Source organism: Bubalus bubalis, chromosome 1 (assembly GCF_019923935.1).
Source record: "Bubalus bubalis isolate 160015118507 breed Murrah chromosome 1, NDDB_SH_1, whole genome shotgun sequence".
Classification (NCBI taxonomy): domain Eukaryota; kingdom Metazoa; phylum Chordata; class Mammalia; order Artiodactyla; family Bovidae; genus Bubalus; species Bubalus bubalis.
In genome coordinates this window covers 38,544,479-38,605,426 of record NC_059157.1, presented here as the reverse complement: position 1 = coordinate 38,605,426, position 60,948 = coordinate 38,544,479, and the positions used below count along the sequence as shown (strand labels likewise).

General features: G+C 45.2%; 1 long non-coding RNA gene and 2 pseudogenes across 1 annotated transcript; all 3 read left to right on the top strand.

The window, feature by feature from the left end:
- The first annotated feature begins 2,686 nt into the window (after positions 1-2,686).
- On the top strand, positions 2,687-14,769 carry LOC112585849 (annotated as a pseudogene).
- Positions 14,770-15,779: 1,010 nt separating this feature from the next.
- Positions 15,780-16,720, top strand: LOC123332565. Its single transcript, XR_006549398.1, has 2 exons — positions 15,780-16,334; positions 16,534-16,720. It is a non-coding gene; the product is annotated as an uncharacterized LOC123332565 (long non-coding RNA).
- Positions 16,721-19,677: 2,957 nt separating this feature from the next.
- Positions 19,678-27,473, top strand: LOC123332893 (annotated as a pseudogene).
- The last annotated feature ends 33,475 nt before the right edge of the window (positions 27,474-60,948 follow it).

Sequence of the window (60,948 nt, the reverse complement as noted above, 5' to 3'; positions counted from 1 at the left end):
GGAGAACATCCCGCCCCCGCCCCCCAAGCAAACAGACACAAGACAGTCTTGGAAAATTTCAGTTTCTTCACCAAAACTTGACCACAGACTGCAGCTGAGATTGCGTTAGCATAATGTGGACAGTGTGTTTTTGCAACCCTGCAATAACTGACACACAGGGACACAGCTGGTGGGAGAAATGAACAGAAGCTAAGAAACAAAGAGCAAGAAGGGTGGCCCCAAATGCCAGGGCCAGGAGGCCCGGAGTGGGGGTTGGGGGTGGGCAGAGGACTGGGGAGGCGGGGAGTCTCAGGAGGCAGCCAGTCCTGGAGATCGCAGGGCTCAGAGAAGAGCTACCCTGGAGACCCTGGGTGATGATGGTGGGTCTCTGAGAAGCCCCGACGACTGGTGGCCACATGGTTTCCATTGCTTCCTTCCTCCCATGGTCCATCAGAAGAGACCTCCACCCCCGAGCTCCTCTGAGCACAGTGGACAGAGCTCCTGTTTCTAAGGTCTTACTTCCCGCCTGAAGCTGCTGGGTAAAATAAATGAGGTGGTACAGGCAGCTCACTGGACCACCATCTACACTACCTTGGAGCTGGGTTACCTCTCGTTTAGCAGTTTTCCCTCCACAAGATGAGACAGGCTGAGGATATAGAAAGAGGAGGGGAGGGAAAGGGAGGGAAGCAAAAGGAGCCAGAGTGACAGAAACCTGCTCATAAAACCTGCATCACTGCCCCTGAAACGTGCAGGAAAATAACAGGAAAGCTCGAAGGGACTGGGATCTTCAGCATAACTAAAGCAAGGGGCATCATTCAGGAACATGCAGCTCCAGGAGAGAACAGGAATGTTGCCGAGGTGAGGGGAGTTGTTTACCTGATTATCTCAGGAAGAAAGGGCACGCCCTCAAAGACATGAGCTTGAACCCCAGAATTCAGCATTAAAAAAAAAAAAAAAGGACTGTGATGGGACTGTATACTGCCCTCCTATAGTACACAACTAAGGGACCAGGCAAAACCTGCGAAACTACTGATTCAGACTCTGGCACAAGCAGTCCAGGACCGTAATTGAGGAGAGAAGAAAACAAGTGAGGTGAGGGACATCCCTGGTGGTCTGGTGGCTGGGATTCTGTGCTCCCAACACAGGGGGCCTGGGTCCACCCCTGGTCAGGGAACTAGATCCCACATGCCACAACTAAGATCCTGCCTGCCATGACTAAGGTCCAAGGCAGCCAAATTAATGAATTAGCTAATTAAATGTTATGTGCTTAACCATTTATAAAAAAAGAAAAGAAAACAAGTGAAGTGAGACTTATGACATCTCAAGCCTCTACAGATTTCCAGGTCTAAAGCTCAGGCAACAAGAACCCAAACAGACCAACAATTCTTCTGTGTCGAAGAGAGTGTGGTCAAAGTTTAGAGAGTGCAGGCATCTTCACTTCTGGACAGAAAACCAGCAATGGGCGTTGGAATCAGGGGTGTGTGCCTGTGTGCTAAGTCGATGCAGTTGTGTCCGACTCTGCTACTCTGTGGACTGTGGAGGTGCTGATTGTTTGTGACCCCATTGACTGTACCCTGCCTGTGTAGCCTGCCTAAAAACTCTGTGCTTTTCATTCAATTCTAAACCTGCTCTGAAAAACTGAAAAACGAAGTCTATTATACCAGATGGAATTTTGGCTCAGCTTGATGGGATAAAGTCTGATGCTAAGATTTTAGACACTATCTTAAGGAAAGAGATGGTCATTTCAGAAAAACAAACAAACAAACAACAACAACAACAAAACAAGAATCAGATATAAACCAACTATAAAAAACCCACTTGAGACATCAAATATAAAGGCAAGTGGATTTAAAATGAAATGATGGAAACAGATCTGCTGTGGTCATTGTTTAGACCCTCAGTCGTGTCCAGCACTCTTGAGACCCCCATGGAATCATCCAGTCAAGATTACTGCAGTGTGTGGCCATGCCCTTCTCTTGGGAATCTCCCTGACCCAGGGATCAAAACCATGTCTCTGCATCTCAGGCAGATTCTTTACTGTTGAGCCGACAGATATGCTATGGAAACATTAATTTAAAGAAAACATGGTAGGCTGTATTGGTTAATTTACAGGCATCCTAATGGCTAGGATGGTAAAGAATCTGCCTCCAATGTGGGAGACCTGGTTTTACCCCTGGTTTGGGAAGATGCCCTAGAGGAGGGCATGGCAACCCACTTCAGTATTCTTGCCTGGAGAATCCCCATGGACAGAGGAGCCTGGCAGGCTACAGTCTATGGGGTCACAAAGGGTCAGACATGCCTGAGTGACTAAACACAGCACAATCAAGTAACTTTTAGGACAAGGACCAGATATAGAGAGCTGGTATGTATCCTAATGATAAAATGTTTAATTCATCAAGAATACATATGAATACTGAATCAGAATGTACTTAGCAAAGGAATTTTAAAATTCTTAAAGAAAACTTACAGGAATAATCTGAAAGACAGACAAATTAGCAGTTACAATTGGAATTTCCCTGACAATCCAATGGTTAAGATTCCAAGTTTTCAATGCAGGGGGCACAGGTTCCATCCCTGGTTGAGCAAGTAAGATCTCTTATAACATACACAAAATTCAACACAAGATAGATTAAAGGTTTACAAAAACCATAAAACTCCTGAAACCACAAAACTCCTAAAAGAAAGCATAGGAGAAAAGTTCTTCGGCATGGGTCTCCACAAGGATGGTTTTGAGCTTGACACCAAAAGCACAAGCCACAAAAACAAAGCTGAAGGGTAGGATGCATCAAACTGAAAAGCTTCTGCACAGCAAAGGAAACAATGAACAAACTGAAAAGACGGTGCTCTTTTAACACTCCAGTGATCTCTGAGGCTGGGGGAGATGGCAGCAGTGTTGCGGGAAAGAGAGTGGGGTGAGAGAGGATGGTCGGATCCCAGGTCACATCCGAGTCCCTGGGATGGCCGCCGAATGTGGGGACTTGGCTTCGCACAGGCAGGGCTCAAAAGCGAGTCATGGTGAAGGAAGGTCAATCCAGGGAGGAAACAGGCTACACGGAGTGTGTGGGCCATCTTGGAAAGCAAGCTCAGCCCCAGGGTATGGGGCTGTCGGTGTTTATAGGGGTGGGTCATTTCATAGGCTAATGAGTGGGAGGAGTATCCAGCTATTTTGCAGAAATGGTGGGGATTTCCAGGAACTGGGTCAGCACCTACTTTTTGACCTTTATGGTCAGCCTTGAAATTGTCATGGCGTCTCTGAGTGTGTCACCTAGCTACCGTGTTACAAAGGGATTTAAAAACATATATTTACTTCAGGTCTGAGTTGCGGTATGCAGGATATTCATCTCAGCACATTGACTTAGTTGCCTCATTGCATGTGGAGAAGGAAATGGCAACCCACTGCAGTATTCTTGCTTGGAAAATTCCATGGACAGAGGAGCATGGTGGCCCAAGGTCCATGGGGTCGCAAAGAGTCAGACACTCTGAACGATTTCACATTCTTTCTTTGATGTGGAAACCTAGTGATCAAGCCAGAGACTGAATCCACATCCCTTTGCTGCAAGGCAGATTCTTAACCACTGGACCACCAAGGAAGTCCCAGTCATTCTTTTAAAGGTTGTGCCCCGCCCAATTCCGGTCTAATTAGCACCAGATAGCTGGCATTTGACAGCGCTATTCGAGCTTTCGAGTTATAGAATGTCCTGGTAAAGCTCTCAGGACACTGTGGAGACGGCAGGAGGCAGGCAGGAACATTGGAAGAGAGGTCGATTTTGCTCCAAGTTACATCACTGCCACTTAGTAGACTGCGGCCTTGGACACATCTTTTTGTTGGATTTGCAGCCAATTTTAATCGACTTTTTAAGTCAGTTTTGCCTGTGGCCTCAGACATGGCTTTCTAGTCCTTGGGACCATCTTGTATAAACCTTGGGGCATAGCTACCTGGTGGGTTTGTTTAGGGGAATTCAAAGAGATAATTTGAATAAAAGTGGCCAGCTACTGAGCAAGGCTCATTGCAAAATATAATTCTGGGACAAGTTCAAAGAAGAAACTAGTAAAAGTGTCAGTGGGGGAGGACAGATTTGGCCCAGCCCTGGTCCCCTTCTCAGGGTAGGTCCCCTTGTGACTGTCAGAATCCATGACGCCGGCCCCGTCCATAGGACAAGGGAACTGGGGACAACGGCCTCTGCCCATAAACACCCAGGGCTCCGTGCTGAGAACACCTGTTTGTGGAGTCGTAGATGTAAAGGGCTTTGCTCTTCAAAACCTTATCTGTAGGACTGGGACACCCCTTCTTGCCTGAAGAACTGAGGTGCTTTGCTGGAAAGAGCCTGCCTCAATTTCCTACTCACAGGTTACAGGTTTGGGGACACAGCATTTATCATCCCTTTGAAGAATGAAACCATGAGTTACCTCTCAGCCCAGGCATGATGCAGCCACAATCCACATGGCCTTGTTTGGCTTTGAGCCTGGGAAAACTAACAATTCATGTAGACTTGACCTAAAATTAACCCTTCCCTCTATCCTATACGAACTCATCTCTGGTTTCTGGTGAGCCACCCCATGGTGTCTTGGGTGTGTGACCTCCTTGCTGAAGCAACAGGACCCTTCCCTGATGTACAGAGATGCCCCTGGATGCTATCTCCAGGATTAACATAGCTGCAAAGGAGTCATCTTTAGACCTTGCCAAGGAAAAATAAGCCACTGCAATTGTGCAATTCCTGACAAGGGCCGTGTCCCACTGGTGAGGAACCATGGCAAGAAACTCCCTTGAAACTCAACATGGCACCCTGACCCCTTTTGGAAACACACATCTATGAAAAGTCATGCCTGGTCTTGCACATAAAACTGCATCATCAGCTTCCTTAAAAGGAAAAAAAAAATTCTGCTGTGCTGCAAACCATAGATCACTAAAACACACCAAGTTTTGTTTTGTTTATTTATTTAGGCTGTACTAGGTTGCAGAAAATTCTGAAAGAGATGGGAATACCAGACCATATGACCTGCCTCTTGAGAAACCTATATGCAGATCAGGAAGCAACAGTTAGAACTGGACATGGAATAGACTGATTCCAAATAGGAAAAGGAGTACGTCAAGGCTGTATAATGTCACCCTGCTTATTTAACTTATATGCAGAGTACATCATGAGAAACGCTGGGCTGTAAGAAGCACAAGCTGGAATCAAGATTGCCAGGAGCAATATCAATAACCTTAGATATGCAGATGACACCACCCTTATGGCAGAAAGTGAAGAGGAACTAAAAAGCCTCTTGATGAAAGTGCAAGAGGAGAGTGAAAAAGTTGGCGTAAAGCTCAACATTCAAAAAACTAAGATCATGGCATCTGGTTCCATCACTTCATGGGAAATAGATGGGGAAACAGTGGAAACAGTGCCAGACTTTATTTTTTGGGTCTCCATAATCACTGAAGATGGTGATTGCAGCCATGAAATTAAAAGACACTTACTCCTTGGAAGGAAAGTTTTGACCAACCTAGATAGCATATTAAAAAGCAGAGACATTACTTTTCCAACAAAGGTCCGTGTATTCAAGGCTATGGTTTTTCCAGTGGTCATGTACGGATGTAAGAGTTGGATTATAAAGACAGCTGAGTGCCGAAGAATTGATGCTTTTGAACTGTGGTTTTGGAGAAGACTCTTGAGAGTCCCTTGAACTGTAGGAGATCCAACTAGTCCATTCTAAAGGAGATCAGTCTTGGGTGTTCTTTGGAAGGAATGATGCTAAAGCTGAAACTCCAGTACTTTGGCCACCTCATGTGAAGAGTTGACTCATTGGAAAAGACCCTGATGCTGGGAGGGATTGGGGCAGAAGGAGAAGGCGACGACAGAGGATGAGATGGCTTGATGGCATCATGGACTCGTTGAACGAGAGTTTCAGTGAACTCTGGGAGTTGGTGATGGACAGGGAGGCCTGGCCTGCTACAGTTCATGGGGTCGCAAAGACTCAGACATGACTGAGCGACTGAACTGAGGTCGTAGTTGTGGCATGTAGGATCTAGTTACCTGACGTGCTATGCTTGGGAGTACAGAGTCTTACCCATTGCACCATTAAGGAAGTCCCATAAAACAACATTTTTAAAAATTACTTTTCTAAAAAATTTTGAATTAGAGTATGGCTGATTAATAATGTGATAGTTTCAGGTGGACAGCAAAGAGACTCAGTCATGCATATACATGTATCCATTCTGCCCCAAACTTCCTTCCCATCCAAGCTGCCACATACCATTAAGCAGAATTCCCCAAAAAACATCATTTTCAATGAAGAGACACAGTAGACAACGATTCAGTCTCACTTCTTTATGTAGTATTATAGCATGTTTATAAATTGATTCTGTAGTATAGATTTTGCCTGCAAGGTCCATATATATATATATATATATATATATATATATATATCTTATGTATAGATAATTATACACACACACACACACACACACACACATATATATCATCCAAGGTAAGGGGCAATGGCTGTGCTTTGCTGGAGTAGCTGTGAAGAGATACCCCACGCCCAAGGTAAGAGAAACCCAAGTAAGATGGTAGGTGTTGCAAGAGGGCATCAGAGGGCAAAGACACTGAAACCATACTCACAGAAAACTAGTCAATCTAATCACACTAGGACCACAGCCTTGTCTAACTCAATGAAACTAAGCCATGCCCGTGGGGCAACCGAAGACAGGCAGGTCATGGTGGAGAGATTTGACAGAATGTGGTCCACTGGAGAAGGGAATGGCAAACCTCTTCAGGATTCTTGCCTTGAGAACCCCATGAACAGTATGAAAATGCAAAATGATAGGATACTGAAAAAGAAACTCCCAAGGTCAGTAGGTGTCCAATACGCTACTGGAGATCAGGGAGAAATAACTCCAGAAAGAATGAAGGGATGGAGCCAAAGCAAAAACAATACCAGCTGTGGATGTGACTGGTGATAGAAGCAAGGGCCGACGCTGTAAAGAACAATATTGCATAGGAACCTGGAATGTCAGGTCCATGAATCAAGGCAAATTGGAAGTGGTCAAACAAGAAACGGCAAGAGTGAATGTCGACATTCTAGGAATCAGCAAGCTGAAATGGACCAGAATGGGTGAATTTAACTCAGATGACCATTATATATGCTACTGCGAGCATGGAATCCCTCAGAAGAAATGGAGTAGCCATCATGGTCAACAAAAGAGTCCGAAATGCAGTACTTGGATGCAATCTCAAAAACGACAGAATGATCTCAGTTCGTTTCCAAGGCAAACCATTCAATATCACAGTAATCCAAGTCTATGCCCCAACCAATAATGCTGAAGAAGCTGAAGCTGAACGGTTCTATGAAGACCTACAAGATCTTTTAGAACTAACACCCAAAAACGATGTCCTTTTCATTATAGGGGACTGGAATGTAAAAGTAGGAAGTCAAGAAACACCTGGAATAACAAGCAAATTTGGCCTTGGAGTACAGAATGAAGCAGGGCAAAGACTAATAGAGTTTTGCCAAGAAAATGCACTGGTCATAACAAACACCCTCTTCCAACAACACAAGAGAAGACTCTATGCATGGACATCACCAGATGGTCAACACTGAAATCAGATTGATTATATTCTTTGCAGCCAAAGATGGAGAAGCTCTATACAGTCAGCAAAAACAAGACCAGGAGCTGACTGTTGCTCAGACCATGAACTCCTTATTGCCAAATTCAAACTTAAATTGAAGAAAGTAGGGAAAACACTAGACCATTCAGGTATGACCTAAATCAAATCCCTTATGATTATACAGTGGAAGTGAGAAATAGATTTAAGGGTCTAGATCTGATAGATAGAATGCCTGATGAACTATGGAATGAGGTTCATGACATTGTACAGGAAACAGGGATCAAGACCATTCCCATAGAAAAGAAATGCAAAAAAGCAAAATGGCTGTCTGGGGAGGCCTTACAAATAGCTGTGAAAAGAAGAGAAGCAAAAAGCAAAGGAGAAAAGGAAAGATATAAACATCTGAATGCAGAGTTCCAAAGAATAGCAAGAAGAGATAAGAAAGACTTCTTCAGCAATCAATGCAAAGAAATAGAGGAAAACAACAGAATGGGAAAGACTAGAGATCTCTTCAAGAAAATCAGAGATACCAAAGGAACATTTCATGCAAAGATGAGCTCGATTAAGGACAGAAATGGTATGGACCTAACAGAAGCAGAAGATATTAAGAAGAGATGGCAAGAATACACAGAAGAACTGTACAAAAAAGATCTTCAGATAATCACGATGGTGTGATCACTGACCTAGAGCCAGACATCCTGGAATGTGAAGTCAAGTGGGCCTTAGAAAGCATCACTAAGAACAAAGCTAGTGGAGGTGATGGAATTCCAGTTGAGCTATTCCAAATCCTGAAAGATGATGCTGTGAAAGTCCTGCACTCAATAAGCCAGCAAATTTGGAAAACTCAGCAGTGGCCACAGGACTGGAAAAGGTCAGTTTTCATTCCAATCCCAAAGAAAGGCAATGCCAAAGAACGCTCAAACTACCACACAATTGCACTCATCTCACACGCTAGTAAAGTAATGCTCAAAATTCTCCAAGCCAGGCTTCAGCAATATGTGAACCGTGAACTTCCTGATGTTGAAGCTGGTTTTAGAAAAGGCAGAGGAACCAGAGATTAAATTGCCAACATCCGCTGGATCATGGAAAAAGCAAGAGAGTTCCAGAAAAACATCTATTTCTGCTTTATTCACTATGCCAAAGCCTTTGACTGTGTGGATCACAATAAACTGCGGAAAATTCTGAAAGAGATGGGAATACCAGACAACCTGATCTGCCTCTTCAGAAATCTGTATGCAGGTCAGGAAGCAACAGTTAGAACTGGACATGGAACAACAGGCTGGTTCCAAATAGGAAAAGGAGTTCGTCAAGGCTGTATATTGTCACCCTGTTTATTTAACTTCTATGCATAGTACATCATGAGAAACGCTGGGCTGGACGAAACACAAACTGGAATCAAGATTGCCAGGAGAAATATCAATAACCTCAGATATGCAGATGACACCACCCTTATGGCAGAAAGTGAAGAGGAACTCAAAAGCCTCTTGATGAAAGTGAAAGTGGAGAGTGAAAGAGTTGGCTTAAAGCTAAACATTCAGAAAAGGAAGATCATGGCATCTGGTCCCACCACGTCATGGGAAATAGATGGGCAAACAGTGGAAACAGTGTCAGACTTTATTTTTCTGGGCTCCAAAATCACTACAGATGGTGACTGCAGCCATGAAATTAAAAGATGCTTACTCCTTGGAAGGAAAGTTATGACCAACCTAGATAGCATATTCAAAAGCAGAGACATTACTTTGCCAACAAAGTTTCATCTAGTCAAGGCTATGGTTTTTCCTGTGGTCATGTATGGATGTGAGAGTTGGACTGTGAAGAAGGCTGAGCGCTGAAGAATTGATGCTTTTGAACTGTGGTGTTGGAGAAGACTCTTGAGAGTCCCTTGGACTGCAAGGAGATCCAACCAGTCCATTCTGAAGGAGATCAGCCTTGGGATGTCTTTGGAAGGAACGATGCTAAAGCTGAAACTCCAGTACTTTGGCCACCTCATGCGAAGAGTTGACTCATTGGAAAAGACTCTGATGCTGGGAGGGATTGGGGGCAGGAGGAGAAGAGGAGGACAGAGGATGAGATGGCTGGATGGCATCACTGACTCGATGGACGTGAGTCTCAGTGAGCTCCAGGAGTTGGTGATAGACAGGGAGGCCCCGCGTGCTGCGATTCATGGGGTCGCAAAGAGTCGGACACGACTGAGTGACTGATCTGATCTGATCAGATATATATATATATATATATATATATATATATATATATATAGATGATATCTACCTCTCTCAAATATCATTTAGAGCTAAATCAGAAGGGATCATGATTAAGACAACTTATTTTCCTTCAGAAAAATCCTATCCCTGGGTGCCAGCCAGGGACTCTGTCTGCTCGAGGCAGCCTCCATGGTTTTGCTGAGCCTCAGATGGGAGACTCTGAGCCACAGCGGGGGACCTGAACAGGACTGAAGCTCTGTGGGCTCCTTCAGGACAGGGTCCTCCCGGGTACCCACATTTCTAAAGGGCTTGGAGTTCTACTCAAAGCTGCATGGCAAGTTTCATCCTGAGATTTAGCATTTCTGAAAAGCCAGGTCAGTGCCTCTCCAACACTGAGATGGAGGGATGTTACTAAGTGAGGGATGTTACTTAGTGATGGAGGTCCTCCTTAACCCAGTGAAGGGGTCCCCACTGCTGGGTCTGCTTCATGATACTAGGCTGGGGAGATGCGTTCAGTGGCAGCGTCATCCTTCCACTCTGTCGCTGATGAAGGGAAACAGAGCACCCATCTGCCCATCATGTGTCCCGCTGAGATTTCATGAGACAGGTGTGTGATTGTGTTGCAGTGAATTAAGAGAAGTTTTTTTCTCTCTCTTTCTTTTTTTCCTTTTGTGTCTTTCTCCACTTTAACTGTTCCTAACGTACAGTCTGTATTGATAACCAAGTTTCTTCTTTGCAGAAGACTAACCTATTATGCGAACTACACCTATGGCCCTCCATTTCTGCAGGAGCCACATTCTGCATCTATTATGCTTTAACTTATTCTAGCCACATCATGTTACTTAATTTTATCGCATCATAAACCTCCCCTTGTGTAGTTTGTTTTTCCCTTCCTTTGCTGTATGTTACCTCATGTTGATGCTTAACTTTATGGTGCACTCTCTTTGGAAGCCACCCCATAGTGGTTTGCTTTCCCCCTTTTGTAGTATAGGAAGAAAGTCTACATGAAATCCCCAAAGGACAATGGACCCAACCACAGGGACCAACTGCCAGATCCAAATACCTAGCTACCTGACACTGGCCTATTGACAGTTTCCCAACAGTGCAAAACAGAGAATTCAGGACCCCTACACCTTTTGTCCCGTATCTCCAAGCCCTGACTGTGAGCCCCAACTGTATGATCCCCTGGATTCCCGACGGAGGGGAGACAGGCTCCTTGAGGCAGGAACCTATTGTATTCTCCATTCTGTTGGCTTAATAATTAAAGCCATCTTTCTGTTTCCTCCAAACTCTGTCTCCACAATTTTTATTCAGCTCTGGAGGGCAAAGAAAACCAAGATTTTGGCGACAACAGTTGCTGCCAACCTGTAACAAGCTAGCTGGTGTGGGGAGCAGGTTGGGACCATTGAGTCTCTTCCCTCAGTGCCCCAGGGCCCAGAAAGAGAGGGGCTGTCTCTGCATGTGCTGGGAGTCAGCAAGTCTTGCCCAGGGAGTGAAACTGCCTCTGAACAAGTTAGTCCCTATTTGGGCCTGAAACAGCCTTTCATGGAAACAGCGTATGTGTTAGTTGCTTAGTCATGTCCGACTCTCTGCAACCCCGTAGACTACAGCCCACCAGGCCCCTCAGTCCATGGGACTCACCAAGCAAGAACACTGGAGCAGGTTGTCATTTCTTCTCCAAAAGGAACCATCAGTTCAATTCAGTTCAGTTCAGTTCAGTTCAGTCACTAAGTCATGTCTGATTGTTTGCCACCCCGTGAATCACAGCACGCCAGCCCTCCTTGTCTGTCACCAACTCCCAGAGTTCACTCAAACTCATGTCCATTGAGTCACTGATGCCATCCAGCCATCTCATCCTCTGTCGAGCCCTTCTCCTCTTTCCCCCAATCCCTCCCAGCATCAGAGTCTTTTCCAATGAGTCAACTCTTCACATGAGGTGGCCAAAGTATTGGAGTTTCAGCTTCAGCATCATTCCTTCCAAAGAACACCCAGGACTGATCTCCTTTAGGATGGACTGGTTGGATCTCCTTGCAGTCCAAGGGACTCTCAAGAGTGTTCTCCAACACCACAGAACAAAAGCATCAATTCTTTGGGGCTCAGCTTTCTTCACAGTCCAACTTTTCATATCCACACATGACCACTGGAAAAGGCATAGCCTTGACTAGACGGACCTTTGTTGGCAAAGTAATATCTCTGCTTTTCAAATGGTATCTAGGTTGGTCATAACTTTCCTTTCAAGGAGTAAGCGTCTTTTAATTTCATGGCTGCAGTCAACATCTGCAGTGATTATGGAGACCCAGAAAATAAAGTCTGACACTGTTTCCACTGTGTCCCCCATTTATCTGCCATGAAGTGATGAGACCAGATGCCATGATCTTAGTTTTCTGAATGTTGAGCTTTAAGCCAACTTTTTCACTCTCTTCTTTCACTTTCAACAAGAGGCTTTTTAGTTCCTCTTCACTTTCTGCCATAAGGGTGGTGTCATCTGCATATCTGAGGTTATTGATATTTTTCCCTGCAATCTTGATTCCAGCTTGTGCTTCTTCCAGCCCATAAGGAACTATAGAAATAAAGAAAGTGAGTCTCCCAGTCATGTCTGACTCTCTACAACCCCATGAACTGTATGTAGCCCACGAGCCTCTTCCATCCATGGAATTTTCCAGGCAAGAGTACTGGAGTGGGGTGCCATTTCCTTCTGCACAGGAAAACAGTGGGCAGATTCAAAGCCCTGGAAGGGTGAGGGTGGGGCTGGGGAGTGGGTAAGCGGAGGTTCAGCAAGAAGTCTGTGCCCCTGCCAGGGGAAACAGGCAAGTCTGTTCCCCTTGCCACACCCCTGCCTATCAGCTGAACTGACTGCCAGGTAAAAGCTTCTGATCAAAAGGACAGCAGGAAAGCTTTTTCTGGGGTTTTCTCCAGCCTCATTAGCATACGAGTGACTGCCCCTGTTTTGTGCTATAAATGCCACTCCCATGACACACAGGGAAGAGGCTCCATTAACCAGTTCCTAATAACCAAATCCACAGCCAGCGCAGAATCCCTCCCGGAACCTGGGACCTTTATAAAGCAGCAAGCGCAGCCTCTTCTCCAGCGTCAGCCGCAGAGCTCTGGATGCCAGCATAAGGCTCCATCACCTGCTCCTTGCGCTCCTCTTCCTGGTCCTGTCTGCTGGGTCAGGTGAGCTCGTGGGAGCCCCGGGGGGAGCTGCAGTCTCTCTCTCCTGTTTCTACCTCCCTCTGTCCTGCTACCCTCATCTACACGTGGTCAGACTAAACTCACCATATTTGATGCTTCTGAGAAGCCAGCACTGAGTCCTTAGTAGTGAGAGGGGGCTGAGAACCGCCCTGTAAAATTCCTGGCTGTTTCTAAGCCACTCTAGCAAGTCAAAGCTTCTGAGCCCATCTCCTCATTGGTCTCATGAACATGAAACAGAAGTTGCCTCTGTTAAGTGACTCTCCTTTTTTTCTTTTTCATAAAAGCAAGAAATTTGATTTTGTCCCATGACAGAAGCACAGAATGTCTCTTTATAAATCTTCCTATTTGAAGGGTGGCGGCTCTGGGTGACCAGACAAGTCCAGAGGCGAGTCAGGCCGAGCCTGGGCTTCACGAGCTCCCTTTGGGATGCTCCGTGCTGAGTCTCGTCAGCAGGAAGGTCCTCCAGGACATGTCGCTGACGATGCGACCCTCGCTCCACAGCTGGGAGGCAGCACATCCAAAGCAGTGTGCAGGATAGGCTGTCTGATTTTCTTCTTACCCTTGATATTTCCGGAAATAGGATGAACATATGTAGGAAGGAAGGAGGGAGGGAGGGAGGGAGAGGATGCGGAGAATGAGACCTGAGACAACTAATTAGATGTCAAAATCAAGTTGAAAAGGCCTTGTCTGATCAGTGTTGTTTATGACTGTAACCCAACTCTTAACACAGTGGCAGGGAGAGAGGACAGGGGTGTAAGGAATGTGGCCTCTCAGTGCACGGGCCCCGGGTTCAATCCCTGGATGGGGAACTACAGAGGGACCAGAGGTGTCTTGTGGCCAAAAGGGAAAAAGGCGTGTGAGGAAGACGGGAAGGTGGCTAGTCAGGAGGAAACCACAAAGGGAGGAGGAGAGGGGCTGACTGGCACCAGCGCTGAGAGCGTTCTGAGTCAGTAGAGACCAGGATACAAAACTTTTTTTTCTGAACCATTGTCACTGTCCGCTGTAAGTTGCTTTGAGAGTAAGTTCTCTTTAAACAGTTCTTACACTTTCAGCTGCATCTTTTCCTCCTATCTCAGCTCCACTACTTGACTGACTCCATGAGTCAGAAAATTAAACAGTGAAAATAGAGCCCTGTGGGCTGCTTCTGACTCTGGGCAGGAAGGTGGATGTAGCAGAGCTTCCTGGTCTTTGCCCTCGTGGTGGAGCTGACCCCGCACACAACCGGGGTTCTCATGCCCCAGTCCCTCAGCCTCTGGTTCTGGAAACGGGAGGGTCCACCAGAGCCTGGCAGGGTCACTATCTGTCTGGAAGCTGGCCCATGGGGTCCTGGACTCACATCTTGTTGCACGAGGCCGTGTCCACATTTCAGCACAGAAAACCCCAGGGCCTCACTCAGAGGGGACACAGCTGGCCTTCTCGAGATGCCACTTTCCTGCTGACACATTTTTCCCTCTTTCTTCTCTTTTTAGGATTTACTCAAGGAGTAAGATTCCTCTAAGCTGCAGTAGGAATATAGGCATCTGTGTGCCGATCAAGTGCTCTGGAAACATAAGACAGATTGGCAACTGTCTTGGAGCCCTAGTAAAATGCTGCAGGAGATGGTAAAAGATGGCAAAGACGCGGCCAGGACCGATGCGGAGTCAGAAACTGCACCCTTCGACAGAGCGTCTAAAATTTAAACCAGAATAAATTTTGTTCAAAGTTAAAGAATCTTGCCCAAGGTCACTGAGGTTGTTGTGTGGTGTCTGATCCCAGGTGAATTCTGAAAGCCCTGAGGATGTTCTCTGAGCTCCCCACGCGAACCATCGGGGAATTGTGGTGGGGTGCTCTGTGCTCCCAGGGGTGTGACCCCCCGTTCCCTGGGGGCCTGACCTTCCCCAGCCCCTCTGTCTGCTGTCCTTCCTGCTTCCCAGGCCATGCTTCCTGTCCTGCCCCGTGTCTCCCCTCAAACATACACCCCAGGGGTCCAGAATCACCAGCACACCAGTCCCATAGGAAAGTCCCCACCCCTGCTCCAGGAGGAAACCCCCCTCCTCTGTCCCCCTGCAGCCCTCACTTCCATTTGGTTTGTGCTTCTTACTCCCGCCTTGTGCGCACGTGGATACACTTCTGATTCCTTTTTGGGCTATAAGATCTCTATAGGCATGGACTTTTCCTATTCCTGTAAGTGCTGGGCATTGAGACGAGACATTGTTTCACAAATTGTCATCAACTGAATGACAGAGTTGACATGGACAAAGCATGTCTCTCTGTGTGTACATGATATGATGCAACTAGATGCTATGGAAAAACTAGTCCTGTGGAAAGCACAATTTAATGAAGACAACACAGCACAGAACACTGAGACCACAGGGGGCCGGGTGAGCATGCTGACCTCAGCCTGCTTGCAGTTTCTTCAGAGGGTTTCCTAGTTAAACCAAGAGTCTTGCTTGTGCACACTGTACATGTGAGCAGCTCTCTGGTCTTTGCACTAACTCTTCCCTCAGTGCAAGCTGAGGTCACCAAGGGGATAGTGTTAGGAGACAGGGCCTTTGGGAGGTGATTTGGTCATGAGGGTGGGACCCTCCTGGGTGGAATGAGGGCCTTTATGAAAGAGACCCCAGAGAGATGGCTCACCCCTTGTGCCCTCTGAGGACACAGGGAGAAGACTGCCATCTACCAGCCACCTGCTCTGTCTTGATCGTGGAGCTCCCAGCCTCCAAAACTGAGAAGTAAGGGTCTCTTGTTAGTAAGTCACCTATTACAATACCACATGTAAAATAGATAGCCAGCAGGAATTTGCTGTGTGACTCAGGGAACACAAACATGGGCTCTGTGACCAGCTAGAAGGGTGGGATGAGAGGGAGATGGGACGAAGTGTCGGAGGGATGGGGCATGGGTGAACCCATGGATGATTCTTGTTGATGTTGGACAGAAAACCACGAAATTCTGTAAAGCAATCATCCTTCAGTTAAAAAACAAAGTGCAAAAAAAGAACCACCTGGCCTATGGTGTTTCTGTTTCAGTAGCCTGAAAGGGCAGACACAGGACAAGTGAGAATTACAGCACAGGTGAATTAAGGTACCTAATCATTCGGCCTTAAGATAGGGAAAAGACGTGGAGTATCTGGCTGTGCCCAATGCCATCTCACTACAAGGAGCCTTAGACGTGGAGGAGGACGCAGACCCGTGTCAGAGATGCACACTGAGAGGCTAAACCAGCCTCTCATCAGCTCACACTGATGTGCAGAGGCCATAAGCCAAGGAGGGCAGGCAGCTTCTAAGCGTGAGAAGGAAGCAAGCCTCCAGAAGGAACGGCATGCTGCTGACACCGTGATTTGAAGCCAATGAGACGCATTTGGGACTTTGGATCCTCAGAACCACAATAACAAGTATGTGTTCCTTTAAGCCACGTAGCTTGTGGCAATTTGCTACAGCGGCAACGGGAAATCAATACAGCAGTAGCTTAAAACCATGCCTTGAGCCTAAAATTAGCAGCTCAAAAGAGACAAACCTGTGTGTGTTTAATGGAGAAAAAAAATGATAACAGCTGTCAACATTTTACTCAACTTTATATTTATTTTTTCACAGAAATGCCCATGGTGCATCTGCCAACTCTTTTTCATCTCGAGGGTTGTATTTGGGACTCAGTCTTACACCTCATATATCTTGTATCCCTTTTATCCTTTATTTTTAGTTTGTTTTATTATCATGGAATGTTTATCTGCCATTAAGTGTGGTTTCGTGGTACTGTTTATATAAAATTTTGATCATATTCTTTGTTGGGATTTCAGTTTTTAATTTCTACTTAATTTTAAGTTGCATTCTTGTATCTGTTGATGTTTTATTGCCATAACATTTCTGGGTGTCATGTTGCACTCCTGCATTGGAGGAATGCTCATGTTATTCAAGCACAGGGAAGATGATGGCTTTCCCATGTGACTCTTGAGCCAAATGGGCTCATGCTCTGGTCCAAGGCCAGCCTTTCCACCTGGGTCCTGGGCCTCTTCTCATGATTACTCAGGGGAGAGACCCAAACTGTCTCTACATCTTGCCCCCGTCTAGTGCAGCTACAAAAACTAAAAGCAGGAACTTCCCTGGTGGTCCAGTGGTTAAAACTCCAGCTGCCAATGCAAGGGGCATGGGTTCAATCCCTAGCCAGGGAACTAAGATCTCATATGCTACAGTTCAGTTCAGTTGCCCAGTCATATCTGACTCTTTGTGACCCCAAGACTCAGCATGTCAGGCCTCCCTGTCCATCAATAACTCCCGGAGATTACTCAAACTCATGTCCATCAAGTCAGTGATGCCATCCAACCATCTCATCCTCTGTCATCCTCTTCTCCCCCCACCTTCAATCTTTCCCAGCATCAGGGTCTTTTCAAATGAGTTACTTCTTCCCAGAAGGTGGCCGAGGTATTGGAGTTTCAGCTTCAGCATCAGTCCTTCCAATGAATATTCAGGACTGATTTCCTTTAGGATGGACTGGTTGGATCTTTTTGCAGTCTAAGGGACTCACAAGAGTCTTCTCCAACACCACAGTTCAATGGCATCAATCCTTCAGTGCTCAGCTTTCTTTATAGTCCAACTCTCACAACCATACATGACTACTGGAAAAACCATAGCTTTGACTAGATGGACCTTTGTTGGCAAACTAATGTCTCTGCTTTTTAAAAAGTTGTCTAGGTTGGTCATAACTTTTCTTATAAGGAGCAAGTGTCTTTTAATTTCATGGCTGCAATCACCATCTGCAGTGATTTTGGAGCCTAAAAATAAAGTCATCTATTGCTTCCACTGTTTCCCCATCTATTTGCCATGAAATGATGGTATCAGTTGCCATGATCTTAGTTTTTTGAATGTCAAATTTTAAGTCAGCTTTTTCCACTCTCCACTTTCACCTTCATCAACAGGCTCTTTAGTTCCTCTTCAATTTCTGCCATAAGGGTGGTATCATCAACAATATGAGGTTATTGATATTTCTCCCAGCAATCCCGATCCAGCTTGTGTTTCAACCAGCCTGGCATTTCACATGATGAACTCTGCACAGAAGTTAAATAAGCAGGGTGACAATATACAGCCTTGACTTACTACTTTCCCAGTTGGAACCAATCTGTTTTTCCATGTCTGGTTCTAAGTGTTGCTTCTTGAGCTGCATACAGGTTTTACAGGAAGCAGGTCAGGTGGTCCATCTCCTTCAGAATTTTCCACAGTTTATTGTGATCCACACAGTCAAAGGCTTTAGCATAGTCAATGAAGCAGAAGTAGATGTTTTCTGGAAATGTCTTGCTTTTTCTATGGTCCAACAGATGTTAGCAATTTGATCTCTGGTTCCCCTGCCTTTTTTCAATCTAGCTTGCACATATGGAAGCTCTCAGTTCATGTACTGTTGAAGCCTAGCTTGGAGGATTTTGAGCATTACTTTGCTGACAATCAACAGTCTGCATTGATAACTAAGTTTCTTCTTTTCAGAAGGCTAAACTATTATGCAAATACATCTGTACCTGTTGCCCTCTAACTCTGCAGGAGCCACACTCTGCAACTATGATTCTTTAACTTATTCTAGCCACGTCCTGAACTTAACTTAATGGCATCATAAACCTCCCCTTGTAGTTTGGTACCTCTCTTTGCTCTATTTTAACCTCATGTTGATGCTTAACTTTATGGTGCACTCTCTTTGGAAACCACCCCTAGTGGTTTGCTTTCCCCCTTTTGTATTACAGGAAGAAAGTCACCATGAAATCCCCAAAGGACAATGGACCCAAGCACCGGGACCAACTGCCAGACCCAAATACCTATCTACCTGATACTGGCCTAGTGTCTGTTTCCAAACAGTGCAAAAAGAGAGAATTCAGGACCCCTACACCTTTTGTTCCATATCTCCAAACCCTGACTGTGAGCCCCGACTGTTTGATCCCCTGGATTCCCAATGGAGGGGAGACAGGCTCCTTGAGGAAGGAACCTATTGTGTTCTCCCTTCTGCCGGCTTAATGTTTAAAGCCATCTTTCTGTTTGCCCCAAACTCTGTCTCTGCAAATTTTATTTGGCTCCAGTGGGCAGAGAAAACCAAGATTTTGGTGGCAACAATGCCATCGAGTCTGGCTGGTTCCCCACCTCTCCGCCAGGATGACTTCTGCCAACAGGGATCAGGAGGCATCCTGTGTGACCTCACTCACCCCCTCCTCTGCCCTTTTTTGACCTGGCCTCTAATTGTGTAGCCATGGACAGGGGCTCCCAGGTGTCTCTGCCACAATCCACCCGAGAAGGGCCGAGGAGCCATCTGCAAGGTAGGTTTCCAGGAGAGAGAGAGAGACATCTATAGTGAAGAAGGGGTGGGAATAGATGCATAACAATTAGGGAGTCAGGGTAAAGGATCACTTTTGGTATAAAAGTATAAGAGAGAAAGGCGGCCAATTGCCTGTAGTCTATACTTTCTTTCTATTATTGTAAAAGTACTGTTGCTGGGGCCAAGGAAATAAAACCCTCACAGCTATTCTGTAGAATTAAGTAAGACTTATTTAAACAGCTTCCTACAAACACTTGCTCTGTTTTTAGGTTGATGTCACTAAACTAAAATAGATCTCCACTTAGTGAAAGATTCAAATGCTGATCAAAAGATTAAAAGTGAAAACATTTTATTGCTAAGTTGCCTCAGGACAGAGAGAAAAACGTCAGAACATATACTTCAGATAAGATGGAAGAGAGGTCGTGAGTGAAGGCTAAAGACCATGACGTATTATGACCTGCTTTGACCTGTTATATTGGGAATGGGTGAGTGGGTGCTTGTACTCAGGAACACTTTAGGATAAGGCAACTTAATGGGCTCTCTACAGACCTTCAAAACCCTAAGGATTAAGATCAAGCCTTCCTTTCTTTTCTGCTTCCCTCCCTCATTCTCTCCATTCATCCATTTATTTATTCACCTATATGTTGACTCTTCACACTAGTACCTATTCATAGAAACAAATGTTTGACTACCTGCTCTATGCCAGGAACTGTTCTAGGTGCTGAGACTGTAAGATAATAAAATAAGACTTGTTAATTTTGAGACTTGCATAAGAAGAAAAAGAGAGATAGGAACACTGTAAAGGAAAACCAAGTGGAGAGAAGGAAGACATGCAAAAAATATCAATGATTTACCTGGTATGCGTGTGTACTAAGTCACTTGAGTTACGTCAAACTCTTTGTGACCCCATGGACTGTTGCCAACCTGTCCATGGGATACTCCAGGCAAGGATACCAGAGTGGGATGCCATTCCGTTCTCCAGGGGATCTTCCCGACCCAGGGATCAAAACTGCATCTCCTGCATTGGCAGCTGGGCTCTTTGTCACTAGGGCCAACTGGGAAGCCCCTTAACTGGTATCCTTTGATGCTTTGCACTAAAGAATACATTGATGAAAGAATACCGGTATTAAGAAATACTCTACCCCGTAAAGGCTCACCTGATTGTGGTCTATGCAAGAGGTTGCTTAAGATGGATCAATTCTCTCTGTAAATGGTAGCAAAAAAAAAAAACAACTAATGTTGAGAGTGAAAAAAGATCATTTAAATTTCCAAAATTCCTTTTTGATTGTAAAAGGTGTATGTGTGTTATGTTGTTATTGTTCAGTCAATCAGTCGTGTCCAACTCTTTGTGACCCATGGATTGAGGGTGTTTATTCTGAAAGGAGAAATGGACAGATGAATAGACATGAAATAAAGGTGAAAAAAAGAAATGAATAATTTTCTAACAGAATTCAATGTTCAATGATTTTTCTCCAAAAAATGCTCCAAACCTCAGAGCCATAAGCAGAAGTGAGAACCAAAGTGGAAACCCTGACTTCCTGCAACCCTCTTCCTTTACGAGAGACAAAAACATGGACCATGTGTCCATACATGAAACATCCTGAAATTAGGCCCAGGCCCAGCTGACCATCTCTGCTAGGATAAAAGTCCTTTCTTTCCAGCTGAAGTTTTCAAACTCTCGCACAGATCGCCTGCCACGATTCAGGTGAGGCACCAGATATTGGTTCTACTTGGAATTCCGATAAATCCTTTCCCATCATAAAGCTACTGTACCTTCTCTTCCTCTTACTTGTGTGTCTTATCCAGACAACATCGGGTTAAGTGGCAGATGCAACTGGTCGGGTGATATGGTGCATGACCTTGGAGACTGGAGTACAGAAGTTTATTCAAGTTGAGTCATCATCCAGTGATGTGCTAAACGGAATAATATAAAATCTGACAGAAGCATAGCATATGTGACATGCTCCATATTACAAATAATGAAGGAGAAGCTTAGAGAAGTGAAAAATAGCCTCCCATGATTGGCCTTAACTAGTTGGTGGTAAACCCATAAAGTGTAATGGGAATAGAAAACATTTACAGGGGACTTTATGCCATACATCATTTCCATGTGACTAACAGTAACACTAATAATAATAATAAATCATGTTGACCACTTCCAATCCCAAAGAAAGGCAATGCCAAAGAATGCTCAAATGAACAAACAATTGCACTCATCTCAAACGCCAGTAAAGTAATGCTCAAAATTCTCCAAACCAGGCTCCAGCAGTACACGAACCGTGAACTTACACATGGTCAAGCTGGTTTAGAAAAGTCAGAGGAACCAGAGATCAAATTGCCAACATCTCCTGGATCATGGTAAAAGCAAAAGAGTTCCAGAAAAACATCTATGTCTGCTTTTTTGACTATGCCAAAGCCTTTGACTGTGTGGATCACAATAAACAGTGGAAAATTCTGAAAGAGATGGGAATACCAGACCACGTGACCAGCCTCTTGAGAAACCTGTATGCAGCCATGGAAGCAACAGTTAGAAATGGACATGGAACAACAGAATGGTACCAAATAGGAAAAAGAGTATGTCAAGGCTGTGTAATGTCACCCTTCTTATTTAACTTATATGCAGGGTATATCATGAGAAATACTGGACTGGAAGAAGCACAAGCTGGAATCAAGATTGCCCGGAGAAATATCAATAACCTCAGATATGCAGATGACATGATCCTTATGGCAGAAAGTGAAGAGGAACTAAAAAGCCTGTTGATGAAATTGGACGAGGAGAGTGGATAAGTTGGCTTGAACATCAACATTCAGAAAACTAAGATCATGGTATCTGGCCCCATCACTTCATGGCAAATAGATGGGGAAACAGTGGAAACAGTGCCAGACTTTGTTTTTGGGGCTCCAAAATCACTGCAGATGGTGGCTGCAGCCATGAAATTAAAAGACGCTTATTCCTTGGAAGGAAAGTTAGGACCAACCTAGATATTATATTGAAAAGTAGAGGTATTACTTTGCCAACAAAGTTCCGTGTAGTGAAGGCTATAGTTTTTCCAGTGGTCATGTATGGGTTACGAGTTGGACTGTGAAGAAAGCTGAGTGCCGAAAAATTGAGGCTTTACAACTTCGGTGTTGGAGAAGACTCTTAATAGTCCATTGAACTGCAAGGAGATCCAACCAGTCCATCCAAAAGGAGATCCGTCCAGGGTGTTCATTGGAAAGACTGATGCTGAACCTAAAGTTCCAATATTTTGGCGACCTCATGCGAAGCTTTGACTCATTGGAAAAGACCTTGAAGCTGGGAGGTATTGGGGGCAGAGGGAGAAGGGGACAACAGAGGATGAGAGGGCTGGATGGCATCACCGCCTGGATGGACATGAGTTTGAGTGAACTCTGGGAGTTGGTGATGGACAAGGAGGGCTGGCGTGCTGAGATTCATGGGGTCACAAAGAGTCACACACGACTGAGCACCTGAACTGAACTGAACTTCCTCCTGAACTAAAACAATGAAACTTTTAATGTCTTATCCCAAATATATTCCTCATAGCAATATTTATGCGGTAGGCCATTTTGCACGATGGGATTAAGAAATGAAGTAATTTGTTCAAAGAAGTGCAGATTGAATGTAGGGAGCACTTGAACTCAAGCCCAAGTGGGTTTGACCCCAAAGACCTTGTTTTATTAAATATTCAACAATCCCAGAAAACTAATGTACTTACTGAATTACATGAAATCAACAAATACTTTAGCTCAAGTGTGATCTGTGCATCACTCGGGACATACTTATCCTACAAGGCTATGTGTTGCTCACCTGCAATCCAAGCTAAACTGGGTGTCCTGCGTTTTCCCTGCAGCCCGCCTCAGGTGACAGCATGCTCCAGGCGGTGCTGTGGTGACAGCGCCTCCAGATTAGCATCTTCCAGGAGCCAAAGGGAATTCTTGCTCAAATGACACCAACCCGGGAAGGCCCGGGTGCTCTGATCAGGCCCCCCACCCCCGAGAAGCAGCCACCACCATGGTTGCGGCTGGTCCTGTGTCAGAGCAAAGTGCTCTCAGGACTCTCGTGCTGACGATTAAGGTCCCCATCCCTGAAGGGAAACGTCAGTTCCGCTCAGAATTCATTAACCAAGCAGGTCCAGTTGTGTAGTCACTGGGTTATGGTCGACTCTTTGTGACCCCATGGACTGTCTCCCACCAGGCTCCTCTGTCCATGGGATACTCCAGGCAAGGATACCGGAGTGTGTCGCCATTCCCTTCTCCAAGGAATCTTTCTCACCCAGGGATCGAACCTGCATCTCCTTGTCTCCTCAATTGGTATGCGGATTCCTTACCAGCTTAGCCATCAGGGAAGCCTGAGGGAAGCCCCATGCTGCTGCTGCTGTTAAGTCGCTTCAGTCGTGTCCGACTCTGTGCGACCCCATAGACGGAAGCCCACCAGGCTCCCCCGTCCCTGGGATTCTCCAGGCAAGAACACTGGAGTGGGTTGCCATTTCCTTCTCCAATGCATGAAAGTGAAAAGTGAAAGTGAAGTAACTCAGTCATGTCCGACTCTTAGCGACCCCATGGACTACAGCCTACCAGGCTCCTCCATCCATGGGGTTTTCCAGGCAAGAGTACTGGAGTGGGGTGCCACTGCCTTCTCCAGAGAGAAGCCCCATAGACACTGTTTAAATCAATGAGCATGATCACCTTCCTAGAGAACAATCCGCAGGTCAGGAAGCAACAGGTAGAACTGGACATGGGACAACAGACTGGTTCCAAATAGGAAAAGGAGTTCAAGGCTGTACATTGTCACCCTGTTTATTTAACTTATATGCAGAGTACATCATGAGAAATGCTGGACTGGAAGAAACACAAGCTGGAATCAAGATTGCCGGGAGAAATATCAATAACCTCAGATATGCAGATGACACCACCCTTATGGCAGAAAGTGAAGAGGAACTAAAAAGCTTCTTGATGACAGTGAAAGTGGAGAGTGAAAAAGTTGGCTTAAAGCTCAACATTCAGAAAACGAAGATCATGGCATCCAGTCCCACCACTTCATGGGAAATAGATGGGAAAACATTGGAAACAGTGTCAGACTTTATTTTTCTGGGCTCCAAAATCACTGCAGATGGTGACCACAGCCATGAAATTAAAAGAGTCTTACTCCATGGAAGGAAAGTTATGACCAACCTACATAGCATATTCAAAAGCAGAGACATTACTTTGCCAACAAAGGTCCATCTAGTCAAGGCTATGGTTTTTCCAGTTGTCATGTATGGATGTGAGAGTTGGACTGTGAAAAAGACTGAGCACCGAAGAATTGATGCTTTTGAATTGTGGTGCTGGAGAAGATGCTTGAGAGTCCCTAGGACTGCAAGGAGATCCAACCAGTCCATTCTAAAGGAGATCAGCCCTGGGATTTCTTTGGAAGGAATGATGCTAAGGCTGAAACTCCAGTACTTTGGCCACCTCATGCGAAGAGTTGACTCATTGGAAAAGACACTGATGCTGGGAGGGATTGGGGGCAGCGGGAGAGGGGGACGATAGAGGATGAGATGGCTGGATGGCATCACTGACTCGATGGGCGTGAGTCTAAGTGAACTCCAGGAGTTGGTGATGGACAGGGAGGCCTGGTGTGCTGCGATTCATGAGGTTGCAAAGAGTCGGACAAGACTGAGCAACTGATCTGATCTGATCTCAGTTCTTACTATAATTTTAAACTAATGTGGAAAAACATTCCAAGATTGTAGGTCACACCAAACTAAGGAGAGTGCCAGATGTGTCCCTGTGGACTGTAATGTGGAGTTCCTTGCTGTATAAGATGAATTCTGGTAGCTTTAGTTACACATGTCTTATTTATTTGTTTCTTTTTCACCTCCCCTTCCTTGATAGGGAAAGCAAAAAAGAAAAACCTTGATTGTGAGAAAATGGGTGGTGCCTGCAAGTATCAGAACACCCCCGGTGTGTCATCCTGCCTGGAGAATGCAAGAGTCGGAAGAAACACTGCTGTAGAGTCTAGTTTCAGCATCGGAGCATCCTCAGCAGCACAAGACACTCCCTACAGCTGAGTCCTGTTTAAAAAGAGACACTGCTCATTCGGGTCCTGTAGGGTATTTCTAAGTGTATGAGGTCATGAACTGGATGGGAAGATTTCAGTTGGAAGTCTGGCCACACCACTCGTTAGCTGATTAACTCTGGACAGGCCTTGCCTTTCCTAGGTCTCTGTCTCTGCTCCTGTGACTGTTAAAATGGATGTTCTCCACAACCTAATTTTGCTGGTGGTGGGGTTTATTTGCTAAATCATGTCTGATTCTTCTGTGACCCCATGGACTGAGTCTGTGCGATTTTCCAGGCAAGGATACTGGACTGGGATGTCCTTTCCTTTTTCATGAGATGTTTCTGACCCAGGGATCAAGCCCACATCTCCTGTGTCTCCTGCATTGGCAGCCAGAATCTTTAGCACTGAGCCCCATGAAAGCCAACCTGTTCATATATGTCTACAAATGTATGGACTGGGGGAAAGATCTTTGAGTGTGTGTGTGTGTGTGTGGGTGTTATAGTATGAAAAGTCACCGAGGTTTTGTGTCCCTTTGTGGAAGGACGTCTGTGTTTCCATTGGCATATGGGTTTCCACATGGTCAACATGTGCTTAACTTCACAAGAGGCAGCAAACTGCTTTCTGAAGCAGCTGTGGTCGCTGCTGATAATCTCAGTGGCCTCTGAATTTCCAGTCTCTCCATGTTCCCATCCCTCGTCACACCTCCATGTAAATTTCTCAGTGTTTCTCTGTTAAAAGGATGAAAGACAAATTCTCTAGTGTCTCAGGTCCTTCACCTGTTGGCAATACTTTTTCGAGTTTCATCAGCCTGGTTCTCAAACTAACCCCTGACACAGTGTCAGTCGTCTTTCTGCCGTATTGTGTTCTCCTCACACTGAAACACACTTAAGCTACTTGTCCTCAGAATTTCCCTGCCTGATTTGTACTCGCTTTTTATAGTCTCAGCTCACACATGGCCTTCACTGGGAAGACATCCTTCATTCACCCAACTTGAGTAAGAGAAGAGACTTTGGTTCCATGGCCTCAGCTACCAGTACAGTTTCTAGCACACAGTAGGTGTTCAATAAATGTTGACAGAATGGTCGATAAATAAAGAAAACGATAGAATGAAGCTTCAGCTTTCCAATGCAATTCAGGGATTATCCATTAAATGTGAATTCCTCAGTTCACTTTATTCAGGAAGTTCCATCAAACATGAGTCCATCATACAGCAGAAGAGTTTACAATGTGATGAAGGCAATTTATTTTCTTCCCAGGCACACACTTGTGTGAGAGTCACACAAATTAAGCATTCTACAACCTAAAGAAAGAACAAAAACGTCTGTTTTTGGAAGAAAGTCTTGAGATCACGATCCGGGGGAAGAAATAATTCAGTTCAACCAGGAATCCCCAAAATACACTGCCAGGAAAGTATTCTGTCTTATGCACCTCTTTTCCCTCACTTTGTCCCTTCCATTATACTTGCTTGTTCAGTAGGAGAAAGGCTGAATTTCAAATTTGGTGTGAATAGAAATTTTACGCTGTAATTTGGAAACTAGGATCAGAGACTGTAAACAGCTCTCTTGGGCTGACATTTACAGCCTGTTATTGTGCCCTCTGAAATGCGCCATTGTGGGGTTATCAGATGTCTTTTGGAAACAGCACATTAAAATTTTGTTAGTTTGTGTTTTCATCTTCTTGGCAAGGGATCCCACCCACTGAAGATAAGATGGTACCACAGCCCTCAGATTCTTACTAAAATCTGCGAACATACTCACACATATGCCCCACGCAGTTGAAGAGTGTCAGCAATACTCTGAAGGTCACTCGCCATTCCCAGGCTAAGAACATACCCCTGCTTTCAGGGTTTCTCAGAAAAGTCTTACAATTAAGATTAAAGATCTAAACATTAAGACCCTGAAGCCAAGGACCTAGAATGATCAGGGCACCAGCTGAGGGGAGAGAGGTTTCTAAAAGAGAAAAGGAATAGCCTGCCTGGCTCCAAACCAGGACTAAGGTTGGTTTGGGACTTCTCTGGTGGTCCAGTGGCTGCGAGTCCACCTGCCAGCGAGGGGACATGGGTTTGATCCCTGGTCTTGGAAGATCCCACATGCCTCGGGGCACCTAACCCCATGTGCCAAATGGCTGAGCCTGAGATCTCGAGTCCAGGACTCGCAACAAGGGAAGCCATGGCAATGAGAAGCCTGAGGACCACAAGTAGAGAGGAGCCCCCAGTCACCGCAACTAGAGAAAGCTCGGGCTCAGGAGCAAAGACCAAGTGCGGCCAAAAATTTAAAAACAAACAAACAAAAAGATTGTTTTTCCTGCCTCTTAGGATGTGGGGGAGATAAACAAGGCCCCCCCCCAAGGACCCTCTAAGTCCAGCCTGTCCACTCTGGGGCATTAGTAGAGGTCACCAGCTTTGGAGCCCAGGTTGAGTGGTCAGAGGTCTGGCTCTCATTGGCTTTGGCCTGGGGGATCGATGCCCTTTGAGGCCAATGCCAGGGCTGGTGGCAGGGTCACACTCCCCACTCTGCCCACTCAGGGACGTCAACCTTGTTTCCACTTTCTGGAACTGCTCATTGTACCCACAGGCTGGAGGGAACGTGCTAGAACTTGGCTCCCAGCAGAGAGCTTGCTCATCATGGTTCCTTGCACCTGCAGCTACGTGCCACATCGTGGAGGCTGTCCTGATGCCTACCCATGCCACGATGGGCTTCATCATGGCAGCTGTGACCCAGGAACTCTGACCTCTGGACCGCCCATCGCTGGGACCAACAGATGCCCTAGCACTGTGCCGAGAATCTCACATGAGGAGTTCTGCGGCTCTGTCTTCATTCTTACCCAGGACATCCCCTCAGAGCCCAGTGGAGGAAGGGAATCTATGCCCTCTTCTCTCTGACAGTTAGCCCAGTGAGGAAACTGACTTGGGGTCACTCATCTGAGTGAGGCCACAGAATGGATGACTGTGCCCAGTGGGCCCAGAGCACACAGTGGCTTATAGACCAGAAGCAGACAAAGGACAGGGTCTGGGGGTGGGCATCGGGGGAGCTACTGCATCCATCCAGCCCCTGCTCACTTAGCTCATTATCTGTCAGGTTTTGTGAGCTAACACCCTGGGAAGCACAAGGAGCCCTGGGCAGTGAGACTTAGGAAAGGAATGATTGGTCAGATGAGTGTATTTACATTAGGTGGCTCAGATGGTCCAGAATCTGCCTGCAATGTGGGAGATCTGGGATAGATCCCTGCATCAGGAAGATCCCATGGAGGAGGGCATGGCTACCCACTTCATTATTCTTGCCTGGAGAACCCCATGGACAGAGGAGCCTGACCAGACCATGAGGTCACAAAGAGTTGGACATGACTGAGCGACCACATGGTGTGATGTGATGATGGGAGGAAGTGAGTGAGGGGAGACAGAGGACGAAGGGTGCTGGGCACCAAGCACAACATGGCGGCAAAAGACAAGACTCCCTGCAGGAGGCGAGGCGCCGGCTCTCAGGGACCCTCCAGCCCCTCTCGGCCACACCAGCCACTCTCCTCCCACACATCCAAGTGATCTTACTGCCCTCTGAGCTGTCCTGTGACAGTCAGCACTTCTGTGATGCGAGGAGAAATCACACAGAGGCTCAGACCCCCGCCTCCCCTTCTTTTCTCATCCCTGCCACTGCTTGCTCAAGATATGGGGCAGAATATACATCTGTGTTTTTTCCCAAAATGTCATGGTTCTACCTATATGAATTATCTCCTAAAAAATACCTCTAAGCTTCCTCTTTTTTCGTGCTCGGCAGCCAGGAACAAAATGCCTCTGGAATGAGGCAAATGGTAAACTTTAGGTACTGCTATCAGCTCAGACACACGTCAGTAGGTGGAAGGTTTAAAAAAGGAGACTATGTATGTTATGACTATGTCATCATATTGGACTTTAAAGAAAGCAGATGATAGTTTGTTTCCATTCTTTCCCATTGATTTCAGGGTTTCTTCTCTATGCCTCCAGGCCAGATGGCCTTTGGCAAACCCGGCTGGGAAACTTCCCTTTTCTTCTCTTCCCAGATTAGCATCCCTGAGCTGCTTTGGGGACACCAGGGTAACTCTCTGAAAGTGGAGCAGGTTGGAGAAATGAAATTCAACTCAGACGTGACAGGGAAATGCCAGAGACCATTTACCTGGTATCACTTGAGAAAAGAAGACAACAAAGATGAGGAAGTAAGACAGCTTCAAGGCTGGTTCAGAAGAGACTCCTTGCAAGTTCCTGGAAAGGAGAAAACAAACAGCACTTCAGTGGGTTGAATAAAAAGCAACCCAAAGCTTCTTTTATAGGTCCAATCAGGGCGACTGCATGTGGAAGACAGTGTTCAATTCTGATCTGAGTACTAACTAAAATATTTGCTGGACTTCGAAAGCCCATGACATAAACGGGAGCAATGATTAACAATGTTCCTGGCAAAGCTGGAGGGGTTTCTTTTGTTAGCTCTTAATGGGTGCAGGACCTGAAGAAAACAACAATGATGATGACAGTAAAAATAAGAATGAATAGATGGGAAAAAAAGAAAAGAATGAATAGATGGGATGTCCCTGGCAGTCCAGTGGTTAAGACTTGACCTTCCAGTGCAGGTGATGTGGGTTCCAACCTTGACAGGGGAGCCAAGATCCCACATGCCTTGTGGTCAGAAAGACAAAACATAAAGCAGAAGTAATAGGGTAGCAAATTCAATAAAGATTTGAAAACGGTCCACATCAAAAAAATAAAAATCTAAAAGAATGATTAAAATTGATGGAGCACTTACTTTATGGGAACCTGTGAATAGTTCAGATGACGTTTTTCCCCTTTACATTCATGGAGTTAGTACCATCCACTACTTCAACTCAGGCACAAATACAGTCAAGATACAATCTTTTCTTTTTCCGATAGTCACTCTTGCACTTAACCGAATGGGACTTCAAGAAGGAAAACTATCACAGGGTTTAGGACTCACTTCTCTTCAGATGCCGAGAGGTGTCTTCGATCTATTGTAGCATGTCACTTGGCTCAGTTTGTACAGAAGACGGTCCCCCTGCATCTGACAATGGGCTTTATCTGTGCTCTAGGAATGACCCTGCTGATTCAGGGCCCTGTCCAGGCCATGGTGATGTCTAATGACCCATAAAGCCTCATGATCTTGACTCTTGTGCTATAAAACACAGCATTGTTCTAGGGTAAGTGAAAGTCCAAGGGCTTTGCTCCTTGGCCAAAGCCTGAATCAAAACAAGTTTGGGACAGGGGCTTAGCGTCCCTGATGAAGGACAGAAGGAATGAAAACAGCTCACCAAACTGAGATGGCATCTTGAGACCAAAAAAATGAGGAGGCTGCTGGGTATAATCAATACGTCCGTTTTTATAACCAAGGTTGGGGGAGCACCTTACTTACTCACAGAGCAGGACTCCAAGCCTCCCTCTGAGGAGCCCCTGGGGCTATTTTGTTGCTAACCTGGTGTATGCTGGTATGGGCTTGGAAATAGGAATCTATTTTCCTAAGATTTGTGAAAGGGTAACTAGTCACATGGGAATATATCAGGGAAGGTTATCCTCACTGTTTGGGGACTAACAGAGCATAGAGGCTGCCTGGTTCTAATGGTTATTAAACAATATCTATTAACTACAAGACCCTGATGAGAGACGTGATTCACGGCACAGGCCAGTTCCAGGCAAGGTCAGCAGAAGGACGGCGGGAGCTGCACGAGCCCAAGATGGCATCAGTGATGCTAACAGACATCCAGGCACCCTCCTCCTGGTTTTCCTTAACCTGCTGTTTCTCTCCTCTTTTCCTGGGCTTTGGCTAAGCCGTCCCTAACTTAGAGTCTCTGAGGTTGAGTGTTGGATTTTGTTTCCTTTCTCACCTAGAAAATCTTGGGCTTCTCATAAGAAATGATCCCCCTTATTCTGAATGAAGCATTTTTCTGTAACAAATGTCTTCAGAGTGACTGACTCAAGAATTCTTGTATTTTCCCTCTCATCTCAAGATGATGGCTGATTACTCATCCTACATTTATGCAATTAATCAGAACCCACCAAGTGAAGCGTATTGAAGGTGATTATGATGGCCTTCCTACAACCAGAAGTAAACTAGTCTTACATTATACCAATACTAATATCATCCCTAATAGTATCCATGGGGAAAAAATAAGACTAGAGATATTCAGTGTGGTGTTTGAGTTTGTATGTGGTGAAATTAAAGCTGGAATCAGGAATCTGACTCTAGATACTGAATTCTTTATTACTGCACAATGTTCTACGGGTCTCCTTCTTCAAGGATTAAGTATTAGAATCAAGTGAAAATTATTATACATTTTAAAAGAATGATAAATTGGCTCACGACTTTCCATACCCTAGTAACAATCTAAAAATTACGATTTAAAAATATTTTTATATTGACCAAGTTGATTTTAAAATACCCTGTAAAGGGAAAACTTGCAAGAATAAGCAGGATAATTTTTATAAAGAAGAACGCAGTGACTTTCATTATAATTTATGATGGTGCTGAGGCTTGAAATATGTGACTTTGGCTGAGGAATTGAAAAAAAATAAAACCTGAGGTAAAACAAAGAAGCCAGAAACAGTACACTGGTTGTTCATCTGCTAACCTGTTCTGAATTTTCTTTAATTATTCATGATTGAAAGTCAAGTGAAAGTGTTAGTTGCTCAGTGGTGTCTGACTCTTCCCAACCCCATGAACTGTAGCCCACCAGGCTCCTCTGTCCATGGGATTTCCTAGGCAAGAATACTAGAATGGATTGCTGTCTCCTCCTCCAGGGGTTCTGTCCAACCCAGAAATCTGCATAGCAGGCCGATCCTGTACCATCTGAGCCACCAGGGAGCCCACTCATCACTGATTGGGACCCAGTTATAGAACTGGTCCTCATCACACCACCACAATGCCAGTCACACTCTTTCTTTCCTGTGAGATTGTTCAGGTTTTGGAAGAATGCTCGTGTCTCTTGTCCTTCCTCTTTGTCGCCGGCTTCCTGGGCACCTTGCATCCTGTCTCCGACCTCCCACCCTAAACCTGCTCTGTGAACTGCAGAGAGCTGTGGTCCTGTCAAGGCCTGCTCCCTCCCCAGAGGGAGGAGAGTGACACCTGTATGGAGAGGCGGCCTACTCAGCAAACTACAGACGGGGCCACGCCTTGGACAAGACAGTGAACAAGGAAGACACCGAATGACGGCACCTCTCTCAGGACTCCAGCCTCGGGCCAAAGTGGCTTAAGGGTCACATTTGCTCTGTGAATGAAAACACTGTTGCAACATTTGTGTTCAGTCGCTCAGTCCTGCCAAACTCTTTGCAACCCCATGGACTGTAGCCTGTCAGGTTCCTCTGTCCATGGAATTTTCCAGGCAAGAATTTAAAGTATAATAACTGTCTCCCTCCCACTGCCTACCCTGCCATAGAAAACAACATCAGTCCCAATGATAAAACATTCAATTGTGTAGATGTGAGAACTTTCTGCATTTATTTGCACAAGAGGAGACCTGCTCAGGGTCTCCCGCCAGGTTCCTCAGCTAGGCTGCTTACGTCAGCTCCACTTTATTTTGCAGCAAATGGTGGATGCCCGGCAGGGTCCTCTGAAGGGCTCACAGCTCGGCGTCCCTTGCTTCAGGCAGATTCCACCCTGAAGATGGCAGGGTCTTTCAAAATTGAGCGCCCTAGTGCTGTCTAGAAAAGGAAAAGACATTTATATGAAGTCTCATGGGAGTCCCATGAGGAAACCTGGGGGTCTCACCATCTGACTGGGATCCCCTTCTTTCCCAGCTAAACACCAGTAGCAAACATCCCCCTCGTATCCCTCACCTTCTGTTCTGATGTAAGATGTCAGTGTTGCTGATGAACCTGGTTTGAGAAGATCCCACGTGTGGGAGCAACTAAGCCCCTGAGACACCACCGTGAGCCTGTACTCCGGAGTCTGGGCTCCACAGCGAGAAGCCCCTGCAATAAGAAACCTGTGCCCTGCAACTGGAGAGTAGCCTGCGCTCTCCAAAACTAGAGAAAAGCCCACGCAGCAACGAAGACCCAGCACAGCCAAAAGAAAGAAAGAAAAAAAAAAATATATATATATATATATACACACACACACAAACCCTTCCTGCCACAGGAACACCTGGGTGTTAACCTCAGGGTCAGTAACCACTGCCCTGTGTTCCTCACCAGTCACCCCACCTCCCCATCATGCAAAACCCACCCAGCTCTCACAGCCTCGTCAGATGGAAGCCTTGTCCAGTGGAACTCAACGTCACACCGTGATGTGTGGCAAGAGGTCTCCAGTCTGGGCCTGAATAAAGGAACTTTGTCTCATACTGGGTTATACCAGCCAGGTGATTCAACTGATTTAGTTCACAAATCATCTAGATTATTCCAGGGATTTGGGAGGAGGGAGAAGGTTACCACCAACAAGACGTTTAAGGTCATGAAGACGCAACAACATGCTTTGGAAAGAATTCTCTAATCACTCAATGCCTAAATTGGGTGTGGAAGTGACCTACTAGTAGCTCTATCATGCTTTACTTTCTGATGATGGTTGACTCAGGGAAGGAAAAACCAAGTAATGATAGGAAAGGGCATGATGGCTGGTATTTACAGGGCAGTACCTGGAAGAGGACTGAGAGAGCAATGAGGAAGACATGAAGGAGCCTCATTGTCCCTGAATGGAGGTCCCAGAAGGCCTGGTGGGAAGGATCAAGGACACAGTCAGAATTCCAAGGAGCTCAGGGCCTCCAGGACCAGAGCAGACACGACCTCCTGCCCCGGGGCCCCGTGCCTGCCTCAGCAGAAGGAGTGTGACTGCTCCATCCTTTCTTGCTCTCTGAGCCCCAGCTGTCACTCGCCTTGGGTTCACTCACACCTGGGGTTGAGGCCCTCCTGTGCCCACATCTATGGAGGTGACGTCCCCGTGAGGCAGAGGCTGGAGCATCCAAAGCCAGTGGTAGGGCGGGAGTCCGGCTGTCACAAAAGGAGGGTAAGGCCAGACGCTTGCGGGTGAAGAGGTTCATTAGAAAAGATTTAGAGCCCAGTTGATTGGATCTTCAGGGCTACTTGAAAGGAAGATCCAGAATGGTGGTGGGTTATAACCTTCCTAGAGAATCCACGTTAAAGGAAGAAAGAGTTTGTATTGGTTAAAAATTAATGGAGAAATATACCCAATTATTTCTAGGATTTTAATTTTAATGTTTACTTTCATTTAAATCTATCATAGTTTTTCTGATTATAAAAAAAAATACACATCAGAAAGTTTCAACTAAAAACACCCAAAATTTCAGGTCATAAGTAAATGCAAAAATGAAAGATTTTTTAAAAACCCATAGGCCCACCCTTCAGTTATAACTACTACCTACAATTCAGAATATTTCAGCTCTTTTCCTTTGCAAATGAAATTGTGTAAATATTTATTTTTGTTTTAAAACATAGAATCTTACTTCACACTCAATGCCAATGTGTTTTTACCTCTTAAATATTATCTTGAAAAAATTTTATATCTGTTCAAATGAATTTGCCTCATAAATTGGTATGACCATATATATATATATCTTGAAAAATGTATACAACACTTACTTTTGTATAAATTCATACAAGTGGAATCTCTCTCTCTCTCTCTCTCTATATATATATATATATAATATGCATTTTTCATGTCTTAATGGGTTTTTCCTAATTGCCCATGCTAGAAACTGTTGTACCATTATTTCCTCTTAATGACAATGTTAAAAAATATATTTGACAGTCAATATTCTCATTACTAGTGGTTTTAAAAAGTTTTTCAATTTTTCCAAATTGAATGAGGGGATAATATTTTCTTTTTTGTTTTAATATATTAAAAAAATTGTTTCTGAGGTTGAACATTTTTTTAAATGTTTTATGGTTATTTTTATCTCTTACACTTTACCCATTTTTCTATTCATCTTTCCTTGCTGACTTCTCAGAATCCCATGTATATTTAAGGTCCCTAATCCTATATTCAGAGAATGCAATGGCACCGCACTCCAGTACTCTTGCCTAGAGAAACCCATGGACAGAGGAGCCTGGTAGGCTGCAGTCCATGGGGTCTCGAAGAGTCAGACATGACTGGGCAACTTCACTTTCACTTTTCACTTTTCATGCATTGGAGAAGGAAATGGCAACCCACTCCAGTGTTCTTGCCTGGAGACCCCCAGGGACAGGGGCAACTGGTTCACTGCTGTCTATGAGGTCGCACAGAGTTGGACACGACTAAAGCGACTTATCAGCAATCCTATATTGTATGTGTTGCAAAAATTGTTTCTGGCTTGCTTTTGGCTGTGTGCTTGCTCATCTAATAAATGAAATTTATAGCTACCCTTAGAGATTACATTTGGTTTTCTTCAAAGATATTTATTAGTATGTTTATCTACTTCTGTCTGTATTCCTGGTTAGTCTCATCCTTAATTCTTTCAGTCCTGGAATGGAGGCTTTTCTGAAAACCTATGACAGACAAGTCCCCAGCAGTGACCTGAGAACTGCTGCTTGCACCATCCAGCACTATGAATTTCCTGAGCCCACAGACATGCCCTCACTCCCACATGTCTCATATGGAAGGCTGATGTCTGAGTTCACATCTCTGTCCTCTTAGGAAACCTAGTCTTGCATGGAAGAGAAACAAGCTCATACATGACTGGAAGGAATTGAAAATGATCAGGGCCACCCTGGTGATCCAAGTACAGCAGGCCGTCTGGGGGAGGACGGGGGCGAGACACATTTTGTACACCCATCAGAGCGCCTAAACCACACAGCCTGCCTGGCACCTACCTAGTCCTGGTCAGAGACGGTTCTCTTCCTTCTGCTTCTCTGTTTGTCTCTACCGGAGGCAGCACTAAGTGATCTGAGCTACTAATAACACAGCTCCTCGAGTTCAAGATAATCAAATCTCCCTCTTCAGTCTCTTTCAGAGTGCATGGCTAGGCTCAGTGATTCTCTATTACCAAATAACATTTAAATTACTCCATCAAGTTAAACACAATGTTATCACTTTATTGACTGATTCTTCATTGAAATTACAGGTTTTACTAAAGAAAAAAAATAACATGTGGGTGATTGAGTCTAAGAACTAGATTTCCCTTTACATGTTTTCCTCCTTTTAGTATAACCTTTCTGGGTCCTTCAGAGTATTTTTTTGTAACTTGATTCTTAAATATTGTATGGTTTTGCTTTTTCAGTCACCTTCTTTGGCTATATTTTACAATTGGCTACTGTCTGCATAAGAAAAGCTGTGAATTTGGAGTAATAATTTTGTCACTAGCCCACATTGAACTCTTATTCGTTTAGATTTTTTTGTGGTTACTTCTCGATAGTTTTCCAGTCCTAAAACTATAGATCTGTAGGAATTATCATTAACCTCCTTGATTTGATGTGTAGGCTTCTTATATTCTGCTCTTAATGAATGGCATTGACTCACAATGGCTGGAACATTTGGAGACCATCTAAGCCAACTTGCTCTTCACAGAAGAGGAAACTGGCCAGGCAAGGTCAAAATCATGTCCTGGGTTTATCCAGTGGCAGATATCTTTTATGTTGCTAAATCTTTCTCAGTTGCGTGTGTGTGTGTGCTTTGTTACTTTAGTCATGTTTGACTCTTTGTGACCCTATGGACTGTAGCCCATCAGGCTCCTCTGTCCATGGGATTCTCCAGGCAAGAACATTGGAGTGGGCAGCCATTTCCTTCTCCAAGGGATCGTCCTGACCCAGGGATTGAACCCAGATAGCCAACATTGCAGGCAGATTCTTTACTGCTGAGCCACCAGGGAAGACTCCTTTCTCAGTTACCACAATGCAAATATTACCCTATTTTTACGCATTTCCCCTGTTTTCTCATTTTTCTTATTCCTCCTTTAACATCAAAGATCAACTTCCTCAGTCTTCAAAAATGAAACAAGGTTTTTCAAAAACAGTTCTTTAAAGACAGTTTTTTTTTCTTTTTAAATAAATGCTTTCATTCTTTTTTTTTTTTTTTAAACATGTGATTTATTCCGTAAAAACCTTTGATTTTTTCTTCCAGAACTTAATGAAGAATTTCAGCTCATGCATGAAGCACAAATTGTGGTTTCAGCCAAGATGTCCCCGGGTCAGAAATGACTGTGTCCAGTGAAGAAACTGCGGGAATTTTAATGACAACACTAACACCCACAGCTTCTGTGACCCTGGGATTGAGTCTAACCACTCTTGTGGAGTCAAAATTGAGATGACTGAGTTCACGTCAAGATTTCTGTCTTAAAAGTTAGTTCAGTTCAGTTCAGTTCACTCGCTCAGTCATGTCCAACTCTTTGGGACCCCATGAACCACAGTACGCCAGGCCTCCCTGTCCATCACCAACTCCCGGAGTTCACTCAGACTCACATCCATCGAGTCAGTGATGCCATCCAACCATCTAATCCTCCGTCATCCCCTTCTTCTCCTGCCTTCAATCTTTACCAGCATCAGGGTCTTTTCAAATGAGTCACGTCTTTAAATCAGTTGGCCAAAGTATTGGAGTTTTAGCTTCAACATCAATCCTTCCAATGGACACCAGGGCTGATCTCCTTTAGGCTGGACTGGTTGGATCTCCTTACAGTTTAAGGAACTCTCAAGAGTCTTCTCCAACACCAGAGTTCAAAAGCATCAATTCTTCGGCGCTCAGCTTTCTTCACAGTCCAACTCTCACATCCATACATGACCACTGGAAAAACCAGAGCCTTGACTAGACGAAAATTAGAGCGAGATAAAAAAACACATTGGGCCTAGGAATGTGGGCCACTACTATGTATTGACCCTGAGAGAAGTCACTGGAGGATGTCTGCACAGTGAGAGAAATTGTCCAAGGCAAGGATGGTTGCTACTTCAAAGGAGAGAAAATAGAAATGGAGGGGAAAAGGGAGGGAGAGAGAGCAGTCACAGAATTTTTTAAAATTCTTCTTCAGTTTTGGGGCCATAAAAGGCCCCAGTCTGCTCCCCATGTGCTCCTCCAGCAGAGAGGGCTGGGAGCATGTGGCCCTGGGTTAGCACGTCTCTTCTCTGTCCCACTCGGCTGTGCCCTGAGGAGCTTCCTGGCTGCACTCTGACAGGACAGGCCTCACTCTGAGCCCTCCTTCTCTCCCTAGAGAAACAGAAAGACGTCCTTGAGTCATGAACGAGTTGGGAGTCCTGTTACCTGTCGACCTTGTTTCACCTACAAAACTCCGAGGTCTTGAAAACCCAAGACTGAGTCTCCTCAGTGTTGAGCCCTTAGGTGTGAACCAGACGGAGAATAACTCAAGCCTGGAAACAGGAAGCACCTTTGACAGAACCATAGGAACATGGGATTCTTCTCCTTCTTCGTCTGTGCCCAGACTTCTCCCATCTGACCCCAGGGTCCCACGCCTTCCGCACTGGACCCCGATGCGGCTCATCACTCCTGAATCAGGGGCTCAGGAACCCCGACCCCCGTCCCGCCCACCTCTGCACACACTCCAGTCTCGGGGTCCTACTTCCAGTGAGAACAAGAAGGGGCCGTTCAAGCCCCCGACACTCTGCTCTGGTCGGTCTGGGGGAGGCACCATCCCACGTGCGCAGGGGCGGCTTCAGTGAAGTGCATCTGTTGAGTCCGGAAGTGTGTGGGCATCGGGAGGCACCGTGCCAGCTTCGTGCGGAGCGCCCGTAGACCCTCTCCATGTGGAGTGTGCTGGGACCCTCCTTGCGGCCTCCGGGGGACAACCTCGAGCAGCCATTCCCTTCGTGAGGAGCAGGACCACACCAAGGTCAGGAGGACTGAGCCCTGGGTGGATGCAGAGCCGGCCCCGCCACCTCACGTGTCCCGTCTGGCAGCCCCCTCGCTCCCTCAGAAGCAGCCTCAGACACCTCTGGGATGTCGGGTGGAAAGATGACACTGGACCGAGGCTTCGGACTCCAGGCTCCGGTCCCGGCTCCACCTCCAACTACAGGTCACGTCCCTTCGCAGCGCCTCTGGGCCCTTGTCAGCGAGATGCCAGAGTTCGGTGAGCTGACCCCCAGGTCCCCCTGGTTCTGAGGCGTGTGGCTCCAGGCGCTTCCAAGAGGCTCTAGGGCGCAACTCAGAGCGGGGACCACAGGGGGACGGCTGCTCGCCTGGTCCTCTGGCTCCCTCCTGGGGTCCCCCGAGCCGAGACCCATCCATCCAGGCCCTCAGCTTCACTCACTCACTTCCTCTCCCTCCTGTGGGCAGCGGGGCCTGAGGAGCCTCTTCTTCGTCCTACAGGGCCTGTTCCTGGAGGCGCCCTGACGGCCTGCCGTGTTCCCATCACCGGGCGCTAGTGAACCAGAGAAATCAGAGTGGGCAACTGCGGACATGCGGCACCTCCTGGCAGGGACCCAAGGGCCAGGGCCTGGTGCCCGGGCTTCTGTACCCGTGCCTGGCTCATCTGCAGAGACTGGAGGGGAAGCGAGGCTGCAAAATGCGAGAGACTCGTCACTGCCCTGCCTCTCAGCAAGCTCAGCGAGCCAGTCACCGCCGAACCCCGAGAGCTGAGCTGCTGGGCGAGTGGAGGGTGTTGGAGGGTCCGAGCAGTGCTGTAGCGCCAGGAACACTGAGGACGGGAGGAGACAGAAGGTGGAAAACAGCTCTCTGTGACACCGTGGCACGGCCTTAGGGCTCAGATGGTCAGATCCCCCTGCAGAAGGGAGGAAATCAAGAGGAAATAGGGCGGCATGCCAGCAAGATAAAGAGAAAACCTGTCTGGGGAGACAATGCCATAAATCATAGCTAGACGTGTGCTTTAATCATCGCATCAGCGGGCAAGTAGGGGGCAGGGGCGGGGAAGCAAGGAACTCAGCTGACAAGAGGCAGGAGTCTTGGGGTCTTCAGTACCTTGCTCTGTGGAGGGTGCTTCATCAGGTGCATTTGAAATAGGGAGACATAAAAATGGTTTAGGTTGAAAATGACAAAAATACTTTGGCAATAATATTAAAAAGTGTCCATAAAAGGAAGTAGCACAACATTGCCTAATTTCACCATTTTAATCTTTCATTTTCTGATTTCTCTTCTGATTATTATCCAGAACTCTAAACATTTCCTCCATGAAAGAGTGTCATTACTGAGTCTTAGGATTAACTGACAAAACACCAATTTTAGAGTCAGGAAACCAGGGCTGTGGCTCCAGAGATGCCACTTGCCTCTGGACCCCTGGGAAGTAAGTAGCCTCTCTTTTCTGGACCTTACTTTTCTCATCTGGAAAATGCAATTATGACTTAGGCCCCTCCAACCCTGAGATACTACAGCATCAGAGCCCAGGGCTCGCACCTGCTGACACTGGGCTCCAGTGAATGGTTTCTTAGCAAATAGATAATTCCTGCACTAAGTGAAAGCCAAATTATTTGCCTCTGGAGAAAATATGTTTCTCCCTCCTGCTTAATAAAAGGAAGTAAGTTACTCAGAATGTAGACTTATCTTCCTGCTTCATGTTACACGAGTATAGTAATCTAACATCCTTGAAGTTTCTGGGCAAAGCACTCAAGTGAGAGGAATTACACAAAGATAGGAGCAGTCAGATGGGTCCCTTCAGGCATCACCTGGTTCTCAGTTTCTAGCACTCTCCTGGCCCCCTTTCCAGGCACAGGGCAGCTTGGTTCAGCACCATTCTTCCTGAGACCCATTTCCTCTGTTCCCACGATTTCCAGTTCCTAGGCAGAATCAGGTACAAAATGAACAAAATATGCTCCCAGAATGCCAGGGGCTTTCAGCTGGATGAAACAGATCCACACTGTAACAGTTCATCACTATTCACTGCAGTGAGGAGGAAGGGTCTTAAAGGAAGGAACAGCTGTTCCTATTCCTATGGTGTGGGGGTGGGAGTAGGGGGAGAGGTTGAGAAAACTTTGCTGTGAGGTCAGTTTTTGATTTATGGTCTAAGGGATGAGTCAGTATTTATGAGGCAGACACACACACAGTGGTGAAGCCAGTCCTGGAAAAAGGAAGATCATAGGCAAAGATAGAAAGGTTTAGATTTCAATGTAAATTTGGGAAGTCATGTGTCCTTTGGCTAAAGAAAAAGGAAACACTGTAGGATATGTAGACTCAGGGTTGGATATTTGAATTTGTCTTGTAAGCAGAGAAGAAACTGACGGACTTTAAATGAGAAAATAACACTGTCAAGTTTGTAATCTGGAAATAACTCGGTAGCTATATATAGACTGGATACAGGAAGCAAAGGTAAAGGACTGTTATAAACCCACCATATATAAAACAGCTAGCTAGTGGGAAGCTGGTGTATAACACAGGAAACTCAGCTTCAGGAAGGAGAAGAGATGTGCCAACTTAACCATCACATGAGGGGCCACACTGGTAGGAAGCAGTCTGCTTAGGAGTCAGCAGTTGTGAATCTGGTTATGAGAATGTGGATGGTCCATTTATGTTATTCTCATTGGTTACCCATTGAAAGAAAGTATTCATAGTAACAATCATGCATCATAGGGAGAGATCCCTGTAGCCTGGAACCAAATTCTGTCTACCCACCCTACAAAACCTCTTTAAAGTAGATTGTACAGGGACAGCCCTGGTGGTCCAGTGGTTAAGACTCTGAGCTCCCAATGCTGGGGCAGAGGTTCGATCCCTGGTCAGGGAACTAGATCCCACATGCCACAACTAAGAGTTCACGTGTTGTAACTAAAGATTCTGCATGCAACAGCTAAGAGCCGTCACAAATTAAAAAGCAAACAAACAAAAAAAGAATCAGTATAAAGCAAGCAGTTAAATACAATAAATTAAGAAAAATAGCAGAGGAATATTTCACCTGGACAAAGAGCAGTCATCATCAAAGAGAAACCTTTCAGAATCTCTACAAAGATGCTGAAAGAAAAAGGAGGTGGTGGGGACCGGGGAAGGGGGGCAGGGAGAAGAGACAGGAAGGTGTGCAGGGAGCTTGGAGAGAATCACACACCACACGTGGGCACAGACGTAGACACACCTGGGGGCCGCAACTGGGGAAATTCACTTCTGGTTGCTTTGATTTTCTTTGAAAACCTGGCATGACATCTCTCAGCTGAGAGTGGGAGTTGGGAGATGACGGGAACTTTGAAGGAGAAGGTGCCACATGAAGCAGTCGTGGGGAATGAAGGCAAGTGGAGGAGGAAGGAGGCATCCAAGCAGGGCCAGTGGGGAGACAGGACCTGCTGTGCATGAGGCGTCCTGAAAAAAGGCTGAATCCGGGGGCATGGCAAGGGGCTTAGCAGCATCAGATTAAGGAATCTAGGTTCTTCATCTACAAAGGGTTGAGCCAGAAAGACAGGAGGTGGAAGTCAAGAGCAGTTGCTTAAAACTGAGATTAAAGAGGGTTTTCATGTCCTGGCTGAGAGGGTTTTGTTTGTGTGTTTTCCCTTCTTGACACCAACTGTGTGTCCAGGGCTTCAGCTCAGTTCAGACACTAACCACCCCAGAAGGAGGGTCAGCCTCACAGGTATGATACCAGTTCCACAAGACTGTCCCCACCTCAGATACCAACCCTTGGGTCCCCAGCTCCCCTACATTTCTGCCCGACTTGGCTACAAACTCAGGAATCCCAGTACCTCCCCCTTCAGGTTGTATGATTTGCTACTGACTCACAGAACTCCAGAAAACGCCAGAGGAAGGGCCAGGCCACGGCGCCCTCCCCAGGCTCCTTTGTTTTAGAAACCTTGGTTGATTTCTTTGCCTGGCCATTTGGGTCACTTGTTGGTTTGTTTCTCTTCCTACACTTTATTTTTATTTTTATTTTTTTTCGAAAAGATGTTTTTATTTTTATTTTTTTTTTAAATTTTATTTTATTTTTAAACTTTACATAACTGTATTAGATTTGCCAAATATCAAAATGAATCTGCCACAGGTATACATGTGTTCCCCATCCTGAACCCTCCTGCCTCCTCCCTCCCCATTCCATCCCTCTGGGTCGTCCCAGTGCACCAGCCCCAAGCATGCAGTATCGTGCATCGAACCTGGACTGGCAACTCATTTCATACATGATATTTTACATGTTTCAATGCCATTCTCCCAAATCTTCCCACCCTCTCCCTCTCCCACAGAGTCCATAAGACTGTTCTATACATCAGTGTCTCTTTTGCTGTCTCGTACACAGGGTTATTGTTACCATCTTTCTAAATTCCATATATATGCGTTAGTATACTGTATTGGTGTTTTTCTTTCTGGCTTACTTCACTCTGTATAATAGGCTCCAGTTTCATCCACCTCATTAGAACTGATTCAAATGTATTCTTTTTAATGGCTGAGTAATACTCCATTGTGTATATGTACCACAGCTTTCTTATCCATTCATCTGCTGATGGACATCTAGGTTGCTTCCATGTCCTGGCTATTATAAACAGTGCTGCGATGAACATTGGGGTACTCGTGTCTCTTTCCCTTCTGGTTTTCTCAGTGTGTATGCCCAGCAGTGGGATTGCTGGATCATAAGGCAGGTCTATTTCCAGTTTTTTAAGGAATCTCCACACTGTTCTCCATAGTGGCTGTACTAGTTTGCATTCCCACCAACAGTGTAAGAGGGTTCCCTTTTCTCCACACCCTCTCCAGCATTTATTACTTGTAGACTTTTGGATCGCAGCCATTCTGACTGGTGTGAAATGGTACCTCATAGTGGTTTTGATTTGCATTTCTCTGATAATGAGTGATGTTGAGCATCTTTTCATGTGTTTGTTAGCCATCTGTATGTCTTCTTTGGAGAAATGTCTATTTAGTTCTTTGGCCCATTTTTTGATTGGGTCATTTATTTTTCTGGAGTTGAGCTGTAGGAGTTGCTTGTATATTCTCGAGATTAGTTGTTTGTCAGTTGCTTCATTTGCTATTATCTTCTCCCATTCTGAAGGCTGTCTTTTCACCTTGCTAATAGTTTCCTTTGATGTGCAGAAGCTTTTAAGGTTAATTAGGTCCCATTTGTTTATTTTTGCTTTTATTTCCAATATTCTGGGAGGTGGGTCATAGAGGATCCTGCTGTGATGTATGTCAGAGAGTGTTTTGCCTATGTTCTCCTCTAGGAGTTTTATAGTTTCTGGTCTTACATTGAGATCTTTAATCCATTTTGAGTTTATTTTTGTGTATGGTGTTAGAAAGTGTTCTAGTTTCATTCTTTTACAAGTGGTTGACCAGAGTTCCCAGCACCACTTGTTAAAGAGATTGTCTTTAATCCATTGTATATTCTTGCCTCCTTTGTCGAAGATAAGGTGTCCATATGTGCGTGGATTTATCTCTGGGCTTTCTATTTTGTTCCATTGATCTATATTTCTGTCTTTGTGCCAGTACCATACTGTCTTGATAACTGTGGCTTTGTAGTAGAGCCTGAAGTCAGGCAGGTTGATTCCTCCAGTTCCATTCTTCTTTCTCAAGATCCCTTTGGCTATTCGAGGTTTTTTGTTTTTCCATACAAATTGTGAAATTATTTGTTCTAGCTCTGTGAAGAATGCTGTTGGTAGCTTGATAGGGATTGCATTGAATCTATAGATTGCTTTGGGTAGTATACTCATTTTCACTACACTGATTCTTCCAATCCATGAACATGGTATATTTCTCCATCTGTTAGTGTCCTCTTTGATTTCTTTCACCAGTGTTTTATAGTTTTCTATATATAGGTCTTTAGATTCTTTAGGTAGATATATTCCTAAGTATTTTATTCTTTCCGTTGCAATGGTGAATGGAATTGTTTCCTTAATTTCTCTTTCTGTTTTCTCATTATTAGTGTATAGGAATGCAAGGGATTTCTGGGTGTTGATTTTATATCCTGCAACTTTACTATAGTCATTGATTAGTTCTAGTAATTTTCTGGTGGAGTCTTTAGGGTTTTCTATGTAGAGGATCATGTCATCTGCAAACAGTGAGAGCTTTACTTCTTCTTTTCCAATTTGGATTCCTTTTATTTCTTTTTCTGTTCTGATTGCTGTGGCCAAAACTTCCAAAACTATGTTGAATAGTAATGGTGAAAGTGGGCACCCTTGTCTTGTTCCTGACTTTAGAGGAAATGCTTTCAATTTTTCACCATTGAGGATAATGTTTGCTGTGGGTTTGTCATATATAGCTTTGATTATGTTGAGGTATGTTCCTTCTATTCCTGCTTTCTGGAGAGTTTTGATCATAAATGGATGTTGAATTTTGCCAAAGGCTTTCTCTGCATCTATTGAGATAATCATACGGTTTTTATTTTTCAATTTGTTAATATGGTGTATTACATTGATTGATTTGCGGATATTGAAGAATCCTTGCATCCCTGGGATAAAGCCCACTTGGTCATGGTGTATGATCTTTTTAATGTGTTGTTGGATTCTGATTGCTAGAATTTTGTTAAGGATTTTTGCATCTATGTTCATCAGTGATATTGGCCTGTAGTTTTCTTTTTTTGTGGGATCTTTGTCAGGTTTTGGTATTAGGGTGATGGTGGCCTCATAGAATGAGTTTGGAAGTTTACCATCCTCTGCAATTTTCTGGAAGAGTTTGAGCAGGATAGGTGTTAGCTGTTCTCTAAATTTTTGGTAGAATTCAGCTGTGAAGCCGTCTGGACCTGGGCTTTTGTTTGCTGAAAGATTTTTGATTACAGTTTCAATTTCCGTGCTTGTGATGGGTCTGTTAAGATTTTCTATTTCTTCCTGATCGAGTTTTGGAAAGTTGTACTTTTCTAAGAATTTGTCCATTTCTTCCTCGTTGTCCATTTTATTGGCATATAATTGTTGATAGTAGTCTCTTATGATCCTTTGTATTTCTGTGTTGTCTGTTGTGATCTCTCCATTTTCATTTCTAATTTTATTGATTTGATTTTTCTCCCTTTGTTTCTTGATGAGTCTGGCTAATGGTTTGTCAATTTTATTTATCCTTTCAAAGAACCAGCTTTTGGTTTTGTTGATTTTTGCTATGGTCTCTTTTGTTTCTTTTGCATTTATTTCTGCTCTAATTTTTAAGATTTCTTTCCTTCTACTAACCCTGGGGTTCTTCATTTCTTCCTTTTCTAGTTGCTTTAGGTGTAGAGTTAGGTTATTTATTTGACTTTTTTCTTGTTTCTTGAGGTGTGCCTGTATTGCTATGAACTTTCCCCTTAGGACTGCTTTTACCGTGTCCCACAGGTTTTGGGTTGTTGTGTTTTCATTTTCATTCGTTTCTATGCAAATTTTGATTTCTTTTTTGATTTCTTCTGTGATTTGTTGGTTATTCAGCAGTGTGTTGTTCAGCCTCCATATGTTGGATTTTTTAATAGTTTTTCTCCTGTAATTGAGATCTAATCTTACTGCATTGTGGTCAGAAAAGATGCTTGGAATGATTTCTATTTTTTTGAATTTACCAAGGCTAGCTTTATGGCCCAGGATGTGATCTATCCTGGAGAAGGTTCCATGTGCGCTTGAGAAGAAGGTGAAATTCATTATTTTGGGATGAAATGTCCTATAGATATCAATTAGGTCTAACTGGTCTATTGTATCGTTTAAAGTTTGTGTTTTCTTGTTAATTTTCTGTTTAGTTGATCTATCCATAGGTGTGAGTGGGGTATTAAAGTCTCCCACTATTATTGTGTTATTGTTAATTTCTTCTTTCATACTTGTTAGCATTTGTCTTACATACTGCGGTGCTCCCGTGTTGGGTGCATATATATTTATAATTGTTATATCTTCTTCTTGGATTGATCCTTTGATCATTATGTAGTGACCTTCTTTATCTCTTTTCACAGTCTTTGTTTTAAAGTCTATTTTATCTGATATGAGTATTGCTACTCCTGCTTTCTTTTGGTCCCTATTCGCATGGAAAATCTTTTTCCAGCCCTTCACTTTCAGTCTGTATGTGTCCCCTGTTTTGAGGTGGGTCTCTTGTAGACAACATATGCAGGGGTCTTGTTTTTGTATCCATTCAGCCAGTCTTTGTCTTTTGGTTGGGGCATTCAACCCATTTACGTTTAAGGTAATTACTGATAAGTATGACCCCGGTGCCATTTACTTTATTGTTTTGGGTTCGAATTTATACACAATTTTTGTGTTTCCTGTCTAGAGAATATCCTTTAGTATTTGTTGGAGAGCTGGTTTGGTGGTGCAGAATTCTCTCAGCTTTTGCTTGTCTGAAAAGCTTTTGATTTCTCCTTCATACTTGAATGAGATCCTTGCTGGGTACAATAATCTGGGCTGTAGGTTATTTTCTTTCATCATTTTAAGTATGTCTTGCCATTCCCTCCTGGCTTGAAGAGTTTCTATTGAAAGATCAGCTGTTATCCTTATGGGAATTCCCTTGTGTGTTATTTGTTGTTTTTCCCTTGCTGCTTTTAATATTTGTTCTTTGTGTTTGATCTTTGTTAATTTGATTACTATGTGTCTTGGGGTGTTTCGCCTTGGGTTTATCCTGTTTGGGACTCTCTGGGTTTCTTGGACTTGGGTGATTATTTCCTTCCCCATTTTAGGGAAGTTTTCAACGATTATCTCCTCAAGTATTTTCTCATGGTCTTTCTTTTTGTCTTCTTCTTCTGGGATCCCTATGATTCGAATGTTGTAGCGTTTAATATTGTCCTGGAGGTCTCTGAGATTGTCCTCATTTCTTTTAATTCGTTTTTCTTTTATCCTCTCTGATTCATTTATTTCTACCATTCTATCTTCTAATTCACTAATCCTATCTTCTGCCTCTGTTATTCTACTATTTGTTGCCTCCAGAGTGTTTTTAATTTCACTTATTGCATTATTCATTATATATTGACTCTTTTTTATTTCTTCTAAGTCCTTGTTAAACCTTTCTTGCATCTTCTCAATCCTTGCCTCCAGGCTATTTATCTGTGATTCCATTTTAATTTCAAGATTTTGGATCAATTTCACTATCATTATTCGGAATTCTTTATCAGGTAGATTCCCTATCTCTTCCTCTTTTGTTTGGTTTGGTGGGCATTTATCCTGTTCCTTTATCTGCTGGGTATTCCTCTGTCTCTTCATCTTGTTTAAATTGCTGAGTTTGGGGTGTCCTTTCTGTATTCTGGCAGTTTGTGGAGTTCTCTTTATTGTGGCGTTTCCTCGCTGTGTGTGGGTTTGTACAGGTGGCTTGTCAAGGTTTCCTGGTTAGGGAAGCTTGTGTCGATGTTCTGGTGGATGGAGCTGTATTTCTTCTCTCTGGAGTGTAATGAAATGTCCAGTAATGAGTTATGAGATGTCTATGGTTTTGGGGTGACTTTGGGCAGCCCGTATCTTGAAGCTCAGGGCTGTGTTCCTTTGTTGCTGGAGAATTTGCTTATTATGTCTTTCCCTGGAACTTGTTGGCCCTTGTGTGGTGCTTGGTTTCAGTGTCGGTATGGAGGCGTTTGATGAGCTCCTGTCAATTAATGTTCCTTGGAGTCAGGATTTCCCTGGAGTCAGGGTTTGGACTTAAGCCTCCTACTTCCAGTTATTGGTCTTAATTTTACAGTAGTTTCAAAACTTCTCCTTCTATACAGCACCACTGATAAAACATCTACTTTAAAGATGAAAAGTTTCTCTACTGTGAGGGTCACCCAGAGAGGTTCACAGCGTTACATGGAGAAGAGAAGAGGGAGGAGGGAGTTAGAGGTGACCCAAATGAGATGAGGTGGAATCCATAGTGGAGAGAGTGGGCTAGCCAGTAGTCACTTCCTTATGTGCACTCCACAACTGGACCGCTCAGAGATGTTCACGGAGTTATACAGGGAAGAGAAGAAGGAGGCAGGAGACAGAGGTGGCCAGAAGGATAAAAGGGGGAAATGAAAAGGAGGGAGACAGATCCAGCCAGTAATCAGTTCCCTAAGTGTTCTCCACCGTCTGGAACACACAGAAATTCACAGAGTTGGGTAGAGTAGAGAGGGGTTAGGGAGGAGATACAGGTGACCTGGTGGAGAAAATGGAGAGTCCAAAGGGAGAGAGAGCAGTCAAGCCAGTAATCTCGTACACTAGTGAAAAATGGGTCCTGAAGATTGGGTTCTTAAAGGTACAAAATTGGTAACAAATACATAAAAACAAAAATTAGAAATCTAGAGTAGAGTTTGGAATTTCAAAAATGCAATGTTAATGAAAAGAAGAAGGAAAAGAAAGAGAGAAAAAACGAACAAAGAAAAACAAACAAGGTCGTGAAAGTAATAAAGAAACTACAGGTACAAAATTGATAACTAATACCAAAAAGCAAAAATTAAAAATCTAGAGTAGAGTTTGGAATTTCAAAAATACAACGTTAAAAAAAAAAAAGAAGAAGAAGAAGAAAAATAAAGAGAGAAAACAAACAAACCAACAAAAACAATGTCGCAGAAATTATAAAGAAAATACAGGTACAAAATTGATATCAAATACCAAAAAGCATAAATTAAAAATCTTGAGTAGAGTTTGGAATTGCAGATATACGATGTTATATAAAAGAAGAAGAGAAAGAAACAGAGGGAAAAAAAAAGTCACAGAAATTATGAAAAAAACTATAGGTACAAAATTGATAACATATATCAAAAGGCTAAAATTAAAAATCTAGAGTAGAGTTTGGAATTTCAAAAATACAATGTTAAAGAAAAGAAGAAAAAGAAAAAAGAAAAAAAAAAAACCACATTCAAAAAATTATAAAATATATATATGAAGTTTGCTGAAGAAGAAAAAAAAAATAGGGTCTTTTTTTTTTTTTTTGCAAAGTAATAGTTATAAAAGTGAAAATTAAAGGACAATAGAGGACTTAAAAAAATTTTTTTTTTAATTAAAAAAAAAAAAGAAAGAAAGATTGATCGTAAAAATAGTAAAAATATATCTAGGTCTTTCTCTGGTTTGTTGTGAGTATTGTGGGTTCAGTTCATTTTTGGCAGTTCCTTAGTCCGACTTATATTTCTCAAGATCTATAGGCCCCATCCTATGTAGTTCGTAGTGACCACAGGGTTTTAATCTATGGCCTGTAGCTTCCAAGGCGTTTCCCTCTGTTATAGCTTCTTCTGTTTGCTGGTCTCTTCAGTGTCTGGTTCCCACCCTGACACAAAGGGGACGGTGGAGGACACTATTTTTTTTATTTTATTTAGGCTCACTTTTTCAGCTGCGCTGTGGGGAGGGAGGGAGGGATGCTGCAAACAGATAACACTGGCATGCGCTCGCAGTGCCTCAGCCACACTGGGTCTGCCCCCGCTCACGGCGCGTGTAGCCTCCCTGCCCACACTGCTTGGGCTCTAGGTTGTTCCGCCGGGAACAATCAGAGGCCGGCCCTGGGCTGAGCTCCCAGGTCCAAGCCGCTCAGGTTCAGGCACTCGGGTAGTCCTCAGAGGCGCAGACTCGGTTGGGCCTGCGTTTTGTGTTCTTCCCAGATCCGAGCAGCTCAGGTGATGAGGTGTTTGGCGGGCGCCAATGCTGCGACTTATCGCCTCCCCGCCACTCGGTTATCTGGGTGTAAAACCGGCGCACCTTCTCAGGCAGATGTTGACCGTCCAGACCCCCAAGAAGTTTTAGTTAGCAAAGAAGCCTGCTTACAGTTTTATAGATAGTGTCTCTCTGGGGCTGCGATTGCCCCCTTCCGGCTCTGGCTGCCTGTCACCGGAGGGGGAAGGTCTGCAGCCGGCTATCTCTGTTCAGTCCTTTGTTCTGTGCGCAGTCCTGGCAGTGTCTTAGGTTAGGGCTGGCTTTTCGCGTGGTAGATATCCCACAGTCTGGTTTGCTAGCCCAAATTATTTCGCTCAGATAGCGCTCAGGACATTCGGCCCGATTCTTACCCTAAGGGACACAGCCCGCGCCGCACTTCCCTGCCCAGCCCCCGCTTGCTAATGCCGTGTGCAGGCGTCTGCGCTGCTTCTCCGCTGGGGGAGTTACCGTAAGGCTCACAATCCGCGATTTTTAATTGTTTATTTTTTTCCCCCTCCCTTTTATGTTGCCCTCTGTGCTTCCAAAGCTCGGCACAGATTCGGCAGTGAGAGGGTTTCCTGGTGTATGGAAACTTCTCTCTTTTTAAGACTCCCTTCCCGGGACGGAACTCCGTCCCTCCCTCTTTTGTCTCTTTTTTTGTCTTTTATATTTTTTCCTACCTCCTTTCGAAGAGTTGGGCTGCTTTTCTGGGTGCCTGATGTCCTCTGCCGGCATTCAGAAGTTGTTTTGTGGAATTTACTCGACGTTTAAATGCTCTTTTGATGAATTTGTGGGGGAGAAAGAGTTCTCCCTGTCCTACTCCTCCGCCATCTTGGCTCCTCCCCCTCTTCCTACACTTTAAATTCTCCTTCGTATGTTTTAAATTCACCAATAGTGCATCCTTGAATGGAGAAGACACTGGCAACCCACTCTAGTATTCTTGCCTGGAAAATCCCAGGGACGGGGGAGCCTGGTGGCCTACCTTCTGTGGGATCGCACAGACTTGGACATGATTGATGCTAGTTAGCAGCAGCAGCAGCAGCATCCTTGAAAACCCAGACTCCCAACCCTATACCTGAACAAAAGCAAAAGCCTAGGTCCCCTGTGCATTCTCTCCCTACCTGACACCGTGGTAGGGAGAGTGTGCTGTGTAAGTTTTAGGTCTCCTAAGCAAAAAGCCTCTATTTTTCTCTGTTTTCGGAGCTTCCTGAGTGCATCAGACCCACACCATGGTAGGAAGGTGTGCTGTGTAAGTTTTAGGTCTCCTAAGCAAAAAGCCTCTATTTTTTTCCTTTTGACAGAGCTTCCTGAGAGCATCAGACCCACAGGGGGCAGTCTGACCACAACACTGGTGATTCACAGGCTGAGAATAGCAGAAAATAGTGCAGGACACCCTGGGCTTCCTTTGCCACCCCAGTGGTGCCTGCAGCTGCCTGCTGCAGAGGCCACATGCGTAATCTGAGCCCAGTAAATGACCAAGCCCTCCCTGGTTCTCAGTGTTGGCTCCACACTCACTGAGGCAAAAGACTTCATGGAGTACCTGTCAGGAGCCAAACACAGACAAGTTCGTGGTCCCTTCCCCTTCCCAGAGGTCATTGTTGTTGTTCTTGTTATTGTTCAGTAGCTTTCCCAGTCATGTCTAACTCTGTGACCCCACGGATGCAGCACTCCAGGTTCCTCTGTCCTTCACTATTGCCTGGAGTTTGCTCAAATTCGTCTCCATGAGACTGTGATGCCATCCAACCATCTCATCCTCTGCTACCTCCTTCTCGTGCCCTCAATCTTTCCAAGCATCACGGTCTTTTCCAATGAGTTGGCTCTTTGCATCAGGTGGCCAAAGCATCGGAGCTTCAGTATTAGGCTTCCAATGAATATTCTGGGTTGATTTCCCTTAGGATTGACTGGTTGGATCTCCTTGTAGTCCAAGGGACTAATGCCCACCATTCAGTGAAGATGAGGGTAAATGTTATTTAAAGGTAAACTACAATGAAAAACCATGTGAGTTGAGAACTACTGGCATTAAACTATGGGAACTTATCAGAACTACTCGAATACAAAGCTGGAGGTCCTTGCACTGCTGAGAATGTGTCCTGACCCCACCACCCAGATTGCACAGAGTTCTGCAGGCGGGATGAGCAGGAGAGGGTCGGAGAGGAGGAGGGGAGGGTGTCAAGGTCACTTGGGGCTGGATGGGGCCATCCCATAGTTTGACAGGTATTTGGGTTCCAGCTGGACACTCAGGATCTGTGCTCCTCACTCTATGCAAGCTCTGCTTCAATTGAAAATTAGCAAAGACAAAATGCAGGGTTTGTAATAAAAAGAGCCCTTTAGGTCTCATTTTAAAATGGGTAAATGGGCTAGACAGGAGAGACAGAGAACCACTCCCAGGTGTCCTCTCACCTCTAAGGGACCACAAATGCTGTCCACCTCAAAGCTCCTAACGGCTGGACACCCACACTGTGAGGGAAAGGGGAGAGAAGACAGAGAAGAGCAAACCTGAGAACCTCCCTGTGGTGCTTCATCTCACGTACGGACGCAGCTGGGCCTTGCTGCCTGGATATTTGGCCAAATGTCATTCTGGATGTTCCTGTGCGGATGTTTGGAAATGAGATCTATATTTAAATCAGTGGACTTTGGTAAAGCAGGTTATTATTACCGCTGCATGACATGCATGGGCCTCATCCAATCAGTTGAAGGCCTGAACAAAGACTGACTTCCCTGCAAAGGGAAGGAATTCTGCCGTCAGCCAGCCTTCAGATTTGAACTCCAGCATCAGCTCCTCCCTGAGTCCTGCTGGTCTACCGCACTGGCACTGGATCTGTTTGTTTGGGGACTTGCCAAAACGTTTATTTGTTTGGGGGCTTACTTTCATAATGGTGTGAGAAGATTCCTTAAAGAAATGGGCTATTTCTCTGGAGAACCCTGACTGGCTCACAACCAAATGTGGACAAGTGAAGAGGAAAAAGATGGAAACACCCCCAGAAAGCCCCACAGGGATGGGCTGTGGGTGTCTACACGCTGAAGTAACTTTTCCTGGGTTGCAGAACCTTTTGAGAACACACCACCCCCGTCGCCCCTTCACCCGCCACACACACAGATACAAGACAGTCTTGGAAAATTTCAAAGTTTCTTCACCAAAACTGGCCACAAACTGCAGCTGAAGTTCCCTTAGATGATGTGGACCATGTATTTTTGCAACCCTGCAATAACTGACACAGAGACACAGCTGGTGGGAGAAATGAACAGAAGCTAAGAAACATGAACAAGAAGGGCAGCCCCAAATGCCAGGGCTGGGAAGCCAGGAGTGGGGTTGGGGGTGGGCAGAGGACAGGGGAGTCCAGGGAGGCTCGGGGGGCAGCCACTCCCGGCGAGCGCAGGGCTCAGAGAAGAGCTTCCGTGCGGAGACCCTGGGTGATGATGGCGGGTCTCTGGGAAGCCCCCCCGACTGGCGGCCACGTGGTGTCCATTGCTTCCTTCCTCCCATGGTCTATCAGAAGAGACCTCCACCCCCGAGCCCCTCTGAGCAAAGTAGACAGAGCTCCCTTCTAAGGTCTTACCTCCTGCCTGAATCTGCTGGGTAAAATAAATGAGGTGCTACAGGGAGCTCACTGGAACCACCGTCTACACAAGCTTGAAGCCGGGTTACCTCTCCTTTAGCAGTTTCCTCTCCACAAGATGAGACAGGCTGAGGATATAGAAAGAGGGTGAGAAAGAGGAGGGGAGGGAAAGGGAGGGAAGCAAAAGGAGCCAGAGTGACGGAAACCTGCTCAGAGAACCTGCATCACTGCCCCTGAAACATGCAGGAAAATAACAGGAAAGCTCGAAGGGATTGGGATCTTCAGCAGGAACTAAAGCAAGGGGCATCATTCAGGAACATGCAGGTCCAGGAGAGAACAGGAATCTTGCCAAGGTGAGGGGAGTTGTTTACCTGAGTATATTCAGGGTTACAATATTATCTCAGGAACAAAGGGCACACCCTCAAAGACAAGAGCTTGGACCCCACAATTCAGCATTTTAAAAAAAGAAGGACTGTGATGGGACTGTATACTGCCCTCCTACAGTACACACCTAAGGAACCAGGCAAAACCTGTGAAACTACTGATTCAGACTCTGGCACAAGCAGTCCAGGACCATAATTGAGGAGAGAAGAAAACAAGTGAGGTGAGGGACTTCCCTGGCAGTCTGGTGGCTTGGATTCGGTGCTCCCGACGCAAGGGGCCTGGGTCCACCCCTGGTCAGGGAACTAGATCCCACATGCTGCAACTAAGATCCTGCCTGCCATTACTAAGGTCCAAGGCAGCCAAATTAATGAATTAGCTTAATAAATATTATGTGCTTAATCATTTATAAAAAAAGAAAAGAAAACAAGTGAAGTGAGACTTCTGACATCTCCAGCCTCTACAGATTTCCAGGCCTAAAGCTCAGGCAACAAGAACCCAAACAGACCAACAGTTCTTGAGTTGAGTTGAAGAGAGTGGGGTCAAAGTTCAGAGAGTGCAGGCATCTTCACTTCTGGACAGAAAACCAGCAGTGGGCGTCAGGATCAGGGGTGTGTGCCTGTGTGCTAAGTCGCTGCAGTTGTGTCCAACTCTGCTACTCTGTGGACTGTGGAGGTGCTGACCCTTTGTGGACTGTAGCCTGCCTGTGTAGCCTGCCTAAAAATCTGTGCTTTTCATTCAATTCTAAAACGGCTCTGAAAAATGAAGTCTGTGATAACTAAATGGAATTTTGTTTCACCTTGATGGGATAAAGTGTGATGCTAAGATTCTAGACACTATCTTAAGGAGACAGATGGTCCTTTCAGTAAAAAAACAACAACAACAAAAACAAGAATCAGATATAAACTAACTATAAAAAACCCACTTGAGACATCAAATATAAAGGCAAGTGGATTTAAAATGAAAGGATGGAAACAGATCTGCTGTTGTCATTATTTAGACCCTCAGTCGTGTCCAACACTCTTGAGACCCCCATGGAATCATCCAGTCAAAATTACTGCATTGTGTTGCCATGCCCTCCTCTGGGGAATCTCCCCGACCCAGGGATCAAAACCATGTCTCTTCATCTCCTGCATCTCAGGCAAATTCTTTACTGTTGAGCTGACAGATATGCTATGGAAACATTAATTTAAAGAAAACATGGTAGGCTGTATTGGTTAATTGACAGGCTTCCTGGTGGCTCAGATGGTAAAGAATCTGCCTCCAATGCGGGAGACCTGGTTTGATCCCTGTTTTGGGAAGATGCACTGGAGGAGGTCATGGCAACCCACTCTAGTATTCTTGCCTACAGAATCCCCATGGACAGAGGAGCTAGTCAGGCTACAGTCTATGTGGTCACAAAGGGTCAGACATGCCTGAGTGACTAAACACAGCACAATCAAGTAACTTTTAGGACAAGAACCAGATATAGAGAGCTGGTATGTATCCTAATGATAAAATGTTTAATTCGTCAAGAATACATATGAATACTGAATCAGAATGTACTTAGCAAAGGAATTTTAAAATTCTTAAAGAAAACTTATAGGAATAATCGGAGAGAGAGACAAATTAGCAGTTACAATTGGAATTTCCCTGACAATCCAGTGGTTAAGATTCCAAGTTTTCATGCCGGGGGCACAGGTTCCATCCCTGGTTGAGCAAGTAAGATCTCTTATACCATACACAAAATTCAATGCAAGATAGATTAAAGGTTTACAAAAACCACTAAACTCCTAAAAGAAAGCATAGGAGAAAAGTTCTTTGGCATGGGTCTCCTCCACAAGGATGGTTTTGAGCTTGACACCAAAAGCACAAGCCACAAAAACAAAGCGAAATGGTAGGATCCATCAAACTGAAATGCTTCTGTACAGCAAAGGAAACAATGAGCAAACTGAAAAGACGATGCTCTTTTAACACTCCAGTGATCTCTGAGGCTGGGGGAGATGGCAGCAGTGTTGCGGGAAAGAGAGTGGGGTGAGAGAGGATGGTTGCATCCCAGGTCACGTCTGAGTCCCTGGGATGGCCGCCGAATGTGGGGACTTGGCTTCGCACAGGTGGGACTCAAGAGCGAGTCATGGTGAAGGAAGGTCAATCCAGGGAGGAAACACGCTACACGGAGAGTGTGGGCCATCTTGGAAGGCAAGCGCAGCACCAGGGTATGGGGCTGTCAGTGTTTATAAGGGTGGGTCATTTCATAGGCTAATGAGTGGGAGGAGTATTCCAGCTATTTTGTGGAAAGGGTTGGGATTTCCAGGAACTGGGTCAGCACCTCCTTTTTGACCTTTATGGTCAGCCTTGGAATTGTCAAGGCGCCTCTGGGTGTGTCACCTAGCTGCCGTGTTACAAAGGGGTTTAAAAAAATATATTTACTTCAGGTCTTAGTTGCGGTATGCAGGATATTCATCTCAGCACACTGGCTTAGTTGCCTCATAGCATGTGGAGAAGGAAATGGCAACCCACTGCAGTATTCTTGCCTGGAAAATTCCATAGACAGAGGAGCATGGTGGCCCAAGGTCCATGGGGTCGCAAAGAGTCGGACACAACTGAGCGACTTCACTTTCTTTCTTTCATGTGGAATCCTAGTGCTCAGGCCAGAGACTGAATCCACATCCCCTGCGCTGCAAGGCAGATTCCTAACCACTGGAGCACCAGGGAAGTTCCTGTCATTCTTTTAAAGGTTGTGCCCCACCAATTCCGGTCTCATTAGTACCAGAGGGCTGGCATTTGACAGCGCTATTCAAGGTTTCGCGTTATAGGAGAATGTCATGGTAGAGCTCTCAGGACACTGTGGTGACTGCAGGAGGCAGGCAGGAACACTGGAAGAGAGGTCGATTTGCTCGAAGTTACATCACTGCAACTTAGTAGACTGCGGCCTTGGACACATCTTTTTGTTGGATTTGCAGCCAATTTTAATCGACTTTTTAACTCAGTTTTGCCTGTGGCCTCAGACATGGCTTTCTAGTCCTCGGGACCATCTTGTATAAACCTTGTGGCATACCTACCTTGCGGGTTTGTTTAGGGGAACTCAAAGAGGTAATTTGAATAAAATTGGCCAGCTACTGAGCAAGGCTCATCGCAAAATATAATTGTGGGACAAGTTCAAAGAAGAAACTAGTAAAAGTGTCAGTGGGGGAGCACAGCATTAGACCCAGCCCTGGTCCCCTTCTGAGGGCAGGTCCCCACATGACTGTCAGAAGCCATGGCGCCCGCCCCGTCCATAGGAGAAGGGAACTGGGGACAACGGCCTCTGCCCATTAACACCCAGGGCTCTGTGCTGAGAACACCTGTTTGTGGAGTCGTAGATGTAAAGGGCTTTGCTCTTCAAAACCTTATCTGTAGGACTGGGACTCCCCTTCTTACCTGAGGAACTGAGGCGCTTTGCTGGAAAGAGCCTGCCTCAATTTCCTACTCACAGGTTAAGGGTTTGGGGACACAGCATTTATCTTCCCTTTAAAGAATGAATCCATGAGTTACCTCTCAGCCCAGGCATGAAGGAACCACGATCCACATGGCCTTGTTTGGCTTTGAACCTGGGAAAACTAACAGTTCATGTAGACTTGACCTAAAAATAACCCTTCCCTCTATCCTATATGAACTTATCTCTGGTTTCTGGTGAGCCACCCCATGGTGTCTTGGGTGTGTGACCTCCTTGCTGAGGCAACAGGATCCTTCCCTGATGTACAGAGATGCCCCTGGGTGCTATCTCCAGGATTAACATAGCTGCAAAGGAGTCATCTTTAGACCTTGCCAAGGAAAAATAAGGCACTGCAATTGTGCAACTCCTGACAAGGACCATTTTCCAACTGGTGAGGAACCATGGCAAGAAACTCCCTTGAAACTCACCATGGCCCCCTGCCCCCTTTTGGAAATGCCCTTCTATAAAAAGTCATGCCTGGTCTTGCACATAAAACTGCATCATCAGCTTCCTTAAAAGCAAAAAAAAAAAAAAAAAAATCTGCTGTGCAGCAAACCATAGATCCCTAAAACACACCAATTTTTGTTTTGTTTATTTATATAGGCTATACTAGGATGTAGAAATTTCTGAAAGAGATGGGAATACCAGACCACATGACCTGCCTCTTGAGAAACTACATGCAGATCAGGAAGCAACAGTTAGAACTGGATATGGAACAACAGAATGGTTCCAAATAGGAAAAGGGGTACGTCAAGGCTGTCTATTGTCACCCTGCTCGTTTAACTTATATATAGAGTACATCATGAGAAATGCTGGGCTGGAAGAAGCACAAGCTGGAATCAAGATTGCCAGGAGAAATATCAATAACCTCAGATATGCAGATGACACCACCCTTATGGCAGAAAGTGAAGAGGAACTAAAAAGCCTCTTGATGAAGGTCAAAGAGGAGAGTGAAAAAGTTGGCTTAAACCTCTACATTCAGAAAACTAAGATCATGGCATCTGGTTCCATCACTTCATGGGAAATAAACGGGGAAACAGTGGAAACAGTGTCAGACTATTTTTTTTTTGGCTCCCAAATCACTGCAGATGGTGGCTTCAGCCATGAAATTAAAAGACGCTTACTCCTTGGAAGGAAAGTTATGACCAACCTAGATAGCATATTCAAAAGCAGAGACATTACTTTGCCAACAAAGGTCCATCTAGTCAAGGCTATGGATTTTCCAGTGGTCATGTATGGATGTGAGAGTTGGACTGTGAAGAGAGCTGAGTGCCAAAGAATTGATGCTTTTGAACTGTGGAGTTGGAGAAGACCCTTGAGAGTCCTTTGGACAGCAGGAGATCCAATCAGTCCATTCTGAAGCAGATCAGCCCTGGGATTTCTTTGGAAGGAATAATGCTAAAGTTGAAAGTCCAATATTTTGGCCACCTCAAGCTAAGAGTTGACCCATTGGAAAAGACTCTGATGCTGGCAGGGATTTGGGGCAAGAGGAGAAGGGGGCGACAGAGGATGAGATGGCTGGATGGCATCACTGACTCAATGAACGTGAGTCTGAGTGAACTCCGGGAGTTGGTAATGGACAGGGAGGCCTGGAGTGCTGCAATTCATGGGGTCGCAAAGAGTCGGACACGACTGAGCGATTGATCTGATCTGATCTGATTAGCTCCTCCCTGAGTCCTGCTGGTCTACCTCACTGGCACTGGATGTTTTTGTTTGTTTCTTTACGGACTTGCCAAAATGTTTGTTTGTTTTGGGACTTACCTTCATAATGGTGTGAGATGATTCCTTAAAGAAATGGGTTATTTCTGTGGAGAACCCTGACTGACTCACAACCAAATGTGGACAAGTGAAGAAGAAAAAGATGGGAGGCTCTCCCCAGAAAGCCCCTCAGGGATGGGCTGTGGGTGTCTACACTCTGAAGTAACGTTTCCCAGGTTGCAGAACCTTTTGAAACTTCATGCCGCAGCTCCCCACCACCACCTCCCCCCCTACAAACAGAGACGCAAGACAGCCTTGGAAAATTTCAAAGTTTCTTCACCAAAACTGGCCACAGACTGCAGCTGAAGTTGCGTTAGCATGATGTGGACCACGTGTTTTTGCAACCCTGCAATAACTGACACACAGAGAAACAGCTGGTGGGCAAAATGAACAGAAGCTAAGACCACAGAGCAAGAAGGGTGGGCCCAAATGCCAGGGCCGTGAAGCCAGGAGTGGGGTTGGAGGTTGGCAGAGGACTGGGGAGTCCGGGGAGGCTCAGGGCGCAGCAACTCCTGGGGAGAGCAGGGCTCAGGGAAGAGCTTCCGCAGAGACCCTGGGTGATGATGGCGGGTCTCTGGGAAGCCCCCCCGACTGGCGGCCACGTGGTGTCCATTGCTTCCTTCTCCCATGGTCCATCAGAAGAGACCTCCACCCCCGAGCCCCTCTGAGCAAAGTAGACAGAGCTCCCTTCTAAGCTCTTACCTCCTGCCTGAATCTGCTGGGTAAAATAAATGAGGTGCTACAGGTAGCTCACTGGAACCACCGTCTACACAAGCTTGAAGCCGGGTTACCTCTCCTTTAGCAGTTTCCCCTCCACAAGATAAGACAGGCTGAGGATATAGAAAGAGGGTGAGAAAGAGGAGGGGAGGGAAAGGGAGGGAAGCAAAAGGAGCCAGAGTGACGGAAACCTGCTCATAGAACCTGCATCACTGCCCCTGAAACATGCAGGAAAATAAAAGGAAAGCTCGAGGGGACTGGGATCTTCAGCAGGAACTAAAGCAAGGGGCATCATTCAGGAACATGCAGGTCCAGGAGAGAACAGGAATCTTGCCAAGGTGAGGGGAGTTGTTTACCTGAGTATATTCAGGGTTACCATATTATCTCAGGAACAAAGGGCACACCCTCAAAGACAAGAGCTTGGACCCCACAATTCAGCATTTTAAAAAAAGAAGGACTGTGATGGGACTGTATACTGCCCTCCTACAGTACACACCTAAGGAACCAGGCAAAACCTGTGAAACTACTGATTCAGACTCTGGCACAAGCAGTCCAGGACCGTAATTGAGGAGAGAAGAAAAC